The sequence below is a fragment of the Saccopteryx leptura genome, chromosome 5 (assembly GCF_036850995.1).
Source record: "Saccopteryx leptura isolate mSacLep1 chromosome 5, mSacLep1_pri_phased_curated, whole genome shotgun sequence".
Lineage (NCBI taxonomy): Eukaryota > Metazoa > Chordata > Mammalia > Chiroptera > Emballonuridae > Saccopteryx > Saccopteryx leptura.
The window spans coordinates 198,588,006-198,659,460 of NC_089507.1; the positions used below are offsets into that span (position 1 = coordinate 198,588,006).

A 71,455-nucleotide genomic window follows, 5' to 3' on the forward strand; every position below is an offset into this window, starting at 1 on the left:
ACAGTCTGAAGGTAGCAGGGACAGTCCTTGGATCTCGGGGGGTTGCTAGAAGATTCTACACTTGCATTACCAGTATTGCAGTGGAGTGTTTGGGTGCCTAGATGTGAAGCCCCATTGCTAGAGTGTGAATCTGGACTCCTCTGCTTAAGGACTGTGGAACTTCGAGTAGGGCCCTTCATTTCTCTGGCCCTCATTTCCTCATCTGTGTAATGGAAATGGTGGTAATAATAGTACCGTACAGGGTGGTGAGGACCGTGTGAGCTGTATGGCTGTTGGCTGGCTATTGTCAGCCTCTGATTTGCTGCCATTGGATGCGGGCGAACTGTTAAGAATTGCTCTTTCGGCTTTGTCTTTGCTTGGAAGCGCTGAAGTTAACCTCTGTTACACTGCTCAAAGTCCATGCCCAATGAGAGAGACATTTTTTTTTTTAGGATTTAATCTTCTGAAAGATCATGTTTTTTTTTTCTCCTGAGATGCTGCTATCATCCACTCTTTTTTTTTTTTTTTAATTTTTTTTACAGAGACAGAGAGAGAGTCAGAGAGAGAGGGATAGATAGGGACAGACGGACAGGAACGGAGAGAGAGGAGAAGCATCAATCATCAGTTTTTTGTTGCGACACCTTAGTTGTTCATTGATTGTTTTCTCATATGTGCCTTGACCGTGGGCCTTCAGCAGACCAAGTAATCCCTTGCTCAAGCCAGCGACCTTGGGTCCAAGCTGGTGAGCTTTGCTCAAACCAGATGAGCCCGAGCTCAAGCTGGTGACCTCGAGTTCTCGAACCTGGGTCCTCTGCATTGCAGTCCAACGTTCTATCCACTGCGCCACTGCCTGGTCAGGCCATCCACTCTCTTTAATGGGATATTACTCATCATTTTTCTTTCTTTGCTTTAGCTCAGTGGTTTTCATCTGCCAGTCCATGAAAGAGTTAACCATCTTCATATAACATCAGGGTGGTTAATTCGATTGCGGACCTGCACGAAATTTCTGGCGGTCCGGCATGAGTCCACAGACTGGTGGTTGAAAAACATTGCCTTAGCTAACCAGAAGCTCAGAGCATGCTAATCTAGTGGTGGATTCTACAGCCAATTAATTTACTTTTTCCTTTTGTCCTCATCTCTATAGTCTTTTTCTTTCCCCCATTTTGTTAATGTTATATTCATGTTTTGTTTATATACACATATACATTTTTATTTGAGAAGCTATCTGAAATTCTTGGTATGCAAATCAGTAAATGCAAAATCCATTTTCCAAGGACAGTCTGTGCATCATGAACAGCCCGTTTACTCGGTAAGCTGTGTGACCTGGAGCACCTGGTTTTACCTTTCTGAGTCTTTCTCCACCTCTGTACACTGAAGGGTGATAACAGAGTCTACTTCAAAGGGTTATTATAAGAAAGAAAGAAATTGGCTCTGACCGGTTGGCTCAGCGGTAGAGCGTCAGCCCGGTGTGTGAAGTTCCAGGTTCGATTCCTGACCAGGGCACACAGGAGAAGCGTCCATCTGCTTCTCCACCCTTCTCCCTCTCCTTTCTCTCAATTTCTCTCTTCCTCTCCTGCAGCCAAGGCTCCACTGGAGCAAAGTTGGCCTGGGCGCTGAGGACAGCTCCACGGCTTCCACCTCAGGCGCTAGAATGGCTCTGGTTGCAAAGCCCCAGAAGGGCCAAGTATCACCCTCTAGTGGACATGCCGGGTGGATCCTGGTCAGGTGCATGTGGGAATCTGTCTGTCTGCCTCTCCCCCACTTCTCATCTCAGAAAAAATACCAAAAAAAAAAAAAAGAGGCCCTGGCCGGTTGGCTCAGCGGTAGAGCGTCGGCCTGGTGCGCGGGGGACCCGGGTTCGATTCCCGGCCAGGGCACATAGGAGAAGCACCCATTTGCTTCTCCACCCCACCCTCCTTCCTCTCTGTCTCTCTCTTCCCCTCCCGCAGCCAAGGCTCCACTGGAACAAAGATAGCCCGGGCGCTGGGGATGGCTCCTTGGCCTCTGCCCCAGGCGCTAGAGTGGCTCTGGTCGTGGCAGAGCGACGCCCCGGAGGGGCAGAGCATCGCTCCCTGGTGGGCAGAGCGTCGCCCCTGGTGGGCGTGCTGGGTGGATCCCGGTCGGGCGCATGCGGGAGTCTGTCTGACTGTCTCTCCCTGTTTCCAGCTTCAGAAAAATACAAAAAAAAAAAAAAAAAGAAAGAAAGGAAGAAATTAACACACAAAAAGCATTCAGGATAGTGCCAGCACACAATGAGGACTCCACACTAGTTCTCCATGTTGTAATCCTTAGAATTATTCCTATCAGAATGGAGGCTTTTGCAGAGAACTAGTTACTGGAAAATACATAGACACACGCAAACTCTAATTATTCTTCTCCAAATTTTATACAACAAATCTTAAAGCCAACTTTTAAATTCTTCCCAGTTCATAAGTATGGTGTGTGTGTGTGTGTGTGTGTAATCTTTAATGAAAAATTGTGTTGGGGTGTTGCTGTTTTTCTGCCTTTAAAAATAAAGAGATACAATGCCATTTTATGTGAAATGACACAAAAATGTTAAAAGTGATGCAACAAAATATCGGTACAGACTTACAATGTGCACCTTTTTCTTGGTTTATATTTCTGCCATAACTAACATAATTTTATAAAAGTGCGTTATTGTGAATGACATCATACACAGAAAGGGCCCATACTGAATGAAACACAATTCAATGCAAACAGCTCTGCACCCATACCCAGCACCTGTCTCTGCCTCCTCAGTCACATCCTCTCCCCTGCCAGACTTAATGACTATTCTGATTTTTTTCCTATCATTTATTCCTCAGGAAAGAGTATGTTTGGGGTGGACAGCTAATTTTGTGATTTACAGTGTACTGTGGGTATGAGCACTACATTCCCCCTTTCTCTTCTCATAGACTCTCCCCTTGCTGGGCTCCACTGTCTCTGGTCCCTCATACTTCTCATCACCTCCTTCCCATCTGCTCCTACATGGACTCACATATCCCATGATTGTAAACACAAAAACAACAGAAAAGGCCCTTCTGTCTACTGCAACGGCCTTAAGCGCTAATCTATCTATTCACTACTCCCCACCCCTTAACTTTCTTGTAAAATACTTTTCACTTCTGCTCCAAATCTCACATCACCCACTGCCTAATCTCTATTTATTTACTTATTTAAAACCTATTTTATTCATTGACTTTAGATAGGGAAAGAGAAAGAAAGAGAGAGGGGTGGGAGGGAGAAGGAGAGAGAGGGAGAGAGAGGGAGTGGGAGGGAGAGAAAGGGAGGGAGGGAGGGAGTGGGAGGGAGAGAGGGAGAGAGAGAGAGAGAGAGGAGAGAGAGGAGCATACGTTCCTGTATGTGCCCTGACCGGGGATCAAACCAGCAACCTCTATGCTTCTGGACGATGCTCTAACCAACCAAGCTATCTATCAGGCCAGGGCAAATCTTTTATAATCGGTTTACTGTGAGCAAGCAGGGCACTTCCAGCCTCCCTTCCCCCTACACTCAGAAGCGGATTAAGGTCCATTGAGGCCCCAGGTGCAGAAGAAAATATTGGGCCCTTTAAAATAAATGAGAGACAAGGAAAGTAAAAATACATGTTAATCATATTTTTAAATAAATAAAAAATATTATGTACTATTAATGTTAACACTGCACATATGGAACCAAACTTGGTGTCATTAGAAAAAAGTGTCAAGTTGAGGTTTTGCGGGGCCCTTCAGAAGTTGGGGCCCAGGGCACGCGCCCGCTGCACCCGCAGTTAAATCTGCCTCTGCTTACACTGGATGGCTTGGCCTTCCTCCACGTTCCCATCTGGTTACTCTTCTCATCACTATACGGATCTGTGTGCCAAGGATTCTCAGATGCTGTTTGGTCTCCTCCCCCTGACCCCTAAACAGATTGACTTTTTGAGCCAGGTGAGTTCTTCATCTGAATCAGAATCACCTGAGGACTCGTTAAAACACCAGCTTCTGCTGTACTGAGTGAAAGGAGCCAAAGAGAGATAAGTACCATATGATTTCACTCACATATGGAATCTAATGAACAAAATGAACTAACAAGCAGAATAGAAAGCGTCAGATGCAGAGAACAGACTGACAGCTGTCAGAGGGGCAGGGTGGGGGCTGGGTGAAAAGGAAAGGGATGAAGCAAAGAAAAAGAAACTCAGAAACTCATAGACAGACAACCACGGAGCCAGCCAGAGGGAAAGGGGGTGGCGGAGATAGAAAAGGGTAAGAGGGAGAAATGGTGATGGAAGGGGAAATTGACTTGAGACTTGACTTGGGGTGGTGAATGCATGATGTATTACATAGCTTAATACTAGAAACCTGTGTAATTTAATTAACCAAAGTCACCCCAATAAATTCAATAAAAATTAAGAACAACAACAAAATAAAAAACCACCAGTTCCTATGAAATACTTGTTGAAGGCACTGTCCGCTACATCCTCAACATAAGCCCAACAGGGGAAATTGTTTTCCAGGGTTCTGTTCCGTGGCAAACTGCATTTCTAGCTTGTCCAGGATTCTGCCCCACCTCACCCCGAAAGGTCCCTGTATCCTCTGCTGGGTTTTTTCCTCCCACCGGCTTTCTTTCCTAAGCCAACTTCTCTTTCATGACAGGCTACCTTACTGTCCAATGCACAGCCCAAGGACAAGAAGTAACAGCAACAATCTGAAAGAGTTAGAAATGCCGACTCTCAGGCCCCAGCCCAAGACCACTGAACCACAGAACCTGTCCTTTTTTTTTTTTTTTTTTGCACTTTTCCGAAGCTGGAAACGGGGAGGCAGTCAAACAGACTCCCGCATGCGCCCGACCGGGATCCACCCGGCATGCCCACCAGGGGGCGATGCTCTGCCCCTCTGGGGCATCGCTCTGTTGCAACCAGAGCCATCCTAGCGCCTGAGGCAGAGGCCACAGAGCCATCCCTCAGCGCCCAGGCAAACTTTGCTCCAATGGAGCCTTGGCTGCAGGAGGGGAAGAGAGAGACAGAGAGGAAGGAGAAGGGGAGGGGTAGAGAAGCAGATGGGCGCTTCTCCTGTGTGCCCTGGCCGGGAATCGAACCCGGGACTCCTGCACGCCAGGCCGACGCTCTACCACTGAGCCAACTGCCCAGGGATAGAACCTGCCTTTTAACCAAACCCCCAAGTGGTATGTATCTTAATTAAGAAGCATGTCTCTAGGAAGAAAATGGTCCTGAAATATACATCTCCACCTCTGCATAGAATGGAGACAGCCAGTCGCAGGCTCACATGGAACCCGGGAAGTGGAGTCCCACCAGTACAGAGTCCCACCTCTGCAGACCTGTTCCTTCTCAGCCCCCACGGGACAGGGGAGGCGCAGCGCTCCCGGGGCCTGGCTTCAGCGAGCCACCTTCCCTGTGAGCCAGGATGGGTCTCTCTGCGCGTAGTGGGTTCCTGAGCTCACTCTGCCTTGACCTCGCCTATCTTCCTAGTCTCAGCCTTGGACTTTTGCTGAAGACACCTAGGCCAGCTCTCCTGGGAGGCGACTGCACCGTGTTTTCCAGCCCCTCTTCTCCAGAAAGAAAGCAGACACCTTCCAACCCACCTTCCCAAAGGCCATTCGCACATCTCTCCATGGTGGATGTCCTCAGGACTCCAGCTTCAAAGCCAGACTCGTGCTTGGCTCCATCCCGGATGCATCTGAGTTCCCTGCCTTTGTTCACAATGCCAGCAGGCTTCCGGAAGTCAAGGCCAATGAGGATGGGTGTCAGGCAGGTAATGCAAATGAGGGGGCAGGAGTGAAGCGGAGAGAGCCTGCTTTGTCTAATGGGTGAGCACCTAAATGTTATCATTTGTAAATATGGTTGCACTGTTGCCAAAATATGAAATTTTATGTGAGATTGCCTGATTTTGTGGCAAAATTTTTGGAAAAAAACCACGTGTTTTGTTTTTTTTTTGTTTTTTGTTTTTTACTATGACAGCCAAAGAAAATGTGTTTTGCAAGGCCGTATGTGGCCAGTGCTGGCAACCGAGTTACCTTTGGCTTTCTCCTACTCCTTCCACACTCCTTCCTTTGAGACTTGGACGTTTCACCTTCTAAGTCCTAGTTCCTTTTCTTCTCTGCGCCAGCCGATGCCACGAACCAGGGAACCTATAGTAACATCTGGCATCCCTACCTCCGGCTCTTTGTAGTAGAACCCTCCTACCAACTGCCAAATTATTTGAAAATACTGCTCCAATCATGTATATCAATCACCTTTCTTTTCAAAGCCCATCAGAGACTCCCCTGGCCTCCGGCTGTCAAAACTCTATCCCAAATGCCATTTCCTCCCCCTCCATCCCCGATTCGTCTTGCTCTTGCTCTTGACTAGCGCTCAGGAGGCTTAGACAAGAGCACAGTGGTGGTCATGACACTGGAGAGAGGTCAGCGGCACAGCTCAGTCACAGTACAGCACTGGCCCCAAGGTCAGAGCAAATTATCGCCTATCTCCTCCCCACTTAAAGCCTCAGTAAGATGTAGCAACTTGTGCACCTGAGTTTGCAAACAGGCAGCCTCGTGGTCAAATGTGTTCTACAAATACCTTGTGTTGAGCTTGCATTGTTTGAAAAACATAGTTGCACTCTGTAAAAATAGTGATTGTCCATAAAAATCAGGATTTGTCAAAAAAAAAATTAGTGACAAGTACTGGTTGGAGTTGAGTATTAGTTACCTCATCAGACAGTTTACCTGTCCTCACCTTCCCTATAGAGTTAGCACTAACAAAAATAAGCAAAGGCTTAGGAACACTTTAGAAATTTAAAATGGGAATCAAATATTTCTGATGTCCTAAAACTTCACAAATTAAGAAAAACAAGGTGTAAAGTTAGCAACAATGTGTAATATATCTCCCCCTACCTTTATTCTCTTGTATTAGGTTTACTTGCTAATAAACTGAGATAATTTTAAATCTCAGCCAATTACATGATTGTTTCTAACATGAAAGTCAGATTAGCCTTCATTGTTAAAATGTCTAAAGCGCTCAGCTAGATCTCCCATTGGCCCCTGCAGATCTACCTGTTCACCGCCCCTCTGGGGCCCAAAGAAAGATGGACTCCTATGGACTAACATCTGGATTCCAGCTGGATTCGGCCAATGGTGGACACCAGCTGGATTTCAGAGGGAGGTCAGGGGGTCATTTTTAGGCTCTACCACTGTAGAGATGCTGCAAGCTGCCTGTGTCCCTCCCCAAAGCAGGCAGGCCTTCCCTGGGTTCCAGAGTAAAGATGTTCTCTCCCAGGCACTCTGTGGACATAAAACCCTCTACCTTTGTAATCTTGGCTAAAGTTTTCTGAAATTTCTTTTTTATTATTGAGGAGGGGAGGCAGAGAAAGACTCCTGCTAGTGCCTCAACTGTGATCCACCCAGCAACCCCCCCCATGGGGCAATGTTCTGCCCATCTGGGGTGTTGCTCCCTTGCTCAGCAACTGAGATATTCTAAGCACCTGGGGCCAACTCACTCTAATCGAGCCATGGCTGCAGGAGAGGAAGAGAGAGAGAGAGAAAGGGTGCAGAAGCAGATGGTTGCTTCTCCTGCGTGCCTTGACCAAGAATCAAACTCGCAACATCCACACGCCAGGCCAACGCTCTACCACTGAGCAAACCGGCCTGGGCCTAAAGTTTTCTGAAATTATTTTGTGTTACCTATTTCCTGCTACAACCTGACTGATACATCTCCCCAGTCTCACTCCTCTAAGTGAACACTAACCAGATGCATGCAAGAAAAAATATCCTTTCAAGAGTCATTGTCTAGAATTTGAATATCAGTATTTGAGAACATTTTGCAGCAATTTAAAAGTTGTCCTTTATGTCCTGAAGAATTTTAAGAATTATCTATTCTACCTTTAAGCCTGAACTGTTTCTAAACATTGAATAAAAAAATACAATATGCAATGCTTAGCCTTGAAGGTTAAAAAAATGACACTGCCTCTTAAAATTATATATAGTTAATGCTAGAAATATCCTCATTTTTGAAGTACGATCCTTCCATTGGCATTTTGGCATATCAGTGCCATCTGCTGGGAAGTTAATATACCATTAGGTCTTCCAAATCCCTAAACAGATGTCTTTCGGGGGGTTATGGGGGATAAATGTATTGTATTTTTTTTAAAGCCTAACTTTTAAATACATAGCTGCTTAACTTCTACATCATTATCAATATAAACCCCAATTAATTACAAAGCACTAAAATACAGTCTGAGGCACAATTAAAAATGAAGTATTTCTAGTGATACATCTCTTGGTTTCTAAGAATATTCTTCTGTTGTTCTGCTCTGCGTTTGAATGGAGATCAGCAAGTCTCAGCATTAGCTGGTTCTTTTCCAGAGATCTATCATACTGACGTATGTGTAAGTGATAAGTGAAATGTGTATGTTTAGATATAATATATATTGCACGTACTTAAATAAAATATATACTTTTTTCCTAGTATATGACAAAGTTTTAGGTGTGAAATGAATAGACAAGATGTAGAATTAGATCTTTCTGGAATCCTTTCACCATCTCTAAATAGCAACTGAAATAGACGCATATAAACAACATAATACAATGTTAAGTTTTCTGATTAAAACCACAACAGATAGTCTAAATGATGATATAGAAACACAAAAGGTTGCTTAACTGTGTTTAATAACATGACATATAACCCCTACACTTGATATAATCGTTATGCAAAATACATAGATGAATACTGTCTTCTTTTAAAAATATAAAATAAATAAGCAAGACATGTGAAAATAGGCAAGTTTCCGTTAAATAAATGAAAAAAATTTTTTTAAAAAAAGAAAGTTTTGCTTTCCATATCATTTGAAGAAGGGAAATTATCATTTAAACAATATTCAAGTTTATTAAACAAATTGAAAAACTATTTTAATAAAATGTTTAGCTTTCATCAGCTTCAAGGTTTATGTTGCTCCCAAATTTTGCATATAACTGAACTTTCAAATCTGCTAACACCTGCTGGGTTGACTCCACTCTGGATTCTAAGGCGTCAATTTCTTCTTGCAAATTTCTCTGGAAGAAAATTGTTTTAAGTTAATTCTATGCAATTGGATGATTTCTGAGCACCTGTGGCTGAAAAAATATTTGGGAAAGCTTTTAGGTCAAGAACTTTCTAACCTTTGATGGCAGCTATACAATACTGATAATGAGATCTCAAACAAAAGTCTGAACATGGGCAAATCCATGGGTCTGTATTTGCTTATTGTAAGATAAATCAAGCTTGTTTTCTCAGTTTGGGCTGATTTAAAAAACACAATAGGTAAAAGAAAATTAATTTCTAAACGCTCACATCCTAATAAACACAGAACCACATGTAAACACTGCTGGCACTTCTGCTAAACAGTTAATCACTGGTGTGGCTTCTTCCAACGTCCCATTAAAATAACTGAAGCTAGAGGAAATGATCAAAATTCATACTGGCATGAATAAACAAGAATAACAACTTAGAGTCAAAATCTGGCAGAAATCTTCACTAACTACAGGCCCTTCCTCCTGGATTATGCACTCCATGCAGGCGGGGACCAAACAATGTGTGTTGTCACTGTCCCCAGTACATGGCAGAACCCGACAGAGGATGCACTCAGTAAATACTTTTGGAATGAATAAATGAATGACTGGACGAATGAACTGAAAAACAGTGTGGCAGAGGGGAGAGGGTATTCACAATTGTGACAAAAAGCTTGTATTGAAATATTTCCAAGAAGAGTATTACAGGACGGTTAAAAAGAAAACCACAATGACAAAACCGTACTATGACAGAAAAGATGTAAGCATAAGAGCAGACACACAATGTTCCCACATGGGAAGATCCAAGAGTGGAAAAGTGCTGGTTCTTCCCAATATTTATTAAATGTGGGTTAATTCATAAAAAGTTTTGTTCCGTGACATTTAAAGAAGAGAAACATTTTAATTAATATTCAAGCTAATAAAGCAACTTGCAAAAGAATTAGAAAACAGTTCACTGCCATCAGCTTCCCATACACAAACAACGTGACTGCCCCTCTCCTATGTGGCTGGAGGATCCATGAATTAGAATCCAATTTCATACGATGCCTCAAGTGCCTCAAACAACGTCAAGGAACCTAGTCTGACCCAGTCATCACACTTCACTGATTATTTCCTTTAAAAATTTTCCTAAACGTGAGCAAAGTGAAATTTAAGTATGAAAACGCTCACTAGAGAATTACTTCAGGAAAATACTGGAAACAAATGAATAACATTAGGGGGCAGTCAGCTGAATCAAGGCCTACCAACATGACATTTAACAGTCATCAAAAATGATGTTTGTGAGGTGTGTGTGCCTGGCCTCGAGCAGCCTCCCGGGGAGTGTCGCTGGACAAACATTAAATGGAAGGAAAAATTATTCCTAGGATGTTAACTGACCAAAATGTGAAGCAGAAGTACAAAGGAGAAGAGGACGTAGGAGAAACCCATGAGATGTTCTTTTTGGAGGATAATCTCTGGGGAGTGGGATTATGGGTGGTTTTTCTTTCCTGCTTTCCAATATTCTGTACTTTCTATCTACTTCCCATTTAGAGCACAGGTGCTGGAGTCACAGACCATTCCCTCTGTCGTTCTGAACAAACCCTATAGCCTCTCTAAGCCTCTACTCTCAGCTCTGACTGGGATTAGCAGGACCTGGCTCAGAGACTCGTCGCTGGGGTTAGGGAAAAGCGCTCCTGCCAAGCATTCAGAGCACATGGGGGACACAGGGAGGGCCGTGAAATACCAGCTAGCACTATTTTCCATACACTTACAAGTGCTTTATGATGACATAAATCTCAATTTAAGAGTTCGACTTCATCCCCCAGGGAAAGACTTCACATATACCTTTGCTTCTTCTAACATTTCTTGTGTTTCTTCTTGAGAATGGCTAATGAAAACATCACCAATTTGATAAGGTATCATTAAGCAGTCGTCATCTGCAAGCATGATGTCCTCGCAAGCATCTTCTAAATTTTGGAGTTGTTTCTACAAACGCAAAAGTGAATGGTGATGAAAAGCATGTTCAAAATGCCCCAGTAGAGGCTCAAAGCCAATTTTAATTTGGGGACTCAACTCTCAGAGGATCCCTTTCACAAAGGTATTTTCAAACTAAAATGAGACTTGAAGCTTTTCAGATGATTTCATAAGGAAGCACTTAAGAGTTAGCTAACACATTGCTCTCCAGATATTTGCAGATTGCTGCAAGCATCCTGTGGTGGACAGTGGGTGTCCATGGCAACGCAAAATGTCTCCTACTTTAACGCTTTCTCACTTGGTGAGTTCTGCCTTTCTATGGGAGAATTAAAGCAAAAACAAAAACAAATCTACATTTCTCAGCCGGGCTTGATGGTAAGATGAAAGCAAATAACTTAAATTCCATCAATCACATGCACTTGAACTGGACTTCAGCTTGGGAGAGCTACACAAGCAGAGGCTGGGCACAGGGCCTCCCATGTACAGGGACAGCCGGGTGGCCGCCCAGTGTCCTAGGTCTGAGGGGCAGCTTCCCCGCTATGGAGGGTCCTGGCCATGGAAACGACAGTTCCATCCCCAGCCAAGTTCTCGGAGACAAACCCTCCTCAAGAATCTGTAAATTATCTCATATCCCTTAAACAAGGTCTTTCTTCTTAAACTACAGTGGATTATGTCATTGTAACAGAGTCCAGAGAGATATAAGCACAAGTGACTGAATTCAGTTTTTAGGAGCTACTGCATAGAGAACTTTCATTTTTCTTAAATGAGATATGTATCTTCAATACCTTTTTTATGTCGATTTCTTCCTTCAGCTCTGTGATTCTACTTGTGTTCCGTGCAAATTTGTTTATCTTTTGTTGATCTTCAAAAGTAACATTGACATCTTCTGCAGCCTGAAATAAGTCAGACACCAGACTCTCCTTAGTCTCCCTCCACCTGGTCATGTTTAAAGCACAAAAGATGTATCTAGTTTTAACAAGAGCTGCCCACACCTACCCCTTTACCAGGGCTCCTGACCAACAACAAAACATATGTACGCTTGATTTGCCCAATGCTGAAAAGCCACCTGTGGCCTCAAACAATATGGAGCTCAGGGGTCAGATCATAAAGGCAGGCACCTAGAATTAAGCCCTCCCCTTTCCCAGGCTCTTATCCCATGGAGAGTTTCACATGCATCAGGCCCATCATCAAAGACCCAGAGGGCATCTTAAAAACAATCCCTTCTATCATGATATATATAGTTTTGAACATTCAACCTCATGCATAATTTTTATGAATATGGAAGTTGGTAAACATGGCCTACACCAGAGAAACCAAAGCCCTTACGCAGATATCCTGGCGTTCAAGTCATTTTGCCACACAAGAACCCAGTTCCCTAAGCGCACAGGGAACAGAGACTTCTAGAGTTCCTCCTTGCCGGCAGAATTCAAATACAGTACCGAAGCTGAATTGTTTACAGATGCACCTGTCACGGTGAGGCTTTAACGGGGTAATCCACGTGAAAGCACGTGACACAGGGCTTCCCAGACACACAAGTGGGCCTCAACGCATGGCTTTGGAACTTGAATCTGAACCACGCTCAATCACACTCACAAGCACAGTTTCTGAAAAGTTGTGCGAATGTGGGCCCTGCTTCCCACCTTTCCGAAAAAGGCATTTCCTGTTACAGTCCTCCTCAACACCAGCCCCTGCACACATGGGCCCCGGAGTTCATTTCCCTAACGGTGGTTTTCTCATTGGGGTTAAGGGCCAAAGCCTAGCGGGAGGCAGACCCGCTAGGTCAACCGCATGCCACCCAGCGGAGTGCTGTGTGCAGTGCAAGGGAGAAGTCGCATCCTCCGTGACTGACAGCAGTGACTTCCGCTTTCATCTCTCTGATCTAGAACACTCCTACATGGCTTACAGCTTCATTCTGGCAGGGAGGGCTTAATGTTGAGGGTCCATGGACTCTGAGAGGTCTGTGTACCTGACACTCTATGTCTTGTATGTGCAATCTTCTGGAAGGGTCTTCATAGCTTTCAACAAGATTCTTAAAGGGATCCACACCCTCAAAGCCAGATGTAGTCACTACCACTCACAAAGCTGGAAGAACTCAAGGAGGAAGGAGTTAGTTTCTAGCATCTGAGGCAGCACAGAGTGGGGGAATAAGAGTGGACTCCAATCCAAGTGAGCAAGTCATGCAGTTCTCTGCAGCACCTAGGGCTGTTGTCTGTGAAATGCTCACGGGGTGATGAGCACCTAGCATAGAGCCTGCGGATGGAGTCACCTTTCAATAAAGGGCAGCTAAGTGCTTTATTTCCTGAAAAAGGTTTACCAAAAATCATTACAAAGAAAGAATAGACTCAGATCCACAAGAAAAATCTACTAGGCCTAAGAGAAACATAACTGCTAAAGATTCAAGTTGAAAATTAAAATTCCCTGAACCCCAAATGTCCCTTTTTCTTGAGAATCAGTATCTCATGAGATTAGGGAAGGAGACAACCTAGTCAGACACACCCACACTGAGTTTGGCTGTAATTACCAGCAGAATCTCAACTGACAAGTGGCTCTCTCATTGTTCTAAAAACCTGGGAGAAGGAAATTCTGGTCAATTTCAGTCTGCATTTATTTTTGCTTTTTTTAAGGTATCTACCAAGTCCATGACATAAAATTCCACTTCGTGTTCTTATTCACTTTCCATGCATACATTCATTTACCAGGCACGTAGTGTCTCCTATGTGCCAGGAGTGAAAAGAGGGCCACAGGCCACCCTCAGGAATACTGGCAAGCTTACACTCCGGTGGAGGAGGAGGCAACCAACAAGGTCTTCCGCTAGGTGGTGTTCTGTGTGAAGGCGAAAGTGATATAGTTTAGGGGCTGAAAGTGTTGGGGGGCTGGGGAGTGAAGGGAGCTTCTTTAAATGGGAAGGTTAAAGTCGGCTTCTATGAGGGGGCATGAACAGGTATCAGACTGCAGTCCCCCACATGGCCGGTACCAGGTCCTGGAAAGCAGAACTTCGGAGATGGGGGGACTGACTCAACTCATCTAAACCTCATCAGAAAAGTCAGGACCTGCTGGGCGGTGACATGTTACAAACGTGACATCCTCCAGATTGCTAACCATTTTTGTGAAACTCAAAGGGCTACCCCTGTGATATTTCACTCTCGTTACTGGCATGCCTCTCCTAGAGGGGCAGAGGGAACAGTGTGCACACAGTTAACTGATCAGAAATTGCTCACAACAATGGAAACACCTAGGAGAGGCTGTTACACCCATCAAGCCGGTCTTACTGACAAAGAATACCCTTCGTGCTTTGGCCACACCCTAACCCTCTACGTCTTTCCACCATCACGGTTCAAGCTCTCCTCCCCGATTCTCTGCCATTCTGACTTTCCTTTTATTCAAGGCGCTCGGGGTCTCTGAGGAGAAACTCCCTCTCTAGAATGCCTTGCTCCCTTTCCAACTTTCTCTTCCCCTCCTTCCGTAATCTAATAGGTCACAGCTTCTCCCATCACAAAACAGCCCTCATTTCACAAGCACCTTCCTTTCATAGTTCTTATCAGAGCTGGAACTTTGAGTTTTCCATGTGACCATTTGATTAATGCCCATCTCTGCCCCAGAGCCCAAGTTGTACAACACCATGAAGACAAAGGCATAAGAACTTCATTACTGCTGACCATTGCCACCTCCATCCCATCAAACTGAGACTGTGCCATATGACATGCTAAAACAGCTAGCTGGGGGAAAAAAAAAAAAAAAGCTAGCTGAATGATTGCAGGGAAAATATACTGATGATCAAAAATTTTGCAAAGCACAGGGTCCAAATCATTCTTCTACCATTTCTGCAATGTTTTACTTCATCTCTCACTTCAGTTTCTACACCTCTCAAATGGGGGTGAACCATAAGTAGTTATCTTCCATGGAATTAAAGCCCTATATCTAACAAGAGAACCCCATTTAAATACAACAGAGAGGTAAAGAGAATCACACCAAGTGTCATGCTTGTCTGACAATGACTCTCAACCTGACACTGGCCCTGAACCTGACTCAATAATAATTTGTGGGCACACTCATCCTGGTTGGGCGGGGCGGGGGGGGGGCAGTTTTAGCACACACCCCCCATCTCGAGCTCACAGCCATGGCTGGTCACCCTACACCAGATGCAGAGTAGGGGAGTGAGGGTGGCTGGTTCTCCTGCGGTCCTTGAAATGGAATGAGAGCAAGCATGCCCCAAACTTTGGAAAGCAAACCCCGTCAGCCAAGGGGCTGCATCAGATACGGTGGAAGTTCATCAAAGCCCAGAGTCTGCAGCGATACCACCTGTGTTGAGTTACATCCTACCTCTGCCTCTGAGCTGCACCTTCCTCATCTGTAAAATAAGGATAAAAACAGTACCTCCCTGAAAGGAGTGAAATAAAAAAAATGGGTGCAACACGCTTAGAACTGTGCCTGGCACGCAGGAAAGCGTCAATAACTATCAGCTGTTACGATTTCCTCGCCCCCCCCCCCCTACACCTCCCCATTTCATTTTTTTTCCATCTTTACGCATCTGGGCAGGCTTACTGGGCTAGAGGCTCTGGATGGGAGTAGTTTGCTTGGCAGGACAAAAGGTGTGCTTGGGGGCGAAATAGAACAGTAACACCTGAGTTTGAATTGCAACTCTGCTTCTTACTAGCTGAGTCACTCTGATGCCACTAACCCCTTGGTGTCTGAGTGTCCCCTCCTGTTAAGTGGGGGGACACCTGTCCCTGCTAACTGCGGGATCAGAGACGACAACGGCAGGGCCTTCGCGGTGGATGCAGGCGGGCGGGTGGGGGTTGCAGCACCTCGGGCAGGTGACTCCCCTTCCTGGGCCTCAGCTTCCTTACCTGCAAAGGGCGGTACCGGTCCTACCTACGGGAGGGAACCCGGGCGGGTTAACTGTGATCACCCACGTAAAGCGCCCGGCGTTGTGGCCAATGGACCCTCGGCTGCCCACGCCCGGTGACACGCCTCGGCCACGGGATCCCCAGACGCTCCAGGGCACCGGGTGCGGGCAGGCCACCCCACGGGGCCGCCCTCAGGGTCGGGGGCCTCGGCCCCGGCCCCACGCGGGTCCCGGGGAGGAGCACCCCAGCAGGGCTCGCCCGGGCCCTTGGCGGCCCACCGCGCCGGCCCCCCAGCATCAGTTCCGCAAGCACCCACTCACCGCCTTCTTCATGGTGGCCGCCATCTTAGGACTGAACCACGGCGCGAGGCGGGGAGGGCCGCGCCCGCGCTCTTCCCCCTGGCCCTCTCTCACTCCCTGTCGGCCCACAACTCCCGCAAAATAGGACGCGATCCCCACATTTCCTCCTATTGGACCTTCGAGCAAGGATTTTAAACGTCTAGGACTTAGGAAGGAAATGCAATCTGAAAGGACTTGGTACCTGCCAATTAAAGGGACGGGCACCTCCCCGTGAGCCGACATAAACTGGGGGGTGTGGCGAACCGTCACAGGCTCCGGCGGCGAGCAGCAGGGGGCGCGCGAGGGGCGGGGCCGGGGGCGGGGGCGGGGCCGGGGCGGACCTCGAGGGAATGAAAAGGAAGTTGTTTTTCATTAATCCCACAAATTTATATGGAGAAATTGACCTACCTAAAAAAAAGGGCTAAGAACGAATGATCTTGGCTATAGGATGTGATATTAATGTGCCCTGATAATTCATATATAAAGGAGGAAATACTCCAGTTACTTATTCAACAATATTATTGAGCGATTTCTGTATACTGACACTTGTGCTTTCCAATGTATTATTATTATTATTATCATCTCATAATCGCTGTTTGGACCAGCAAAATAAAGAAGCCTGGGGTACAAATGAAAACAACTGGAGCTGCTGGGCAGGAAGGAAACTCACCAACAACCATTTGAAAATATCCCTGGTGAGGGGGTGCAGAGGGATTAAAACACACGGGAAGGGGAAGTTAACACATTCCCTTACACTAGGTTGAACGCTGGGCTCCCACTGCCTAGATCCAAGGTATAGGTGTTTGTTTCTTTGACCCGTATAGTATTTTTTAAATGAACCAACATATAAAAATTAGATTTCACTCGACTCGACACTATCAAAACAATGTTTTTGTTTTGTTTAGGCTTGTAAAATCAGAGTCCTGGTGAGCCCGAGGCTTCTGTTCTAACGCATCTAAATGAGGGGGTTGTGTGTGCGTGTGATTGGAGCCTGTACCATGCTAGATGCTATTGCAGAGAGAAAGATGAATTAGCCGAGGAGCTCGGCACCAGGGACCTTACTGTTGGTACATGTGCACCGCCACAAGCCAACCCTGAAGCTCCACCGCTGGGACAAGTGCTGGGGCGTCCCGGGAGGCTCAGCTCCTGGTGGACTGGAGGAGAGGGCAGTGGGACTACAGCACCGGGTGAAAAAATAGACAAAATTCCTTGTCCTCATGCAGCTGACATTCTAGAGATGGGAGACAGGTCACAGTGAAAACAGCGAAGTGAGTTATACAGTATGTCAGAAGGTGAGTGTTGTCAATATGTTATTAGCAGCTATAACGAGAACACACGTAATAGTAATAAAAGACTGTGTAAACTACCAGCATGAAAACTGTGAGGAAGATGCAAAGGATTAAATGGTAAATATGTTGATTGGGAAATTGAGGGGAACAAAAACCTTATCTGAATTGACATGTATGCTACAAAATTGTCCAGACATGTCCCAGCTTAATTTAGATTCTGTCACAAAGCGATAATGAGTGAGTTCGCTGCGTGAGTTCCCTCCAAAACCTGCAACATCTGGTTCTAAACTGCATGGGGTGCCTGCAGGGGGCGCCCAAGGACCGTGGTGGCGTTCCCCATACTCCAGCCTGAGGCTACCTAGATAATATTCTACGAAAATATGATATATACCAACACAATGATTATTTTCTTAATTACATATAATTATAATTTTCTTAATTATATATGTATATAATCTGTTTTGAAAACATAGAATAAATATATTTTAAAAGGACATTTAAAATCTCTTACTTAAAGGGCAAAAACCAGTTTCACTTGCGACAGAAACAGATCTTATGGGATTTAAATAAATCTCCAATCCCTCCGAGATGAATCGTGTTTCAGTTGAGATTTGATTGAAGGGTAGGAGGTAAATGCAATGGAAGGGGGCGGGGAGCAGGGCCCGGTGCTGCCCTGAGAGTGAGCACGTCCTGTTTCCCTGACACCTATCATTTATTTGACCCCAGTCCCCACTCCAGAGGGAAGGAAGGAAGTGGAGGGCACCTTGAATGTCAAATAAAGATAGGTGATCATAGTGGATTTCAACAAATGGAAGGAAAAAGGCAGAAAAGAGAAGGAAGAGAAGGGCAAGAGACGAAGCTGGAGAAGATAATCCTCACCCCGGGCCTCCCTCTGTGCACGTGGAGGTAGAGGGAGGAGGAGGAGGTGGAGACTAGATTCCCAGGCTTGCAGGGGCCAGGCGGGATTATAAATGGGAGCTGAATGTCGGGGAAGGACCGTGTCCCATCCAGCTGGCCGTGTCCAGCTTGCACACCTCCTCACCCCCAACCAGTTGTTCCCACCAGGAAATGGGGACCCAATACCACTAGAAATTCCAGTTTTTCCTAGAAGCCACTCATCTGGATTTTTATTGTTGTTGATGTCTTGTGATTTTTGAAATCATTCAATTTCATTTTCAAATAAATTCTAAACCTACTAAGTATACCAACTAGATGGAGAGTGCAGGCCCCCCACCAATCTGTGGCCTCTAATAAACCTCCCCGAGTGCACCTCTTCTTCAATGTTCTCAGGGCCAAATCTCTCATTCCTAAATATGATGGGAAGAAAAAATCCCCTAGGTTTTCTGAAGTAAACCTATGCAAATCAGGGACTCTCTAACTGATGCAAATCAGGGACTTTGTTACTGAAAGATTTCCTCCCTAGACTGACTGTCTGATGACTAACCTGTTTTGTTCCATGAACACCAAATTTCCTTTGTATTCCTTCAGATTTACCCCATCTTTTAACCTTGCCTGGTTATTGTGAACCTGTTCCGTCTTTAAATTCTGCCTTTGTTCCACGGTTGGCACTTTTCTAAACTGCCACTGTCTATGCCTTACCTCCTCTCTTATAATTCTTTTGAGTCGTATTGTTATGGGAAATAGAAAACAGTTAATTTGGTAAATGGCTTTATCATGGCCGCGTTTGAAATTCTTCACTGTCTTCCCATTGCACGTGGGTATAGTTTAGATTCCTTACCAAGGTCTAGCCTCCCTCTCTGACCTTATTTCATACCATCTTTCCCCTTGCTCACTGTTCTCCATCCTCTCACCTGGCCCCTGAATGCTGCCTCAGGGCCTTTGCACTTGCTCATTCTGCTGCCCTTGATGTTCTTTCTCCTGTTATTCACTTGGATAAATTCTCTTCATCCTGAACACTTAGCCTCTGTGTCTCCCCATCCAGAAAGCTATCCTTAAACACACCCACCACCTGGAAACAGCTGTATTCTCCCTTTTGACACCCTTAAAGCCCTCTCTAACACATTTACTTTTTTTTTTAACATTTTATTTATTGATTTTTTAGAGAGAGAGGAGTGAGAGAGAGAGAGAGACAGAGAGAGAGAGAAGGGGGAGGAGCAGGAAGCATCAACTCCCATATGTGCCTTGACCAGGCAAGCCCAAGGTTTCGAACCGGCGACCTCAGTGTTCCAGGTCGACGCTTTATCCCACTGCGCCACCACAGGTCAGGCCACATTTACTTTTGAACTCTGTCTCCCCTGTTATAATGGGAGCACCAACAGAAATGTGCCTGTTTCATCATCTCCGCAATCGCAGCACCAATAGGAAGGTAGATGCTTGACAAATATTAGCTAAGAAGTAAATAAATACATGAATGAATGAATGACTGTGTATTTAGGGATTAACACAGTAATATATAATGCAGTATAGCTGTTGATGGATTCATTCAGTAACAATGTACTGGAGTCCATAGGGTATTTCCATTCACTATTTTTTTTCCCCTAGATCTGTTGCTACAGCTACATGCCTCAGGCAAGTTGTGACCATGTGGCCTCGTTGCCTGAGCAATTCTTCCTTCTTTCACCAGGTGGCGCTGAGATTCCAGACTCTGACATTTTATTTTTCTCTTTGCAACCTCTCAGGAGCTGTCCACTTTCTTCTCTATACTCTGCAAAGCAAGATTGCACGAAATTGAGGAAACCTTTCTGTCTTTGGACCAAAATATCATCCCATTTTTCTAGTTTGAATTATTATCTTAATGTTTATCTGGCAAAGGACAAAGCATCTTCCAGAGCCCTCAATGTATGCATTGGTTTTAGGCCTTTGTAAAATAGGTCATTAACCAACCTATTTATTTCAAGGAACATGCTTAGAACAATTTTGATACTGAGAATGAGTCAGAACTTGTTATAACCAGCAGTCGAAGCTCCTTATAGATATACATTTCCTAGGGTGATTGATTCAACAAGGATATACTCAGAACCCCATATGCTCATAGCATCGAGCCTGGCAGCCTCTTCACACGGATGCTGCTGATAAGAGAACCAGTGATGTGGGCATCTTGTGTATTTCTCATCACCTATATCTCCCGAATACTTTTCTCTCTATTTGGGGGAATTTCCAGGTTGTAAATATTACCTTTTCATTCCTGAAGTCAGAACTCAGTTTTCTGGCATCCTCTAAGTTAGGGTGCAAGCCTGTGGTTTTAGGCCCAGCCAATCAGATTCGCCAGAGGGAAACTTTGACCTAAGGGAACAAAAAGCAGAGATGCCAGGTGCCAGGTACCAGGGGGAATCCATTCCTATGACGAGGGCAGCCTGGCAGAGGGCACTTGCATTCCCTGAAGCAGCAGGATGGGAGGCCCTCGTGGGAGGCTCTGGCCTCTGTGGTGCAGGCCCAGAAGCGCTGAGATCCTAGTAGCGAGCAGGCCTGCAAGTTCATTTCAGTGTCGTCCCTGGATGTTCGCCCCTCCTGCAGATAACCCAACCCTCAGGGTCGGGGCACATTCCAACCCCCATTTCCAAATTCTTCTGCTGCCAAACCTGGCTACAGGCAGTTTGACACAAAGAGCCCTAAAAAGATATTCTATTTAGAGAAAAGCTACTCCTTTGTCACTGTAAGTTACTCCTTTGTCACTCTCATTCAGCCAAGATGACCAGGAAAGAATGGAAAAACCGAATGAGGCTGAATTTAACTGCAGAAGTGAAATTCTGTCTGAACGACAACAACAAGAGCATCCTTAGGATGTTCCATGGCATGCACCAACTACAACTATGGACACCAAGTGTATTTCCGATGCTTATTTTCTAAATCACATGTGCAGGTAACCTGCAGGTTGTATCTCTGTTAAATTGACATTGACCTCAATTAAGACACATAAGCTGACGGCATCTCCAAACCACAATGAAGCCAACAACACCCCCAAAACTAGCACAACGACCACCCCCAGATAAGAACCAGCTACCCGGGATTCACAGTGAGTGGGAAGAACAGTCCTGAAGAGAGAGACATGGTGTTGGTGTCCCCGTCACTGCCTGATGCTTGTAACATATCAAAAAGCATCCCCGCTGATCTCTTTGGAGACATGGGGTTCATTTTTGGCGACAAGCAAAGGATGCAATCAAAGGCATCAAGGGAACTGTCGTTGGCGATCATTAATTCATTAATGCTCCTCTAGGCTTTCTCTGAGCAGCACCCGTTCAGGCACTGAGGCTGATTGGGGGGATAAAAGAGCAGCCCCTGTCCACACTCTGGCACAAGAAAGACAGATGAATGTTTAGAAAGGTGTCGAAAACTGCTTCATAAATTAAAATATTTTTATTGTTGTAAGACTAATTCTCTTTCTGGCCAACTATTCTGCAAAAATAGGTCTAACACCAGAAAGGGTCTGTTTATATTATGCGGAATCATGTTGATTTCCTTAATCTGTAAATATGCTTGTTATAAGAAATGATTGCACCCACAGAACCTGTAATGAAATATATGTACTTGTTTATAATTAACAGAATACCACAGAGAGGGATGTCAAGCTATGGATACAGATCTAGAAAGATAGATATTCTCTTGTTTGTAAGAAAGCTTCTCACTCTCTGAGTCTTTCTTTTTCCAGTGCCCTGCTCAGAATAGGTGATTCTAGCAAATTCAAATCCCAGCACAGAACGAAGCTTTATTCTTCCACAATAACAAAGTTAAGCAGGAGCTGCTTTGGTGGGTATGCATGTAAATTAAAGCAGATCATTCAAGTGTTTTTCTTATTTATTTTTCTAAGTTATATGGGAAGTTCAGAGTACAGTTATTTGGAATAGACTCTACCTAGAGTGAATTATGTTGGCAAAGACTAGAAGAAAAGTTGAGACTGTAATATTAGCACCAGGTAAGGAACACAGGCTAAGGAAATGGTGGAATCATGCCAGTGAAGTCAGATTGGGTAGGACTTGAAAGCCACTGGAACCAACTTGTACTTTGTTATTCAGACAAAATGCTATGTGGAAGATCTGGAGGAAGAAAGTGACCTTAGCAAACTAAACCCTGGGGCACTGGGAAAGATCAAGCACCAGCCCCAACTAATTCTCCTGAGTTGAAGCAGGAAGGACAGGTGCCTCCATGGGAGGTGTGAGGGGGACTCATGGGAAGTCAGGGTGGACCATACATGACTCAGGTGTTCTTAGCTGAGAACTTCCTGTTCTTGCCCTGCTGCGGATAACACAGCAGATACTACAGGAATTTATATTTACTATCTCTGCGCGATATGAATTACTCTTATCATATGCTTATCGGTAAGTACTTTCACTTCAGCTTATGCTGCCATGGGTTCAAGTTAATGATTAAGATCATAGGAATCTTTCTCTGAAGCTTTTAATGGAAGGAATCTTCTGCTGAAAATGCTACAACACGGTTCTATTTAAAATGTAAGACCAGCCTGACCATGTGGTGGCGCAGTGGATAGAGCATTGGATTGGGATGCTGAGGACCCAGGTTCGAGACCCTGAGGTCACCAGCTTGAGCACAGGCTTATCTGGTTTGAGCAAAAGCTCACCAGCTTGGACCCAAGGTCGCTGGCTCGAGCAAGGAGTTACTCAGTCTGCTGAAGGCCCACAGTCAAGGCACATATGAGAAAGCAATCAATGAACGACTAGGGTGTTGCAACTAATGATTGATGCTTCTCATCTCTTCGTTCCTGTCTGTCTGTCCCTGTCTATCTTTCTCTGACTCTGTAAAAAATAAATAAATAAATAAATAATAAAATGTAAGACCAAAAAAAAAAAAAAAAAAGACTCTTAAAGTACATTTTCTTTTAAAAATCTCTAATTTATACCTAAAAGAATAATCCAGGACTAAGTAATAGATTTATTTTTGAATTTTCTTTTCTTTCTTTCTTTCTTTCTTTCTTTCTTTCTTTCTTTCTTTCTTTCTTTCTTTCTTTCTTTCTTTCTTTCTTTCTTTTTGTATTTTTCTGAAGCTGGAAACGGGGAGGCAGTCAGACAGACTCCCGCATGCGCCTGACCGGGATCCACCTGGCATGCCCATCAGGGAGCGATGCTCTGCCCATCCGGGGCGTTGCTCTGTCACGACCAGAGCCACTCTAGCACCTGGGGCAGAGGCCAAGGAGCCATCCCCAGCGCCCGGGCCATCTTTTGCTCCAATGGAGCCTCTGCTGCGGGAGGGGAAGAGAGAGACAGAGAGGAAGGAGAGGGGGAGGGGTGGAGAAGCAGATGGGCGCTTCTCCTATGTGCCCTGGCCAGGAATCAAACCCGGGACTTCTGCACGCCAGGCCGACGCTCTACCACTGAGCCTACCGGCCAGGGCCTATTTTTGAATTTTAAAAGTGATTCCTTTTTTTGTATATGTATATAATACTTCAATCCAATTTTTCTTTTTAAAGCAATTCTATTCCAGGTGGTATGATTGCAGATGATTTCTGTTGGCTTATTTTAAATTTTGCTGCATTTCCTAGCCACCAGGGATGAGCTGTTCAAACTTTAATTCTTCCTCTGAATCCCATGTAAACCATTCTCCAAAATCAGTGACTAATGAGTGCCCGATAGTACCCGTAATCCACCTGGTGCTTTAGGCCAAGTGCTCTTCAGACCAGAAGGGAGATTCCTGCCTCACCCCACACACGGAAATAACATTGTTCTCTTTGGAGAAATAAATCAGGCAGTTTCCAAAACTTCCACATTACCTGAGGCAAAGCAAGGATATTTCGCTGAGATCACGCTACAGAAAAATGCTTACTCATTACAACCCCGCTTTTGTTTAGTTGTTTCCTCTGACTTGGCTCCCAGAGACGTTTGGAGTAGACTTATGGGAGGTGAAATCAGTGGGCTCATTGGTACCCACCTATACTCATCATTTATTCTGAGTAAGAACCAGGATGACTTTTGTAAACAGTTTTGGGTCTTGAATTCAGATGCCCAAAAGACACAAAGCGGTTCTATTCATCCAGCTGTTGGAGAACTAAAAATGGCTAAGCAATCTGAGTCTTAAGAATTCAGGAGTAAGCATGCGGTTCCAATATCCTGCCAGTGTATGACCTCTCTCTGCCTCCTGATAACTCGGGTGACGGTGCCCTGCAGCCCTGGAGCTCATGATGCTTCCATGGTAGGTTTCTGTTTGGGAAGCCTTCCACATCCCAAGCTGGGTCCCAGCCACACTTTTAACAAGCCTCTGTCAAATGCCCAGTAAATTTCCTTATTGATTAGGATAGAGAACCAGGGCCAGTTTCTGTTGCTTACAATCAAATGATTCTAACTTGTCACCAAATCCAAAAATTCTATCTCTACCAGGCCTGGAGAGGTACATGCAAATGGGAACTGTGAGGCCATCGGGACACTCACTTAATTTCTCCCCCTAATTTCTGATCAGGAGACCAGTTTATCCTGATGAGTAGCTTCTTTCCCTAATCCAGTCTTCGAAGTGAGACTCACTGGGTCAGTTTCGACCCTCCTGACTCATCTCTGGCCAGAATCCATTGTCATGTTGTGTCTTTGTGACCACCAAGGGCCCAGGCCTGTGGGATGAGGAAGCATAGCTATTTCCAGACCATGGGCAAAGATGAACCCCTTTGCAAGCTGGGCAGACACCACCAAAGAAGTCCGCTTCATCCAAGATGCCATTGTTACTATTAAGAATTTTTTTCTGTAACCTTCCTGCTCTCCAAAATCTAACCCCAGAAAACTTTCCTGCCTCTCCACCTCTACCTCAGTTTTTTCCCCCATTTTTCTTCTAAGCTTTTAACATCATAATCAATGCATATTTAATCCCTTTCAGTGTTTCTAGAGCAGGAGTAAGGAACCTTTTTGGCTGAGACAGCCATGAACGCTACATACAGTGTGTCCGTAGAGTCATGGTGCACTTTTGACCAGTCACAGGAAAGCAACAAAAATGATAGAAATGTGAAATCTGCACCAAATAAAAGGAAAACCCTCCCAGTTTCTGTAGGATGATGTGGCAGCATGTGTGCATGCGCAAATGATGACGTAACACCTTGTATACAGCAGAGCAGCCCACGGCCATGCCAGTCGAGATGTGGACAGTACAGAGGAAAGTTCAGTGTGTTCTGTGGCTCGCTAAATTCAAATCTGTGACCAAAGTGCAACGTGAATATCGGTGCGTTTATAACGAAGCACCACTACATAAGAATAACATTACTCGGTGGGATAAGCAGTTGAAGGAATCTGGCAGTTTGGTGGAGAAATCCCATTCTGGTAGGCCATCAGTCAGTGATGAGTCTGTAGAGGCTATATGGGATAGCTACCTAAGGAGCCCTAAAAAATCTGTGCATGAGCCCACATCGAACTGCACTGAATAGGTATGAAACTGGGAGAGTTTTCCTTTTATTTGGTGCAGATTTCACATTTCTATCATCTTTTGTTGCTTTCCTGTGACTGGTCAAAAGTGCACCATGACTTTACGGACACACTGTATTTTAAAATGTAATTCCGTGAGAGCCATACAATATGTTTAACACAAAATACAAGTAAATGTGTGCATTTTATGTAAGACCAACACTTTTAAAGTACAATAAGTCTCTGAATTCTTTTTAATAACGTTGTTATGCTATTACTAACCAATGATGAATAAAGTACTTCTTACCATTAATGCGACTTCTGGTGCTGCATGGTTTTGCTGATGGCTTTGTAGTCTGGTTGATACATGGTGAGGTTAAGCTTCATGCAGGTGTTGAGACTTCCATCTGTTAAACGTGATCGTAGGTTGGTCTTAATGTTCTTTAGATGTGAGAAAGACTGTTCACATGCATACATAGAGCCAAACATTGTCAGTATAGCAATACTCACACGCTGCAGTGTGTGGTATGTGACGGGAAACGCATTCCAAGTTTTGACAATCAGTTGGTCCACGGGTTGAAGTTTTTTCATTTCTCATCACTTGTGTTTGCTCACCAACTCTGCTTGCTGTCATGCAAGTCTTTCCAAATCTTCATTCAGTGACTTGAACTTATTCACCCACATGTCTGAGGCCTTCAGGTCAGCAACTTGTAGCTCAAAATCTCTGATGGAGACACCAGGGATGTAACTCAGGTCGGCGCTGTCCACTGCACACTGGTGTGGATGGGTGATGAACTTAAAAAGACAAGTGTGCTCACAAAATTCTCCAAAGCACACTTTGAATGACTGCAGGAGATTAGAAGTAAAGCCCACTAGCTGCTGGAGATCAAGATGTTGAGCAGGATCACTTGCTATGCATGCATCTTTAAACTCTCCCAGTTTTTCAAAGTGTAGTAAACGACCTGTTTCAATGTCGGTGATGAGGAGTTCCAACTTGTTTTCAAATGCAAACACTGCTTGTTGAAGGGATAAGACTGTATTTCCAATGCCTTGCATTTTCACATTGAGCTGGTTCAGATGTTCAGTCATGTCTATGAGATAGTAGGACTTCAGGAGCCACTCAGTGTTAGCTAACTCAGGATGCTCGACGTTTTTCATTTCAAGAAAAGTCCGGATTTCGCTCAGACAAGCTGCAAAATAGCTAAACACCTTCCCTCTTGACAAGCAACGCGCATTGCTGTGCAGAAGCAGACCAGGATAATTATTCCCAACTTCATCCAGCAGTGCTTTAAACTGGCGATCATTTAAAGCTCGGGCAACAATAAAGTTGACCACCCAAATGACCAGCGACATCACCTCACCAAGCTGCTCGCCACACATCTGAGCACAAAGCGCCTCCTGATGTAGGATGCAGTGAAAACTTAGGATGGGTCTCTTTTCATGTTCATGAAGAAGCGCTATAAATCCTCTGTTTTTCCCCACCATGCACGGAGCACCATCAGTACACACCGAAATAAGTTTATCCACCGGTAGATTTTTTTTCTTTAGCAAACTCAGTGAAAGGCTTGAATAAATCCTCCCCTCTTGTTGTCTCTTTCATAGGCAAAACAGCAAGACTTTCCTCATGTAGTGTGTCACCGACAGCATATCTTGCAATCACGCTGAACTGGGATAAATGGCTTACGTCTGTTGACTCATCCAAAGCAAGAGAAAAGAATGGTGCTGCATTTATGTCCTTCACTTGTGTTGCCTCAATTTGATTTGCCATCATGATGGTATGATCGTGAACAGTTTTTGCCGACAGAGGCATGTCTTTTATTCATTTAATTATCTTGTCTTTATCCAAAAAGTAGTCAAAATTTCACTGGCAATCTCAAGCATGAATGTTTTGGCATACTCTCCATCTGTGAATGGCTTTCTGTTTCTCACAATTGCTAAAGCACCAGCAAAGCTAGCCGAATTCCAGTCACCTTGTTGGGTCCAAACACGGAGTTGCTGCTGACTAGCTTGCACTCTGCACAGTAGCTCTTGACATGCTTTCTTCCTGCTGTCCCCCGCTGGATATTTTGATGCAAATGTAGTATGGCGTGTGTCGAAGTGCCACTTTATATTTGACCATTTCATCAATGCAATTTTATCATTGCATATTAGACACACTGCAGAACCTGCTCTCTCCACAAAGGTGAATTCCTCTGTCCATTCCTGCTGAAAAGTATGAAACTCCTCATCTTTTTTTCTTTTAGCCATCTTCTTCGTCAAAAGGGTTTCTGCAATTAGCTAGCTGACTACTTGATTAAAAGAAAGGAAGTTTACTTCCTGACCTCACAACAACCCATGTACTTTACGCATTATCCAATAAAAATTTGATGTTGTCTGGAGAACAGCTGTGATTGGCTCCAGCCACCCTCAACCATGAACATGAGCAGTAGGAAATGAATGGGTTATAATACATGAGAATGTTTTATATTTTTAACGTTATTATTTTTTTTTTATTAAAGATTTATCTGCAAGCCAGACGCAGCCATCAAAAGAGCCACATCTGGCTCGTGAGCCATAGGTTCCAGACCCCTACTAGAGCTTCTCTAAGTGACATGGTCCCCTTGAAGCATTTCTGCTGCCTTTAACATCCGGTTTTTAACACTCACTCTTTCGTCTTTCAACATGGGCTTTTTGAGCCCTGATTCTGGCAACCTCTACAAGCTCTGCATTGGCACCTGTGATCACTGCCTGGCATCCAGCATGCCTCTCTCTGTGTGTTTCACAAGATGGTTTGTCAGCTGAGACCATATTGTACATTGGTAAATAAAATTGTAGGGGGCAGTCACGTTAGAAACTGGGCTTGGTCCTCTGTGCTTCATTTGGCTGCCCTAATTAAAATGTCCTGGTTCATGTTACGTAATCTGGAAAAAAGAATTGGTCTATTTATACCTTCCTGGGCCATATATATTAAGATAGCAGAAGGACATAAAAGAATGTTATAGCTGGGGATAAAAGGGAGAATTGCATGATGCTAACACAAGTACTCAAACATTTAAATTTTACATCCCAGTAAATATTTAATAATATAGTATCACCAGAGAGTTACCAACTTATTTTGCTATGAAAAGATATGAAACCAAAGACTAACTCTAAAATCAACAACATAAAAGCAAAGACTTTACCATTAAAAAAAAAAAAAAAGGCAGCAGCAGAATAATAAAAAAAAATCCTTCCCAACAAAGTAGTGCTGATAAACTTGTTATAATCCAGGCCACTGAAGCAGTAGACAGCTCATCAACCCTTTCTGGCAAACCTGCATTTGGAATCCACTCCAGGACACAGTTTACCTTTCCAGAGTATAAAGTTTAAATGGGAGCCAAAGATAACACCACTTTGTAAGAGTTCTTTTTTCTTGAAACCTAGGTTTTCTACAGAAGTGAGGGTCTCTTCTCCCATCTGAGTCTGGGGTCCTCTTGCCCATGACGTCTAGCCAGAAACAAAACGAAGCTGCCCTATGCCACCACTCTGTTAATGGCTCACACAACTGCTCCTGAGCTGGGTAATATTCTCCTTTTCACCCCTGTGGGGTGAAAGACTGAGAGAGGTAATATTACTCACCCACAGTCACAGAGGCTGACAAATTCTGGAGCCGGGATTTGAACCCAAGGACATCGGAGGCCCAAGTTCACTTTCCAAACCATCTTCATTCAGATTCAAACAAGAATTTTGACAACCAAGAGACACACATTTGCATGTTAAAGAAAAGTTACTTTATGAAACAACTTGTTTTATTTTCGACTTCTGACTTGAGACTTCAGCAAATGTTAATGGCCCTGTTGCCTGAGTCAGGGTAGTCATCTGGTTGAAGAGCAATACATTTGAGTCACTTGGACTTTATGTACCAAAAACAAAACAAAACAAAAAACCACAAGGAGCTCTATTTGTGATTGAATGGTTCTGAAATAGGTCACAAGCTTGGGCATGTTGTGATTGAATGGTTTTGAAATCAGGTCACAGGCTCAGACATGAGGATAACGCCTTTGTTTATGTTGGCAAGACGAACCAATTGTGTTATGTAAGTAAAAGTGAATGAGTTGACACCCTGAGGACATTGTTGATGATGAAAACATTATAGACTCCTTGATCATAATTCTTCAGAACAGAGGAGGGGAGCCTGCTTGTTGTATTCCACAGAATGGCTATTAATCTCAAGGATTAAAAAACAATAATTTCCCTCCATCCCCACCTCTTCAGACAGATACCTCTCAACATCTGAATGTAATTCCCCTACATTCCCATGCAGCCTTCGCTTTGTGTAGGTTGAGTTCTTATTGAGTTCAATAGTAGAGACTTTTCTACCCCTGAAAATACCTCTGACCTTCTATGAATGCCTCAAGTTCCCTTACCAAAAACCAAAGGAGTCTTCTAGAGTTTTCTTCTTTTATATTTGTTCACTTGACTCATTTCATGAAAATTGAAAAACTACTGGATATCCATTTCTGTTCTTCCTGGAGTTTGTTCACCCAGACTACGGGGGTCTTTCCACCAGTTCCCCATAGGTGTCCATCCCCTATTGAAGTGCGTGCTTGGAGGTTCATTTAAATTCTGGCAAAACACAATCAGAGCTCAACAATACGTCCCCCAAGTCAACAATCACAATAAGATATGTCAAAGCAGGTTTTTAGCCTACAGAACAAAACAGAATGTACTTTGGATCCACTATAATTAACAATAATAATTCTGTCATGGAACTTTCCTGAATTTCACCCTGATGAATTAGCCAAGTTATATCATTCAAGAAAGCATAGAATATGAATCCATGAGATTATGTGATTTTAAAAGTTAATTATGTAACATATGGTACCAAAGGAATTTTTCCAAAACAAAAGATTGTTTTTGACTAGACCTCTCAACTTGACTTTTTAGCTCCCAAAATTATTATTAACAACAAAAGGTAATGCTGACTGCACCTTTACCAGGTAGCAAATGCTGTTAAAAATGTTTACTCATTTAATTCATTCTCTCCCTTATCAAGTGCGGACACACTCTGTTACTTTAAAGAGGACACATCTTCCCCTTATAGATCTCTATTTCACAGGTATGAAAAAAGATAAAATAAAATGTTCCTTTATATATAAGGTTTGGAATGAAACACATCTTTTTCTAGGAATCATGTCTTTCAAGAACCATAGTATCAATCAAATTGAACTAACACATCTAGAACCGGTAAGGCATTTAATCTCTGTCATTTTGCCACACGTTGTTTGACAAATATTTATTGAGCGCCTCACCTGACCCAAGCATAGTTAGAGGTACTAAGAGTAATAACAGAGAACAAGACAGACATTCTTCCTGCCCTCAGGTGGCTGACATCCTGAAGCAAGGAGGAATTAAAGTTCCTAGATTTTAACTGTAAAAAATTATTATAACTATGACATTATAATAGATAAGAATGACTATGACTATTCTCATTTCATAGATTAGGACAAGGTGAACTGACTTGGTCAGAGTGGAGATAGGTAGCAAGGCAGATGCTAACTCAAGTCTGGCTAAAAAAAATTGTAAAAATGAAACAGGTTTTTCCCATATAAAATGAAAACTACTTACCTTATAGTATAATTGAGTGGGAAGAGATTGGAAAATATGGGGTACGTACACAGCCGTTCCTTGATAAATTATAATTTATAATCATAGGAAAACGGCTCACAAACGAATGCACACTGTGTTTTTCATTGCCTTTGAAATGGAGCATCTCTTTTAATGAGGAACCTTGTTAAAAGGTCTCCACATGTCACTGCATTTCGGAGGATGTGAGATATATTTTTCTATAATGTAACTTTAACTTAACCAACAAGACTGAATTCTACTCAGAAATCACCAAGCAAGTACAAGAGCCAAACAGGTGCTTGTGAAGACAATGATTAATTGTGTTTCTCTTGGAATTGATCTTAACTTTTCTGACACGGGTGTAGTAATCCTCAATTTTATGAATAGGGAAACTGGGCTCAGAGAGGTTGAATAACTTGCCCACAGCCACACAGCTTGTGACTGATGGAGCCGTGGCTTTAACTCAAGCTGCTGAAACCAAACCTGTTACATGTGTTGTATAGAATTGCTTCCTATGTGACAGACAAATAAAGCCCTCCAGGATCTGTGACAACTTGGTCCTCAGAAAACAAAGAATGTATTGATATTGATCTTTCTCCTGTCAGGTGGGAATGAGGAAATAATCAACAATCAATTGGCTCTTACTTGTTTATTGAATGCTGGCCAAGGTAAACAGCACTATGTCACATGCTCTAGGGAGAGACAAAAACAGGAGACAATTTCTGGTATTTCATGGAGGGTTTTGTCTAATTAGTCAGAGAACCCAAGACCTATGCAGTAGAGATGATGGCTTTAATTTTTTAAGAGCCCAATTCCTGTAGTTCTGAATAACATCGAAGATAAAATTTTAAGGCTTTTACTAGATGCCAGGGACTTTCGAGGCTTTGTCATCTTAGAAAAACCCTACTGAGTGGGTACCGTCATCTTAGCCATTTGGAGATGAGGGACCTGAAGCTTGCAGGGATTAGTTACCCCTGGTTTGTCTCACTACTAGGCGGACTCACCAGCATTTCTTTGCTATTCTTCCTTTGACTTTATCCAATTATACAGTTTCCAGCGTCAAAGTTCCAATATTAAGTTGAAAGGAAGATATAATAATTGAGACATCTAAGTTGTCTCTCTTGCATGTCATTTGCAAAAACCAAAGCGTGTGATACATTGAAGCTCTATTCACTGAGTACTTTAGGCGTAGCATTCCTTGAGCAATCTCATGAAATAGGCTGCTGTTATTACTCCTATTTCCAGGAATCTTGAGCTTGACTGTCAGGTTGGTTCCAAAGCGGTGCATTCGACAGACGGGGAAAGTAGTTTCTAAGTTTCCATATGCAGAAAGCAGGTATAGGACTCATACCCAAGTTTAGCCGAAGCTTTGAAGCACAAAACTATATTACTCTTTGAGATATTTGAAAGGCTTTTGTGTTTCTCAGCACGGAGAAACCAGCCATTGTCCTTCTAAGGACTCTTCCATCCCGCCCTCAACACACACGTAAATACGCACACACTTTGTCACCTGCGGTCATTTGGTGTGAAGGTTGGAGTATAATTATCCATTCCAGACTTGGTAAGATTTCCCAGAACCAAACAGGGCCTGGGCCTGTCTCAGTAATGATGGTGGGCATTTCTGAGACACTTTAAGATCTCTCATTAGTCATTCCCAGCAGGATCCCCGTCAGGGTGACTCAGAGACTAAGTGATGAGTGAGGGAGGCAGCCAAGTGAGGAAGAGTGAGTTCTGGGTCTGGGCTCCAAGTCATCATTTTGAATTTAGGGGCCCCTCATCAAGGATGGGTGTGTGTTGATGTCAAAGAATTTACAAAGAACAAGGCTTGCTTGCCTCTAACAATCCAGTGTAAAAAGTAATAGCGACTTTCTCCACTGGACATGAGAAACCAATTTCCCTGAAATAGACATTTTCTTGCTAGCTATTATGAGACTAATGATTGCCTGCCCTTCCAAGTGTCTACTTGGGGTTTATACAGGAACATAGTGCTCAACTCATATGAAAACCCAGCCAGTCTGAAAATATCTTCTTTCTGCCTGAGCAGAACTGCAGAGAGAAAAAGAAAAGAACAAGGGGGTGGGGGTTATAATGCAATAGCTAGCATAACAATAGAAGTTATGATTTATTGAGCATTTATTATGTGCCAACTGCTGTACCAGAAGCAAGGCCCCTACTGGTGAGCTAAATGAATCTTCTGTTTGGGGTTATTTATTTATTACCATCATTATCACATAAGACAACATTTTCATCACAGAGCCCCATACATACTGATCTGCCCCCCCCCCCTGTTGGGAGATATTCCCATTTAAGAAATATTTCCAATATTCTGAGGTATTCCTGGTTTAAAAAAGATGATATAGTATAGCCTGATGTATATTAATGTGTATATTAAGGGTCTAGGTTAGAATTAGGTAATGTGGGTCTGAATCCTTCGTAAGCAAATAGTAAGATCTGTGACATTGGGCAAATTATTTAACTCTCTAAGCTTCAGTTCTACATACACACTCACACACACACACACACACACACACACACATATTGTCGTTGGGCTGAACTAAATGGGAAAACTTATGTAAAATGTCTTCCTTAGTGGCTGATTTATCATAAGCCCTAGAAAGCTTTCATTTACATACCATGTAACATATGTTATACAAGATATAGTGCATAGTGTACAAAGAGGGGGTGGGCAAAAACTCAGTTTACAGTTGTTCATATGGAAAATAAAACAATAAATAATAATACAAGAATAATCTCTGTTTCACGTATGCACAGCTGTAAACCTACCTTTGCCTGCCTGTGCAGTATATAATCTTTAGTGTATTCTACAGAATATGTATGACATAGTGTGAATATATATAAATAAGTACCTACATAAGTAGATAGAGTACATTATATGTAAATTGCATGAATACGTAATATATAGATACTATTTTTATTAACAGTCATTAACCTCCCAAAACAAATCTGAAATAACAGTGTTCAAGTTCAAGTGTGATTGCAAAAGGTTTTCAGGTAACAAACTGAAAGCTGACAATGAACTCACCAGGGAAGGATTGGCTTATGCGAGGGTCAAGGGTCAAGAGTCAAAAGAGACTGAAAAGCAGGACGAGGCAACAGTGACCCTTGGCTCCTCCCTGACTGGCAGTAAGTAGTTCTTGTGTTGGACCAGAATGAAAGCATAGAAGCTGCTGTAAAGTAATCAACAAAAATCTCCATTCTCTTCCTGAATTAGTAAAGAAAGTTCTACTCTTGCCAGCCACAATGATTCTAGAAACTGTGTGTGTGCGTGTGTGTGTGTGTGTGTGTGTGTGTGTGTGTACACGCGCGCGTACGCCCCCACGCATACCCAGGATGGGTTTTGCAGGGGGGTAGGTGGGGACAGCGCAGGCTGCAGGTGCCTGTCCTTTGCACAAGGTGTCCAAAAAAGGGGAGGGGATGGACAGGAAAGAGGGCGGCCAGCAAAACTGCAAGCCCCGTTTCACAGCGCGTGTCCTACTCGCCTACAGAAGTAACAGCTATGTGGAGCGCTGGTTTGTAGGCGCTTTACTTGTTCTTATTCATGAAATATTCATAACAACCAAAATGGAACAGCCAGGGGAAACCTTCAGCAAACTCAACTAGCCCTCCGTGCCCAAGACGCAAAGGTGAAATCCCCTGTTGAGATGCTGAATCGCAGCCCCTCCCGACCTTGGATGGGAGGCGCAAAAAGCTAACCTCCCTCCAGAAAGAGTTCTGTCCAGGCTGGCATGGACTGGCTCCCGGGGCGAGCGGGCTCTTGGGGGGCTCCGGCAGACTCCGGCAGCCTTCCCCGGCCCCCACGCGGAGACCTCGCTCGCCAGTCGCCCGCCCAGGGGCGGGGCTGCAGCCGTGGCCGCCACCGCCCGCTCTGCCCGCGCGGGGAGGGCGGGAGGCCGCTCCGAGCACACCCGGTGAACTCCCGGCACAGTGCGCCTCCCAGCAGGGGGCGGAAGGGGAGATCTCCGGGGTGGAGTCCGCCGCGCTCCCGCACGAGAGAGCAGCGCGCCGGTCACCCGAGGATCTGGCGCCCTCGCTCACCTCGCTGACTCCAGCCTATTTCCAGCTCCACCAGCTCCCGCCCCCACCGGGTCCCGCGCCCCTCCGGGCCAGACGAGTCAGGTCCCACTCCGCCCCACTCAGAGTGCTCATTGGCCACCCAGGGCCTGCCCTGTCTCCATAAATGCTTGGTCCCCGGGCATGGACCATGGAGAGGGCCGGGAAGAAACCGCAGCGCCCGTGGCATCTCTTCTACCCTCCTTGACATCTCCACTTCGCGGCTCCGGTCCTGGAAGTCAGACTTGCAGACCCACAGACAGTCCCCCGTATCTCTCCCCTTCGTCTTCCAAGAGGCACCTGACCCTTGGCTGTCCTCCTCCAGCCCCTGCGGCCAGCACTCGGCGGGCACCAGCGCCCTGAGGCTGCCACACAGGGCAGCGTAGAGCATCCTCGCCGGGGTCCTTTCTGTCCCTCTTCCGCCCCCTCCATCACACCTGCTGGTCCTTTTTGCCTTTCTTTCCCAGCATCGTCACGCCCCCAAACCCAGCCGGCGCCACTTAGTAACCTCTCCTTTCTCGGTCCCCACGCGTTCTGGGGCGCCTGGTCTCCCTCGCGGCTATGAGCTCCTCCAGCAGCAAAAGCCGCTCCCTTGTCGCCTTCCTACAACAGCTGCGCAATCTCGGGCAGCTCCCCAGACCCGTGACATCGACGGCGTGCGCATCCCCTCGACCGCGGGAGGTGCCACTCTGCCCGTTGATGGAACCTGGCGAGGCGCAGAACGCGGCCGCCCTGCCGGGCCCCACCAACTGGCCACTGCTGGGCAGCCTGCTGGAGATTCTCTGGAAAGGGGGGCTCAAGAAACAGCATGACACGCTGGTAAATAGCTGGTTGCGCCCCAAATTCCCTCTCCCTTCCCTGCCCTGCGCTCCAAACCCTTCCCCAGGCGCGCGGCCCGAGCACACAGTGCGCTCGGGTGTCTCTGCCGCCGTGGTTCCCGGGAAGAAGGGGGCGGGAGCAGGGAAAAGCGCGTTTGGGACTGCGAGGGATGCGCTCTGACTTCGCGCTGTGCCCCGCCGGCTGCAGGCGGAGTACCACAAGAAGTATGGCAAGATTTTCCGAATGAAGCTGGGTTCCTTCGACTCGGTGCACCTGGGTTCGCCGTGCCTGCTGGAAGCGCTGTACCGCACCGAGAGCGCGTACCCCCAGCGGCTGGAGATCAAACCCTGGAAGGCCTATCGCGACTATCGCCAAGAGGGCTACGGGCTGCTCATTCTGTGAGTCGGGAGGCAGGATGCGGGCCAGCGACTGCGCCTAATACGCTTGGAAACTGGGAAGAGGTTTCTTTTTATGCAAAGGACACCGAAAGCCCCTACCCGATGCAGTCACGTACTCCTGCATAGACCTGAATAGGTTGAGGGACAGCTGTACTGCGCACCCGCTTAAGATTTGAGAGCTTTCTGGCAACTGGGCAGGGCCACAACTTTGCATCAAAGAAATGCCAAAAGGCCTTATACAGATGGTGGTGGGGTGAGGTTCTGAAGTCAGCGTGACGGGAAAACATGTTATACAAACAAAATTACCCCTTAAAATTCTCTGTAACCCCTTCTTAGAAGCTCAAACGCCAGAAGTGAACTTCCTCTGTTTTTGACAGTAACCTTTCTTTCTGGAGGGGAGTGGAGGGTTATGACGTAGCTGTACTTAAAGGTGCGATGAGGCAGGGTGTCAAAGTTACATTTTAGATAGATAAATACTATAATGTGATGTGATTCCTTTGCTTTTTAATTATTACCATTTAACCAGTTAGCACTTTTTTTTACCCCCCCCCCATTTTAATGCCTAATAGTTATATTGTAAGGATATAATTAAAGGAATTCAAAACTGTAGCCATGCACAGCACACCACAGGCTGTGTGGTCCCTCAGCTATGGGGCAAGTGCAGAAGCGTGCCTGATGGAAAAACAGCCTTTTCCTAACTCCTGTAAACCTCTGACTGTGTGTTATTATTTGGAGTCAATGGCAAAATTCTAAATCTGAGGTGCTTTGTAAATGGGACTTTCAGCCCGAGACAATGGGTTGAAAGAAGACAGCATTTTTCCTTAAACAGCTCTGGGTTTCTGGTGAGGAGGTCTTTGTGCGCCTGCTATCACTGCTGGGAACTGAGGCATCTGGCCTCCCAGCTTAGACTCAGCAAGAACAGCTCAACAGCCCTGAACCCGGATGATCTGGACGTCACCTAGTCGGTGCTTTCTTTGGCTGGGAGGGAAGGTGCTTTCTCATCCTACCATCGGACTGGCCCCAAATATTCCCGTGCTAATCATCTCCGGCTACGCTTGGCCTGATTCTCAGCAATCGTTGGATGATATAGTTCACCCAGCTGCAGAGCTAGAGGGACCTCCGCCTCTTCCTCCTGTTCATTTCAGCTTTCTCTAAATAGATTTCTGCTTCTCTCCCAGGGAAGGAAAGGACTGGCAGAGAGTCCGGAGTGCCTTTCAAAAGAAACTAATGAAACCAATGGAGGTTATGAAGCTGGACAACAAGATCAATGAGGTTCGCAGGCTGGGGCCAGCTCTCCTGGGTCTCTTGGGGAGGGAGCGATGCTCACTGCACTTCAAGTCACCGCTCCAAAGTGCAGAGGGCAAAACAGGCCCTTTGGATGATTCGGGGGTCTCCACTTGCTCCTCATTTCTCTCTACATCCTCCTCCCCCAACGTCTTATTCCTCCCTCCTTCACCCTCCCTGAAGAATCTCACATTGAGGGAGCAGTTACAAGCACAGTATTTGGTATTCCACAGTGTTGGCTTTGAACATCATCCTATGTAACCTGACTGCAACATTTAACTTTCCTAAGCCTCAGTTTTCCAGTCTAGAAAATGGGAGTAATAATTCTCACTCCATGGGTTTGCTGTGATTTTAAATGAGATAATACTTATGAAGTTTCTGGGTAGTGACCTTTAAGCTGGGTTTTGCAGGGTGAGTAGGAGCCTACAAGCCAGAGAAGGTGGAGAAAGGCATCCAGGCCAAGAGAATGGCCTAGTAGAAATAGAGATGTAGGCCATGACATGATGTGTTTAGAGAATAGTACATTCAGAATGTGCGTTTTCCGAAATGATGCTGGGCAGACAGCAGGTATTGACCATGTCTTTGTGCCGTACTAAGGTATTTAGACATATCCTTTAACCAGCAGGAGGCTAGAAGGGAAGGGGTTTAAGCATACAGTAGTCTCTTTTTACTCCTATTCATTCTGGGTGTTTATTTGGAACTGAACTTGGACCCATGTAGGTGAAAGATTGCAAACCCGGAGGCTTCCAGGGGCCAGGTAATTAATCTAAACATGTAAGGCCAACAGAATGGTGCATGCCCTTTCTAGAGGTGACAGCTGCCCCAGTTCCAGCAAATGACTACCCCATGGGAATGCAGACATGGTGTCACCATTTCCTATAATTACTTATTATTATTATTGTTATTATTATTATTATTGACAAGTAGTAGAAAATCCATATGTTCATGTGACAGCTCTGAATTTTCTTATGGTAACTAATTCAAAGCACTTTTTAATGCACTATGGGGGCAAACTAAACATCATTGGTTACATGGGTGGGCTTTATAGTCATACAGGCTTTGTTCCAATCCCCAGCATGGCCACTTCTCAACTCTCTGTCCCAGGAGGAGTGCCTTAGCCTCTCTCTAAGCCTCAGTTTTCTTAATTCGTACCGAGAAAATGGGAGAAATAACAGTACTTTCTCCCTCACAAGGTTGTCGTGAGGATCAGCAAAGAAAATACGCTGTTTACAGTGCTTGCTACTATAGAAGCCCCCTTAAATGAGAGGCACTAGTCATCTAAAACCCTGACTTTGAAAACTGGCATCTAACGGCCTTATGTAACTCATCCAAGGTCACAGAGCTATTTGGTGAAGGAGCTGCATCCAGAATTTGCAGATTTCCTGGCTCCAAGTTCAACATGCTTAACACATTACCAATCAGTAAAGAGATGTTTGCCTGCTCAGATGTGGAAGCAGCAAACCTCAGGGTAGTTATAGCATTGTAGTCCTTGAAATGTCATGCCAGCAGGGACACTTGACTGATTTCTCCTTTGTGGTTTATTCCCCATTCCAATTAGAAGAAATGTTTTCCTTTCTTTAAATTTAGATCAAAGGCTGAAACTTAAGCTTCAGGGCTGCTGCCGGCAAAGCTGGGGAAATAACCCAGGACAAGGAGATTAGGGCATCAGGTGGGCTCCCAAGGGAAATCTCATAGATAATCAGTGTTGCTTCAAGAGCAGTAACCTGATGGCCCCTGAACGCGCAAGGTAGCAGAACCTGAAGTTACTTACTGAGCTCTAAACTTTTGTTTTCCTTCTATGACTAAAATGTGCTTTTGTGGTTTCTTTCTTTCAAGGTCTTGGCCGACTTTATGGGTAGAATAGACGAGCTCTGTGACGAGAGGGGCCGCGTTGAAGATTTATACAGCGAGCTGAACAAATGGTCCTTTGAAAGTAAGTTGTCCTCACTGTCTTGTTCATTTGATTTTGCAAGTGATTTTGAGGGTCAAGTGTGGCTCTGCAGACTACCTGACAACTAGGAAATGTCATAGTGGTATTTTTAATGCTTTTAGGCACTGAAATTATGTTTTGCCTGAGTTGTTTGTGTAGTCATTCAGCAAACACTCACGGAACACCTGCTATGCACTAGGCACTGTGCTAGGGACACAGAAGTGAACAAAGCGGCAACATTCTTGCTCACATGGAGCTTGGCTTCTAGTAGGGGTGGCAATAGACAAGTAAACCAATTTGAATATATACTCTGTCAAAGAGGTAAGGGGTCCAAGAAAGAACACAGGTGCCTAGATAGGGCAATTCTGCTTTGGTTAGGAGACATCTGAGGTGAAGCCTAAGGAAAAGGGAGGTGCAAGCCATAACAGTATCTTTAGGAAGATTGTACCAGACAGCAGGGAAACAGAAAGTGCAAATGCCCTGGGGTAGAAACATGAACATAGCTTTGAGGAGCTCCGAGGATGCTGGTGTGATGGGATGGGAGGGAGAGAGGAGCGGAAAAAGGTCAAGCCAGGGCCTGTAGGTCTCGACCAGACTTTTTAGTTTGAATCAGACGGACAGCCATGGAGACTTTCCCACAGAAGGGGGCATGATCACGTCCTCAAGGATCTCTCTGGGAGTAAGCAGAGCCTGGACTTAATGAGCTCACTGCCCAGGGTGGGTACAGGCCAGGGAGCAAGGCAATTTCAATAGAAATTCAATGGGTTCAAGGCGGTGGGCGAATCTGAGAGGGAGGCGTCAGGCGAGCTTGGTCTGGGGCTATGTGGCGCTACGTGGAGGTGGTGTCCTCTCAGCTCAGGCCAAGTGGGTGAGCAGGAGTTCTCCAGGTAAAAGGGAGGGCAGGAGGGATGTTTCAGGCAGAGGAAGAGATTATGCTGAAGGAACAGAAAGGCATTTGGAATGACTGCAGCATGTCCTGCGAAGGAAAGGCAGGTTGAGGGCAGAGGCGGGGAGTAAGGCAGCAGCCAGCCCTGTCGATCCACATGAGGCAGGGATAAGAGTTTGACTTTGAACCTGGGAGTATCTGGGAGTGACAGGAAGTGCTTTCAGCTAGAGGGTGGCATGGTTCAACTTGCTGCCGGGGTCGCTCTGGCTGCTGAAATGAGGGCTTAAACTGGCACCCCAAGACGGCAGCTTTTGTCCTGATCTGTCTCCTCCATCAGATCAGCCTCACTTTAGAGTTAGGGACCCGTCATCCTGAGCTCATGAGAAAGCCCCATGCAAACAAGAAATCTACAGAAGGTGTTAAGGGAAAGAGGGGTAAAGAAAGGGGATGATTACAGAGGAGCAAAGAAGTAAGTATGTTTTTGGAACTTGTCCACTGTAAATACTCAAATTAAGGAGTATCAAATGCATTTCTTTGCAAGTCAAAGAAAAGTGAACCGCGGTGGTTTAAAAAGCTATTGGCTAGTGTTATGAGAAGTCTGAGGAAGGCAGCCCGCCGTTGGCACTCGGTGATGTCGCCGGGGAGCCAAGCTCGGGCCACCTTCTCGCTCATCCAGCCTGAGCTTGTTGCAGAATGGCTACTGCAGCTCCTGGCCTCACCTCTGCCTTGTAGGCAAAAACAAAAAGAAAAGAAGGTACAGGTCCCATTTTATCTAGGAAGCAAAAAAAGTGTATTTCCTTTTGGTCTCACCGGCCAGACCTGGGTCATGTGGCCGCTCGGGCGGCTCCAGGAAGCCTGAGACGTCGGGGACCAGGATTGTCACCGGAGTCTTAGATCAGTCCTGATGAACTGCCTGAGGGCTGATACACTGACACCCTGTATAAAATCGAGATTCTCTTAGGGAAGAAATGAGCGAGAATTAGTATTGGGTAGGCGTTCATACGGTCTTCTACGCACGATATCAATGATAAACTCGGACAAAAGCAAGACATTGCAGGCGAGATTCAGGCATTTATGAAAAGGGCTTTATTTGCCCAGTGGCGTTTCTGACCAGGAGGCTCTGCAGGGGATGAGCCCACTGGAACTGGAGATCATTTCTAGAGTGATCAAACTCTCAGATTCTTTGCTTCTCCTATGTTCTTAGAAAAGATGTGATGTCTATGAGAAGTGGAATCAAGCCTACCTAATCATAGAGTCCAGATTGTGTAACAGCGCTGAATGTTTTAATTAACAGGCATCTGCCTTGTGCTCTATGAGAAGAGATTTGGGCTCCTTCAGAAGAATGCAGGGGAAGAAGCTTTGAACTTCATTATGGCCATCAAAACGGTAAGCATCCCCTGGGGGAGAGAGCGGTTTTTCTGAATGATCAACATCACAGTATTTCCCTAAGAGTGGCATGCACACAAATTTTATTATAATGGTTAAGTGTTCATTTTAATGTGTCATGTATTTTCATGCACAGATGCACATATAATAAAGAAAGCACGTTAAATCATTGTGTAGACAAAGTTAAAGTAGGTAGTTAAAAGTCAGTTGATTAAATTTCTATTTCAAAAGCCTGAAAATTTTCAGGTTTGAAATTTTTGAGTCACTTAGGTCACACAGAACTATAATAGACCTGGGAAACTGGTGAAGGACGGGCTGAAATTTAGAAATTCCAGTGACTATAAAAGTTATAGTTTTCGCCTGACCAGGTGGTGGCGCAGTGGATAGAGCGTCGGACTGGGATGCAGAAAGACCCAGGTTCGAGACCCCGAGGTCGCCAGCTTGAGCGCGGGCTCATCTGGCTTGAGCAAAGAGCTCACCAGCTTGGACCCAAGGTCGCTGGCTCCAGCAGGGGGTTACTCGGTCTGCTGAAGGCCCATGGTCAAGGCACATGTGAGAAAGCAATCAATGAACAACTAAGAAGTCGCAACGCGCAACGAGAAACTGATGATTGATGCTTCTCATCTCTCTTCGTTCCTGTCTGTCTGTCCCTGTCTATCTCTGCCTCTGTTAAAAAAAAAAAAAAAAAAAGTTATAGTTTTCATTTTTTCTTCTCTTTTCACTTTTATAAGAGCAATTTTTATTAAAACCCATTGAAAAATCATTGCAAAGATGATATTGGATATGTTGCTGGGGCTGGGGAGAGGGATATGGCTTCCAGGACCAGTGCAGAGAAGCCCGGGGAGGGGTCCTTTGAATTCGGCCTTTGGGGGAGCCACAGGGTGCCATGGTCAGAATGCTCCTGGTCCAGAGGCGAAGCTGTCTGAGAGAAACAGGGATGAAGAGGCATTTGTGTTCCTCCCAGATGATGAGCACATTTGGGAGGATGATGGTCACCCCAGTCGAGCTGCACAAGAGCCTCAACACCAAGGTCTGGCAGGCCCACACGCTGGCCTGGGACACCATCTTCAAGTCAGGTAACATGGCCACAAGCCCAGCTTTGCAAACATGAGTTCGGGGGTTGCCTTGGAGTACAGAAATTCTAAGGAAAAGGCAGGAGTTGGCATTTTATTGTCTTGGGGGACTGGAAATGGTTAAAGACAAGAGCTTTGGAGTCAGAGATGCCTGGGCGCAAGTCCCCGGTCTGTCACTGGTGTGGTGGGTTGGCCAAATGTGCCATCTCCTTTCCATCATCACTTGTCTTATTTCTGAAATGGGCTAAGAACAACAGGAGCAATAATAAGAATAGCACGTACCTCAGTGCCACTGTTTCTAGGTCTAATATAGATAATGTGAGAGCCTGGTATATGACAGTTTCTCAATGGGTCAGAACTATTTCTGCTACCTTATAGAGGGAATATTTGATGCTAGATATCATTCTATGATAAAATAATACATTATATATATTTAACTACCTTATTTAACTTCCACCAAAAATCCTATGTTAGATCCTCCTATTAGGCCCCAGTAACAGAACTGAGGGATAAAGAAGTAACTTTCTCAACATTACACATTAGGTGATGGCAAAGCCTGTGGTTTGAAGCCAAACAGAAAGTCTCCTGAAGTTCTAACTTCACCCGCGAGACCAATTTATTGTCATCATTTCCACTGTCACCATCACCACTGTTATGATTCTGGTGGTGGTTCGCGTCATGGATTGTAGTGAGGGAGACCCATGCCTAGAATGCACTTTACAAACATTGGAAAATTGTACTATTATTGTAAATGTTCATGGGCACTGCATTAGTGTGTGTGTGTGTGTGTGTGTGCGTGTGTGTATTAACATTGGGGGAGGGCGTTCTTCCCTCCTCTACTGCCAAGATTTGGGAGCCACACTCAGTATTAGAGTGTCTGCCTGTATTAGTGACCATATCAGCTAGACACGTGGATCTGCGTTCAACTTCTGATTCTGAGAGTGGACCCAAACCCACCTCCGTCTCCTGATGATCCCCTCCAAGCTTTATGCTCTTACTAGTCAAGGTGTGACCTGCCGACCAGCAGCACCAACACAACCTGAGAGCTTGTTAGAAATGCAAACTTCCGGGGCCCTTCCCGGATCCCAGTTTCCAGATCTACCCTGTAAGGAGATGCCCAGCCATTGCCGTGCACTTTGAAGTTTGAGAAGCCCTGTTCATGTGGGCACCAATCCATCCTTGATGACGCAGCAGGGCAGCATGAGCACATCTAACCATGTTAGTCCCTGACAAGACCTTCCCAATATTGTAAGGATTTCATCTGAGGTTTCCTTTCATTCTTTTCCTCATCCAAATGTTCAGCTGACTTCCTCTCCCTTTTCTCTTCCCCAATAGTCAAATCTTGTATCAATCACCGGTTAGAGAGGCACTCGGAGCAGCCCAGCGCCGATTTTCTCTGTGACATTTATCACCGCAATCAGCTCTCAAAGAAGGAATTGTATGCGGCTGTCACAGAGCTCCAGCTGGCTGCGGTGGAAACGGTAAGTGTGCGCCTGATCTCCGGTCGGGTAAATCAACGGTCCGTGACATCTCTCTTCGTGATGCATTTTAAATAGTCATTCAACTCACTCGCTCCACAAGAATTAACTAAGCGCTAGCTTAGCAAAAATAAAAATCTCATAACCAGGTGCTATGGGAGACCCAATGCACAGCCTTTTTGCTCAAACTGATAGGAGAATTCTCCTCGTGATTCTATCCTAGTGATGAAACTTCAGAGCAGGCGTTAAGTGCCGTGATAGCGTGAAAACCGCTACGAGAATTCAGAATCAGTAAGCTTCCACGCCGCAGCAAGATCGCTGACCCAGGTGTTAAGTTGGATACGCTTGAGGTGGTTGTGCAGGTGACCTAACTGGGGTGGTTATTTATTATAAAAATATTGAAAAACTCTCTGCCAGACCGGTAATATTTTTATGCTTAGAACTGTAAACATGGTGAGTCTGGGAAACATTGATTTTCATTTAAATGAAACAATTAATTTAAACTACTAAAATTCTGTCACTGATGTAGGCAGTGGACACTCCTGGTAGGTACTCAATACAGTCAGACTCCAAACACAGATACTGACAAGCGTTCAGGTGGGTTTAATTGGCCTTGATTTATTTTTGTGGTATCACTGGAGTGATGCATATTAATATTGCTCATAGGAGTAACTTTTCCTGCACAAATAGTCTCTTAGAAGAATGTGTCCAAGTTCATTTCTTTTTCATGCCCTTTCCATATTGTTTCTTGTCTGCAGAAAAAACAGCATTTTCTACATTGGGGAACTGCAAGATTTTGGTTTCAGCTCACAATCCTGCAGGCTGTCAAAGTGGCAATTTATTTCAGCTCACTCTCCTGGGGACTCCCAGCTCCTTAGAGCAATAAAAGTAAAACTTCACCCAGTGTTTTGCAGCTGGAATGTGAGCTCTGTGAGGGTGATGCCTTAGTTTGGTCCCCTGCTGTATTCCGAGGATGTAGACTAGCACTTGCCAGGTAGTAGATGCTCGATAGATGCAACCTAATAAATGAAAGCATTCAGGAACTACTGAATGCCTACTATGTGCCAGGCACCTTTCCAGATACAGGGACACACCACTGTGAACCAGTTCTCCTCCTGAAACTTAAATAGTAGTGAGGAACAGATAATGGATGTGTAAACAAACAAATAAATAGGATTATTTCAGATAGTGGTACATGGAGGAATGGAGGAAGTCATCAGGGTGATGTAACAAAGATATAGGGGGAAGGGTCCCTCTCTGGAGCTGACATTGAAATATTGAAGAGGAAACCATGGGAAGATCTGGTAGAAGAGCACTCCAAGTAGTAGAAATAGCATATGCCAAGGCCCTGGGGCAGAAAGGAAATGGAGCTACAGATCTAGCAAATGTGGTCAGGGTTGAGATTGGAGGCGTTGATGGGCCATATTAAACAGGAGCCGTAGCAAGGCATTTGGATTTTATGACACCTGTGACAGAAAGCCCTTGGAGTATTTTAAGCAAGGGAGTAACCTGATCAAATTTATGCTTTGTAAAGTGGGCGCCTGCTGGTGGTGGAGAGTGGGCCTAGCAAAGAGTGCAAGCAGGAAGGCCAGCTATGAGATGGGACTCCTCGATGGAGGTCAAGCTGGGACAGTTGATGCCCGTGAGGTTTCACAGGCCACTTCCCCTCCACTCAGCCCCCACAGCTATCCTGACAGGCACGGGCTGTCTTACAGGGCTTTGGTGAAAGCTACAGTTATCTGCCTTTTGGAAACTCTATTTGGTACTTGTGGTGAAGGACTTACTGATATGGTTAAATCTGTTTCTTTTTTTAGTCTTGGCTATTCTGAAAGACTCATTTGGAGAATCAGAGAAATTTGAAAGTCTCTCTAATTTGGCGGCTACGCCCTCTTCCTGTTTTGTAAATTAGACTCTTGTACTAATGCCGTCCACAGTTTATTTGCAGCTGAGGTTGCCAGTCCTCTGACATAAAGAAGCCTGTCTTGGGGACATCTTCTTCCAAAAATAATAAACACCATTGGCTCTGAATTGTCTTGCACTTTGCTCATTTATGTGACTGGCACATGGTACTTAGCAAAAGCAACTTCCTGTCTGCAGGGAGGGGACACAATGACCATTTTTATGGGACTATTTGGTTTAAATCAGCTAAAAAAGACCTAAGAAGCAAATACTTATGACTACCAGTGGTGAATATTATAATGCTAAAACCTACGCTTGGCTGCTTCTGACAATAGTTTTCTCTTCTCATTGACTTTGGAAAGGAAATAAAGAATGCCACTTAAAAGGCCGTGTGCCTTTGTCAGAGACTGTGGCGAGCACCTTGAACGACTCAGCTCGATGCTAGAATTTCTTATTTTGGTGTTGGCGCCCTCCTACAAGGGTTCTTTGCGTGTGGCTGAAACACTGAGTATAGATAACACCTTTATATTTTTGTGGTAACTTGTTAGGGTGTGGCAAAGAAACCTTTGTTTTCAATTCCAGAAATGCAGTCTCTTGTGTGTTTGCCCTGTAAAATTAAAATGAAAATCTCTTACAGCAAGACTCCTAGGATCTCCGTTCCACTCTCCCCGCTAAATTTTTATATCAATTTTTATATTAAATAATTCTCTAATTAAACTCTTTTCTTTTGAGATAATCATAGATTCACATACAGTACAAAAAAAAAGAAAGGAAGAAAGAAAGAGAGAGAAAGAAAGAAAGAAAGAAAGAAAGAAGGAAGGAAGGAAGGAAGGAAGGAAGGAAGGAAGGAAGGAAGGAAGGAAGGAAGGAAGGAAGGAAGGGAAGGAAGGAAGGAAGGAAGGAAGGAAGGAAGGAAGGAAGGAAGGAAGGAAGGAAGGAAGGAAGGAAGGGAAGAAAAGAAAGAAGGAAAGAAAGAAAGAAAGAAAGAAAGAAAGAAAGAAAGAAAGAAAGAAAGAAAGAAAGAAAGAAGAGAGGGAGGGAGGGAGGGAGGGAGGGAGGGAGGGAGGGAAGGAAGGAAGGAAGGAAGGAAGGAAGGAAGGAAGGAAGGAAGGAAGGAAGGAAGGAAGGAAGAAAAGAAAGAAAGAAAGAAAGAAAGAAAGAAAGAAAGAAAGAAAGAAAGAAAGAAAGAAAGAAAGAAAGAAAGAAAGAAAGAAAGAAAGAAGAGGGCCCCTCCTATGCTTCACTCAGTTTCCCTCAGTGGTAGCATCTTGCATAATAATAAACGTTATCACAACCCGGAAACTGACTCTGATCTAATCCACCTCTCCCCTTCCATTCCACCAATTTTACCTGCACTCCCTTTATGTTCAAACCATTTTTTTGTACCAAACTATATTTTAAGTGTCCTAATGTGGCAAATTATTTACAGAATTTGGCTTTGATTACCTCAGTAAATAAGCTATTCTTATTTTCTAAAATAAATTGAGGTTTTCATAGGTTGTATTCAGTTAAGGCACAGCCAATAAGGACATGTGAAAAACACCTTTTTTCTTTTTCTTTCTTCTTCTTTTTTTTTTTTCTTTGCAGAGCAAGATGGTAGGCAGCACCTTTGGTTCAACCCAAACTGCTTTTAAGGCAGTTTCTTTGCAAGGAACTCAAGTTTGTGTCTATTGGTTTTTCAGACAGCAAACAGCTTAATGTGGATTCTCTACAATTTATCCCGTAATCCCCACGTGCAGCAAAAGCTTCTGAAGGAAATTCAGAATGCACTGCCTGAGAATCGGATGCCACGGGCAGAGGATTTGAGGAATATACCATATTTGAAGGCCTGTTTGAAAGAATCCATGAGGTAAGAACACACACCCGAGCCAGTATGAACCTGTCAGAAAGTTGTTCTCTTAAACACACAAGAAGGGGTCCCCTGCTTAGACAGGCCCCACAGTTGATCCTTAACCATTTATGAAACTGGGAGGAAAAAAAAAGAACCTTAGGACCATATTCTATTTCTTTTACTCATTTCCTAAATAATTTGGGTGAATTCTATTACATCTTGAAAAGTCAGTGTCTTCCCCTTAAAATGGTGATAATGTAATACTCGAATGAATGCTGTACGCACTAATTAGGATTCCGGGCAGGACTGAAGGATCTGAGATGACAGTCCAGCCAGGAAACCCTATTATTATATGATAAGACATCAAGACATCTTTGTGCCTCAGGTCTAAAATGTTCTTCGAGAATTCTTTTCATACCCTTTCTGGGAAACAAAACTTGCACCATTTTAGGATTAAAATGAAATATCGTTATCTTCATAAAACACAGATAGGAGAAACCTAGAACAAACATCAAGATTCAGGGTGACATGTGAAAAACATGCACATTTGAATTCTAGAATGAAACAGGGAAACCACTATGGGCAGCTACTAAGCAGGTCTGTACAGTGGGGTCCTGACAACCCTATAATAGAATGAAAACAAGAGGCATAACTATCGGGAAGAAAGAGACAGAACACCTTTATGAAGACTTGTGATCGGGTTTCCCTTTGGCATTAGGAAACGATGCAACAATTATTCACTGAACCAGTATCTGTGTCCCCATCAAATACTTGAAGCTAGAACAGGGGTCGGGAACCTTTTTGGCTGAGAGAGCCATGAATGCCACATATTTTAAAATGTAATTCCGTGAGAGCCATACAACAACCCGTGTATGTTATGCATTATCCAATAAAAATTTGGTGTTGTCCTGAAGGACAGCTGTGATGGCCCCAGCCACTCGCAACCATGAACATGAACGGTAGGAAATAAATGGATTGTAATACATGAGAATGTTTTACATTTTTAACGTTATTATTATTTTTTTATTAAAGATTTGTCTGCGAGCCAGATGCAGCCATCAAAAGAGCCACATCTGGCTCGCGAGTGATAGATTCCCGACCCCTGAGCTAGAACTTGGTCTATACCTACCTTGACCTCCCTGATTTGGATTTTTCAGGCTTACCCCGACTGTGCCCTTTACCACTAGGACTCTTGACAAGGCAACGGTTCTGGGGGAATATGCTTTACCCAAAGGAGTAAGTAGAATTCGTACGCTTTGTACCTTATAGGGCTTTGAAAATCACACTTTCCAAAATAAGCGTCTGATCCCCCTAAAAATGCTTAAAGGGAAAACATTCATTTTGCAAATATGTAGATTGCAGTGCCTGGTTGACATGTTGCATCATGTAGTGTTAGGAATAAAGGCTATGGAGATGGCCTGGGTTCAAGTATAGATTTAGGTGAGCCTCACACCTTTCTCATCTGTAAAATGGAGATAGTAAGAAAATCTACCACAGGCAGTTGTTGTGAGAATGTGATACAAAGTCTACAAGTACCTTCAAGTCTTGAAATGTACCTGACACATTTCCAGCCCTCCATACAGGTTGGCAATCATCATTACTATGTATTTGTGGGTAGCTTTTACATTTGTAAGGTAATGGCTTTTATTAGTTTCGCTCTTCAAACGTCTTCTGCTTATTTTAAATGCCACTTGTTTCTGTGTGTTTTTAGACAGTGTTGATGCTCAATACCCAGGTGTTGGGATCCAATGAAAAAGATTTTGAAGAGTCAAGTCAGTTCAGACCCGAACGGTGGCTTCAAGAGGAAAAGAAGATTAATCCTTTTGCACACCTTCCGTTTGGCGTTGGGAAAAGAATGTGCATCGGTCGGCGGTTAGCTGAGCTCCAGCTCCACCTGGCTCTTTGCTGGGTAAGACCCTAATGGCTTTCCACTGTTGTGTTCTGTGCTAGTCCACAAGGCAGGAGGACAGGGTTCATTCTGCTTTTTTGCGCATGTGTGTTCCAGATCGTCCGCAAATATGACATCGTGGCCACAGACCACGAGCCGGTGGAGATGCTGCACTTAGGCATCCTGGTGCCCAGCCGGGAGCTCCCCATCGCTTTCCGCCAGCGGTAAGAGGCCTCAGGTGAGCATCTGGGACTCTGTGCATGACAAGGGGTGAGCGGAGCCCGGAAGTCAGCCAGACCTGGGCTTGAATCCCTGCTCACCACTGATTCTCTGGATGACCTTAAGTAATTACTTAACCATTCTGCCTCCATTTTATTTTTCATTTGTAAAATGGGGACCAAAGTAGTATCTATCCAGAAAGTTGATATGAATACAAAATACTTAAGCCCAGGGCCTGGCGTCAACTAAGTCCTCAATAAAGTTGCTATTATGGTTTTTTTGTTTTGTTTTGTTTTTACCAAGACCTGGAGTGGCGATTTTCTCTTCTTCTGCAAGAATGGTGCTTGTGGCTTCTGCATGTCTCAGAAGCAAGCTTCAAAAGCTGGAGCATGAAATAGCACACAAAGGACATTTAAGCATCGTGTTTATCTTCTTTCTTGTGTACGACTGTTCCAGCAGCTGCACTGTCTATTGATAATGGTATTGAAGATCATATCTGACTCAGGGAAGCGGACTGAGTGTTGTAATACAGGTCAAGTGCGGGTTTACATTTGACCCATGTCGGCACCACCCTGGCTTACATAGAATTGCCCACAATCTCGTTTCCTCCTGAATTTTCCATGACATGATAGAAAGGCGGGGCCCTTGCCACTTAGTCGGGTACAAGTCACTAAATGTTTCTGTCCCTGCCCAATCAGATTGTCTGCTTGAATCTTTACTACTCCAAAGTAAGTTTACAGAATCGCGATGGAAGACCTTGTGTAGCTAAATCATCTGGAGCTCAGGGAAATATGGGCAATCCATTTATTGTAACTCTGCTTAGTGTAATATTTGGAAACACATCTGCTTGATAACATAAGCAAAGCCAAATGTTGGTTAAAGTTATCAGGTCCCTATGCCACTGCACTTTGAAATAGAAACATCATTGGGAAATTACCTCTATTTTAAGCAGTATTTTAATGAAGTCAAACCCTCTTATCTCAGAATACCTTCATGATTTACTGGGGCGTCATTTAGTTAAAGGATCCTGAAATTATTTAGTAAATGTTTTTCCTCTATGGCATTAAGGAGTTGGATCAACAGTTCTAAATTGTATGTGTTATGTGTGCATCCTAGTGGTAACTAGCTTAAGTCATTTTTTTGAAATATATGTGATTTCATTTATGGTTTGGGGCAATGTGGTAATGTTCAGCCAAAGCTTAAAAATATTTAGTGATTTCCCGTGCTTTAATTTCCCCATTTGTAGGATGGGACAGTAGCAAAGTGTACTTACATTATAGATTAACGATATGGGGGGGATAATTGGTAATACAAGAATAAACCCTGTGTTTTGCATACTCACAACTGGAAACCTATTTTTGCCCACCCCTGTATAACCCATCTTAGGTGACTTGAACTTCTTGGGAAAATACAATTTCACAAATGAAAAAGTGCATAGGGATTTATGCAATACTTATAAAACTTTCTTTAAAAACAGTGTTTACATATGTTGTATTTACACATATTTTTACTACCACTTTTCCTAAAAGTGTACTATATATTTCTGTATATTTGATAAAGATTTCCCTTTTTAGGTTGTATTTTTAGAACATTTTATAAGTATATACATGTATACCTTTGTATTTGTATAAGTATGTACATATTGCCAAAATTACGCTTTCTCTCCGCTATGAAATTTTTAAAAATTATAAATCCATGTGTGGTCAGATGTTATCTGTGTATCTTTTTTTGAATTCCCTGAAAGTAAGAATAAAGGTTTTAAAATTTGAGAGATGTTTCCTCTTCATCGCACTTGTTACAAAGAAATTTTAGAATTCAAATTTTGTCTTACGAGAAAAAATTCTCCTGTGGCCATTTCACGAGCTCTGAATCACAAAGTCTGCCTTAATGAACATCTGGACGTCAATAGCGGTTTTACAGGAAAATGATCATTTGAATGGCAAAATAATTCTCCTTTTTGTTTTCCTGCTTAAATAGCTGGCAAGCCCATTACTTCTGTCTCCAACTGAACCCCAGCTGATCCCCGTCTTGTTTCCCTTCAGTCTGCTCCTGTACACTTGCCATGTTAGTCTTTTCAAAACCCAAGTCTGACCGTGTCTCATTCCTGCTTCTGTGGCTTCCTATTGATCTTACAAACGCCAGTTCCTGCAGCTGGATGTGGGTGTCCTGTAAAGGACGGTCCACACTGACCCACAGGCCCCAGCCCGCGACACCCTCACCCTGAATGTCTCCAGACTCCAGCCACAACCGCTCCTGCCAGCTCCTTCTGTTTCTTAAAGACCATCTGCCCACAAGTCTTGGCACCTGCCATGCTTTCTCCTGGCACCTTCCTGTGTCTCTCTCCCTTCTCTCTCTCTCTCCCCGCACCATTTAGAGCCCCATCCGGCTTCCTGCAGGAAGTCTTTCTTAATGACTGAGATCCCCAGAGGCTGACGTTGGGACCAGGGTTCACTAGGGAAGTGATTCCCCGGGACACCTGTGAGGGAGGACACCTGTGAGGGAGCGAGGGCAGCGGCGCAGGAACAGGACGGGAGCCAGAGGAGGATGCTCTTTGGGGGACGCTGCAGCCTCAGCCTACTTCTGGGCGCTCTGGAGTGTGGCTCAGCGCAGCTCGATTTGCTCTCCTGGTGGCAAGGCACCTCGGGCTGCACCGTGGGGATGTAAACACCCAGGTTCCTCAAGTTCTCAGCCTGTCCACGCAAAATAGCCACCACGGCCCCTGGGGCAAGAGGGATCAGTCAGTAGGAGTGAAGCGTCAGAACCTAGAGGGAGGGCATCCTAATGGGTGACAGGTGTGAGGGCATGGGGGGGGTGCCACAGCAGTTTCAGCTACCCCTCGCTTCCTGAGCACATGCCTAGAGTAGATGTTGACCAACAGAGTCGTAATCATGATAATAATAACTAATATTTATTGGCCACTCTGCACCAGACGTCATTGGGAGCACATGAGATGCACAAACGCCCGAGTCCTCATCGCCTCCCTCCATGTGGCAGGGATTATAATTCTCCCCATTTCACACTTGAAGAAATGGACTGGATCGTCGGTCCAGGTCTGTGTCCTGCCTCCCAAAGCGCGTCCCGCCCCTTCCTAATTCCCCACAATGGCACGTTGACATGGTTTGTGGGATTATGTGACTGATGCTCACCACCTACACATACAACACACACACGCACACACACACACACGAATGTGGGTTCGATGAGGACAGGGGCATGTTTGCCGCCATACCCATGAAATCTAGCGTAGAGCTTATAATAATCTCTCATGAAACATTTTTCTTCACCTAATCACCCTGCTTCGTAGTGTTTGCAACAGTCCTTGGCACTGGCTCTTACCTCTCACTGCCTGCCATCCTTCCAGGGGTTAAATCCTCCTCTGCCTCAACCATCACTAGGGAAACCAGGACATCCTGCCTTGTAAGGCTGACGATAACATGTAGATGTCTTCCAAGCCCTGAAGGACGCATATGAAATACAGCGTATATACAACATTAATATACAGGGCTGGGCAAAAGTAGACGCGCAGTTGTTCATATGGAAAATGCAATAATTAATAAATAATAATACAAGAACAAACTGTGTTTTGAGGACTCACAACTGTACACCTACTTTTGCCCATCTCTGTATTATAAAACTATAAAGGTTAATATAGATATATAACATGTAAGTAAATGTAAAATATAATAATATAATGCATAATAAAATGTAGCTGATATAGGTAACTTTTTCTCCCGAGTTCTCCCATGAGTCAGACCTGCCTTCGAACAGCTTAGCTCACTTGCCCCTGCAACAGTGTTGTTGGTTCACCTTCTGTGTCAACTCGGCTAAACTCTGGTGCCGTTTGACCTCTTCCGGTACCTTGACTCAACCATTCCTCACACAGCCCTGCCGGGAACCTGGGGGAGCCTTCCCATTTTTTTTTATGCTCGAAGAAGTCACTCAGGAAATGCAGTGAGCAGACACCTTAGACTCAGAGCCCGATCTCCCTGAATGCACAGCCCCTGCCCCCTTCCCTACACTCTGTGGCCAGCCTCTGAATCTATCAGCAAGTATTGAGCATAACCCTGTGCAACAACCCTGGCTGAAAGCCAAGTCTTTATTTATGATTGAACCTAATTTGTTGAGTTTCCTCTAATCTCCTGGGTTGGACATTGATCCAAATGACTTAATCACTTATTGCTACCCAGGACTGTTCTGTCCTGCAAAACCTCCCTTTATCAGCAAAAAAAAAAAAAAAAGTGCAGAACTCTTTTTTTTTTTTTTTGTATTTTTCTGAAGTTGGAAACGGGGAGGCAGTCAGACAGACTCCCGCATGCATCCAACTGGGATCCACCCGGCATGCCCACTAGGGGGTAATGCTCCGCCCATCTGGGGCATTGCTCTGTTGCAACCAGAGCCATTCTAGCACCTGAGGCAGAGGCCACAGAACCATCCTCAGCGCCTGGGCCAACTTTGCTCCAATGGAGCCTTGGCTGCAGGAGGAGAAGAGAGAGACAGAGAGGAAGGAGAGGGGGAGGGGTGGAGAAGCAGATGGGCGCTTCTCCTGTGTGCCCTGGCCGGGAATTGAACCTGGGACTCCTGCACGCCAGGCCAACGCTCTATCACTGAGCCAATCGGCCAGGGCCAAAATTGCAGAACTCTTAATCATTAGGATGCTTTGCACCTGGGTCTTCCAAGCAGCATCAGCTCCCAAGCACCCAAGCTTTAGAATTAAAGGATTTGCACAGTGGAATCTTTTCTCTCCCAAATTTGTTTTTGCTTCAGTGAAAGTGAGTGTAGGAAAGTTTCTACACATGCTGAGCAGTAAAGTGAGATAAGGGTAGGAAAACGGTCTGGAAGTCAAAATGTATATCAAGTCAAGAGTTGAGGGCATGTACTTGAATGGCAAATGCTTTGTAATTGTTTTTCATTTCCTTTGTTTTCTTTTTGATAAGGTGATTTCCTCCTTCAGTTCATTTAATGTTGGTTCTTCTTCATTTATAATTTGCTCTAATCTCTGTATATCAGGTGACATCTATCAAAAGCCAATAGGGATCCTCTGGTGGATGCCAACACCAGTTGATTGGTGATGGCTACCTGAAACTCAGTATTGAGGAGGAGTCTAAGGTTGAGTCCAGACACAGCAGGAAGAGAATCATAACTTTCAGGCAGTGTCTGCCAATAGTCTGTGTGATATATTCACCCATCCTATACACAATATCTTCTGAATGCCAAATTTACAGATATGTAATGATAATAGCTCACAATTATTAAGCACTAACTGTGCTTGGCACTGTGTGAAGTGTATTAAATTGATTTTTTCAGTGTTTTTATTTTTATTTATTTATTTTTAGTGAGAGAAGGAGAATCAGAGACAGACTCTCACATTCCCCCTGACCAGGATCCACCTGGCAAGCCCACTAGGGGGCGATGCTCTACCCATCTGGGGCCCTTTTTCCATTGTGACCCGAGCCATTTTTTAGCACCTGAGGAGGAGGCCATGGAGCCATCCTCAGTACCCGAGGCCCACTCACTCTAATCAAGCCATGGATGCAGAAGGAGAGGAGAAGAGAGAGAGAGAGAGAGAAACAAGAGGGGGAGGAGTGGAGAAGCAGATGAGCACTTCTCCTGTGTACCCTGACTGGAAATCGAACCTGGGACATCCACAGGCCAGGCCAATGCTCTACCACTGAGCCAACTGGCCAGAGCTTCAGTGCTTTTATTAAGGGTGCATAAATACCCCTCACAATATATGAGCAAGGAGAACTTTGCAAACAAGTAATTTTCATTACTGATAATGTGTGTGTCTACATTATCTTCTGGTGATGCTAGTTCTTTTTTTCGATTTCTAGTGGTATTATTAAATTCTCTTTTTAAATAAGTTGACTTATGTTTTAAAGGGAAGGTTATATAGTAAGTGAATGATATTTCATGAGAAACACAAATTAGGCAACAGTCATGAACATGGCACAAGAATGGTTGGAAATTAGGAACTGTGGGAATTGAATTAACCCTATGATGAAAGTATGAGTACACGTTTTATTTCACAGTTAAGGAAACTGAGGCTTGGAGACCAATAAGATGCTTAAGGTTTGTGGATCTAGTACATGATATATCCAGGATTTAAATCTAGAAAGTCCGACTGTGGAGATCAAACACTCAGTTGGCCCCCCATGTTCCCCACTGCCTAATAGCCACATCTGGGTATAACTTCCACCCCTTGAGTATGGCCAAGAACTGTCACTTGCTTCTACCTAACAGAAAATGTCAACAATGATGGGATGTTACTCCCCTGATTCTGTTATAGAAGATTGCAACATTTGTCCTCCCAGGAGACTCCGTCCTTGCTTGTTCTGATTAAGCAGCTAAGTTGGGGAGATCCACATGCAGCCTCCTAATTAAAGAGAAAAGTCCAAAAAGGAACCTACAAATTAACCATCATGCACCAATTTATCCGGTACCTATTAAACCCTTACCTATTAAAGTACATACTTTTTAGAATAAAGGAATTTTGTTCTCATACTGTAACAGTTGTTTCTTATCCCCCACCTTGAAATTCTCTATTCTCCACACTGTAATTTATTAGGGGGACAAGTTCATTCCACCTTTCAAGCTTGGATTTATTAGTTCTTTTTTTTAACACATACATTGTAGGAAATTATCTGAGATTGTTGTTCTCAAAACACTTTTACAGTTTTTAATTCTGGGTACATTTTAACTGTAGGAAAACCCCACAAATGAGTTATTCTTACTCCTCAGTTGAAAATAAATAAGTGAAAGCCAGGAAGAATACATAAAAGTGAGTAAGAAGAGAGAGGCACTGATGTTTTTGAGACATCAGTGAAGTGAATTTTAGTTTTCATTAAACAATAGAAGCAGATTATTAATTAAAGTGAGCAATTAAAATCATAAGGCCACAAAGATGAGCTCATGATGACCTTCTAGAGGGACAGCGTTGGCCGCATCATAACTTCAGACACAGCAGAATAAAACAAATATGTAGCCAACCTGTTCTTAATGAGATTCCTGAGATACATCCCATCTTTTTGGTGTTTTCTTACAGTTTCCGGAGAAAAATGCTGAGACTGATTTTGGACAGGCAGTAAGTTAACCTGCCAGATCTTTCTGAAGTTCACTAGCAAGTGACCTGGAAAAAAAATTCCTATTAGGGCTTTAAAAGTCGACAAGTGCCGGAAGAACTTAAAATAGTTAACTCATCAACCAGCCCAGAATGAACTTAAGATAAGCTTGTGTAGCATGTTCCTTGTTGGGACCAGAGGGGGGGAAAATAAAAGGAAGAAAGGCAGAAAACAATTTCATTTGAGGAAAGGACAATACAATTGTGTAGGTCAACATCAAACTTAGGTAATGAATGACTCTGGTAGCTACTCATGTTCTGGTAGATCTGATGAAATCACATTTTATCCCCAGATTTCTAAATAAACTTGATCAAGCAATCTTGAAACCTTGCAAAGTTACAAAAGTCATCTCAAATGAACTGGATAACTTGCCTTCTTCACCTATTTTCAGAAAAAGCTTTAGGTTGTTGGTACCTTAAAAGGGAGTCGTAAACCAAATGCACAAAATTCTACAGGTGTGGGTAGGACTGGCTCCATAACTTACAGGGTCCAGTATCAAATGAAACGAGATCCTTGTTTAAAAAAGATAAGAATTTCAAGGTAGTGGCACAAAGAATTTCAAGGTCCTTCTAAGTGTGGGGCCCATGCGACAGCCCCAGTCAGATCCCAAACCCAGGGAGCCAGCCAATTCCTTTCATGGTTACTGGTTTGTCCAGAATTCTTTTTCTTTTTTCTTCTTGGGTCATTTTAATTAATTTATATTAGGTTTCTTTTTTTTTTTTCTAGAAAACTGTCTATCTCATTTATATTTAGAAACTTCTTAGCCCACAGTTGGCTCAGAATAGTCTCTGATGATTTTTAAAATATCTACTAGAATTGTGGGGCTTTAAAATTCTTATCATTATTTATTTATATGCTCTCTAGAGCTCAACAAAAACATAGGTCTTTAGTCTTTCAAAGGACAGGGCTTTGGTTTTACTTTTCCATTTCATTAATTGATGTTTTCATTTCTATTATTTCTTTACTTCAACTTTTTCATTATTTCCCCCATACCACCCCCCATCTTCTATAGCCTTAGAAATTAAAAATAAGGTTGCAAATTTTTAGGTAAAAATCATGTAAATTAGGTGGGCGCAAGAGCTGGTGAATGAGAGAAGATACGTTAGAAACCAAGATGTCAGCCCTGGCCGGTTGGCTCAGTGGTAGAGTGTCGGCCTGGCGTGCAAGGGGTCCCGGGTTCGATTCCTGGCCAGGGCACACAGGAGAAGCGCCCATCTGCTTCTCCACCCCTCCCCCTCTCCTTCCTCTCTGTCTCTCTCTTCCCCTCCCACAGCGAGGCTCCATTGGAGCAAAGATGGCCCGGGCGCTGGGGATGGCTCCTTGGCCTCTGCCCCAGACACTAGAGTGGCTCTGGTCGCAACAGAGCGACGCCCCGGAGGGGCAGAGCATCGCCCCCTGGTGGGCGTGCCGGGTGGATCCCGGTCGGGCGCATGCAGGAGTCTGTCTGACTGTCTCTCCCCGTTTCCAGCTTCGGAAAAATACAAAAATAAAAAATAAAAAAAATAAAAAAAAAAGAAACCAAGATGTCAGTTCCAGCCTCCACGGCTCCCATCTGTGTCCTCACAGAACAGGACCCATGTTGTGACCTGGTGCTGACACCTTTCAGGGGATAAATGTCACTCACTTCACAATTGCTCTCCAAAGTGATATTAACACTAGTTAATATCACTTTGGAGAATAAAAAACAAAATAAAAATTTAAAATTAATCCTTTAAATATGCTTGATGAGAATTATTGAACTCACAGCCGTGGGTGAGGAAGTTTCAAAAAAAAAAACCAAACTTTATATACAAAAACAGATGTCCAGTCTGTGGACTGTAAGTTGTCAGTTTGATTTTTTTTTTTAATGTCACATGAACAAGAACAGGAGTCTCACTCGCCTTACCCTCATCCTGGCTCTAGCAAGTGACAAAAGCAGTGTAGAAAGTACTGGGGGGAGGTAAGCTGGGACATCACTAAATGTTAGATATCACTTAGATATCACTTACTGAGTGATCTCACCTTGTAAATTAGTGTTTCTAATTCCATAGATTGTGGGCTTTAGGATTCACTTCCAAACCTTTGAATGGCAAATGTGTGAATAGAAAAGTGGAATAATTTAATCTGAAAAGACACTTCTCCTATAGAACATTATTTATTCAATAAACGTTTAAAGAGCACTTATCCCTAGCTAGTCATTGCACTAAGCATTTTACAAATTTTTCTCTTATAATTCCCAGAGCAACTTTATCCAAGATTTTAAAATTTGGTGCTTAGAAATGTTACTTTGCTAGAAAGTGGCAGTGCCAGGCTTCAAATCCAAGTCTACCTTGGTCTGAAGTTTCCAACTACTACCCAATCCAATGGCTTGTCCCGGTACTGACTCGTCAGGACGTCTCATTCACCAAGTCTTGACTTCCTCACACAATGAAACAGAAATATCCTTCACCATTCCTCTTTTCCTCCTTAGAATACAGGAAGGTGACATGAAACCAGTGGGTACAGAAATACTGTAAGGCATTTATTTAAGTTACTTATTGCTGCATAAGAGATTGCTGAAAACAGAACGGCTTTTTAAAACTATGGATGTCATACCATTTTCATGGGGCAGGACTCTATGTGCAGCTCTGGCTTGGGCTCTCCCATGAGGGTGAGTGAGATCCAGATGTCGGCTGCAGTTCCAGTCCTCTGAAAGCCCAACTGAGTCTGGAGAACCTTGTCCCAGGATGGCTCCCTTGTGGGGCAGGCACATTGGGGCTACTAGTAGGGAACCCTTGCCCCTTCCCGCGTGGACATCTCCATAGGTTGCTTGAGTGTACTCACAACACAGCTGACCTCCCCTGGTGAGAGCGATCCAGGGAAGAGCAAGGTAGAAGCCACATTTCCTTTTAGGACATAAGCCTGCAAGTAACACATGCTGTTTCTGCAACATCTTATACAGCCCTGCCCAGCTCAGCAGGGGAGGGTACTACACAAGGGCTTGAACACCGGGAGATGAGAATCACTGGGGGATATCTTGGAGACTGCTATCACCATACTCTACATAGAGAAGCTAATAATAACAATAACGATCATTTACTACAGGGCTTACTATGTGCCTGGGATGTGCTCAGCCCTCTGCACATATTATTTCGCTTTAAAGGTACAGCTGCAACCACTTATTACTAGCGTCAAACCTGGCATACAAATGAATGAACAGATTTGGACAAATGAAGAACCTTGTGTGAAGTCATCTGCTTGGTAAGGGAGAGCCTAGACACAGCACTAGGATTTGATTGTAAAGCCAAAGTCTTAAAGACTACATATTATCACTTCATTGTATATGAAATTTTTTTAACAGATTTATTCAGACCAACCCTAGTGGATTAGGCTGTCTCAGCCTCAGCTTTAGTGACAGGAAAAAATAATTCTTTGTTGTAGAGGCACTATCCTGTGCATTGTGGAATAGTCAGTAGAATCCCTGCTTTCTACCTACTGGATGCCAACAGTACCCTCTCTGGTGTGACAGCCAGAGAGGTCACCAGACATTGCCCCCATCTCCTGGGGGATGAAATCACCCCATTTGAGAACTACTGCTCTCAACACCTCACTAGAATTTTTCTCTGTTGAGATACCATTTAAGTATAGTGTGAAATTTCAAGCATTAGAGGCAAACTGCATTCATTAAAATGAGACTTGTAAAAGGAACATGCAGTCATTCCACATCCATTGTCTCCCTAGATTCCTGTACATACAACTTGAAAAATGCCTACACTGGTGGTCATGACCTTTCCAAGATAGGTAGGAATGAGATATCGTTAGAGATTAAAATCTGCACTATGGATTAGCAAACGAACAAAGGATTGGCTTGTCAGACCTGGTTAGGCTGACCAATTTATGAACCCTAGGAGCGACTGAGTTAATCGGAATGAATGGTACAGTTTCCAGAATGTATTCATTCCATTTACCCAGTTCCGAAGAAATTTCATCTGTCTTTGAAGCAAAGTTTGGGGAATGCATACATTTCCATGCCAGTGTTGAAATTGCTTTGGAAATCTATGCATTACGAATTTATTTACCTTGAAATGCAAACAGTTCCCATGGATCTTGTACCAGCAACTTGGAACCTCAGTTGAGAAAAATGACTGTGATCAAGATATTGTTGCTCAAATCATGTTATTGGTAATTCGGTTCTAGACAGTGGCTTTGGGAAACACATTTGTCTTAACAACTTATTGCATTTTTATCTATTATTGAATAATTAGGCAGCTGATTTACTGGGTAGAAATGTTATAGAAGAAAAATATCAGGATCCCACCACCCCACTTACCATTAATATTAATCATTTGAATATATAGTTGGAAATCTCTAACATTTCTAGCAATTTCTGGCAACTTATTGTAGAAAGTTAAGCCATCAAACAGAATAGTAAGGCTACATATCAGTCTGTCTGTTAACTTAACTTCGGAACTCTGTGAAAATTGGGGTTTGGGCAATCTTGTTCTCAGTTACTTTGCCAGAACCTAGCCCAGTATCTGGTACATAGAAAATGCTAAAAAAAAAAACAAAAAAAAAAACAAAACCTTAGTTTTTATATAAAATAAATAAATGATGATCTTAAAAATCTGTTACCTTCATCTCCTAGAAAACTCACAAGAAATGTAATTCTGGAATGAATTGGAAACCTTGGTTTTTATCCCCCGCCATGTTCCAAGTGATCTTTTAACACCTTCTGATATATCTGCGCGAATCATCAGCGCATTCTTGGACTCTGAGAATTGATTAGATTTTGTACTGGGGTTGAACTTAGATGCTCCTGTCAAGCTGGCCCAGTGCTTGACTCCCAGTTTTATCACCTGAGAATGAATGGTGAGCCTGCCAAGTTTTATCACACAGAGGGGAATTTTTTATTATAGGCCTGAGCTTCTGACATCCTGAATATGCATCACCAAGGGCTTGTAAAGATCACCGGGTTCGCTGTCCCTCCAATTGAACCTGATTGCACACTTGACTTCCCAAAAGGCATTCTCATACTACCAAGTTTTATTAAGCACTTCAAGCAGGTGCCACCTTCTGCAGTACTATAAAAACGGACCAAGAGCAAGAGCAGCAGCTGATGACATATACTAAGGATTTGTCTGCCAATCATTAGGCTAAATATGTTATAAACATAATCTTGCTTTGATCTTTACATCAGTCATGGACTGTGATGTGGAATTATCTCCATTTACCAGATGAAAGAATAGAAGTTTAGAGAGGTTAAGAAATGTGCCACAGGTCAGAAAACTAGTAAGTGACAAACATGGTTTTTGAACTTAATATTCTTTTTGACTTCAGAGGATGGGCTCACAACCACGATGATTTATGTCTTCAAATGAACATTTGAAAGAAAAGAACACATACGTAAATCTAAAAGAGACTTCATATCTAAAAGAGATGGAGAGACCTTGTGTGGTCCCTTCTTCTTCCACAATGAGCAGTGATAACCTGCGTGATCAATAGATATTATGAAACAATGGTATGTGGTCACTTTATGATCTATCATGACATTCACCTTGTGCTATCTGGGATCACTTTCTTGGGGAACACTAGCCACCATGTCATGAGGATGCTCAAGAGGTCCTATGGAGAGGTCCAAGTGACAAGGTACTAGTCTTCCTGCCAACAACCAGGGCCACCTATCCACGCATGTGAGCGAGTCAGCTTGGACGTGTATCCGCAGCCCCAGCCAAGCCTTCAGGTAACTCTATCCCTGGCTAACATCTTGACTGCAATCCCATCAGAAACTCTCAGCCAGACCTGTCCAGTTATACCATCTTTAGATCCCCAATTTGCAAATATTGTGTGAGATTAAAATTCCTCTGTTTTAAGACATTACATTTTTGTGTCATTTGTTACACAGCAATAGGTAACTAACACAAAAGAAAAGGGTGATTCCGAGGGAGCCATCCTCATGATGAACCATGGAACTGAAGATGAATGAGGAGGGAAGAAATGGAGGGCGTGCAACAACAGTTGTAAGGGTATAAGCAAAAAAAATGACAACTCTTCTCTGTGGTCTATATAAACAGGCCTTGAATAAATTCAGACATGATCTCCCATGTCCTCTTGCTCTGTAAGCATAGCCACACACTCCTGTTAGGGCTATTGATAGTGCTGCTTCAATAAACCAAAGCTCAGTCCTGCCTGAGGACTTTTTCAATTGCAGTCGCCTTACCAGGGACACTCTTCCTCCAGGTTGTTACATCGCTGGCTTCTTCTCGTTCACTAGGTCTCAGCATAACAGTCACTTCTTCAGAGAGAACTGTCTCATCTCATGGTGCCAGCCTGCTGCGCTCATCTATTTGATCTTCTTCATGTTCCTTTAGCACTGTCTGAAATAATTTTGTTCCTTTACTTGATCTCCTCAGCAAGACTACGAGAGAACAGGAACCTTAGTTATCTTGCTCAGTGCTGTGTTTGCCCAGTATCTTATCAGTGTGTTGGCCATCGTGGGGTAATCATAAAAACTACTGAATGAATGGATGAATAAATAGGAGAAAAGAGAGGGAAGAGCTGGGATCCTGGCTGAGACCAGCAGTACAAAGTACTGACAAGGAAACGCCAGTTAGACCATAACTGGGCACACTCGGCGAGCAATGACACCTTTAACCTCGGAGCATTCCAAACAGCCATTCATGACTCAAGTCCGGGAAGGAAGCCAAGCACAATGAAACCAGATCCCGGCTTCTGAATGGAAACGGCCCCTTAGCCACACTCGCAAGGGTTCAGATGTGTCAGGGAAATGGTGGGAGGGCTCTCGTACTTGACTGACCTTCCATCCCTACACTGTAGCTAATCCTGTCTTGGGAAGCTGCAGAAGCCCCCCACTTGTAATTAATTCCTCATGACTTCTTCAGCCCTCGGAATATGGCCCATGGTGAAGTCAGCGTTCCCTGGGGAGCCAGTACTCCAGTTTCACAGAACACACTGCAGCTTCAAAGGTGATTCCGCCGAAGCATGAGTGATCTTGTTGTATTTATTCCCGACCACACATTGCTTTACGTTCCACACTAATTGGACGCTCTGAACCTGATGGTAACACATTATTGGCAACTAAAGCCACAGCAGCCTCGTCCCAATTATGAATTTATAGGCTGTTGACATATCACATTTGGGCATTTTTAACCATTAAAGGTAAAACCAGGCATTGTTTGGATTTACCGCCCAACCACGTTGCTCAAGGTCTACAATTGGGCAACTTTTGACTTCAAAGGGTGTGAAACCTAATTCCATGTCCGTTTGAATCACTCTCTCCTCCAAGTGGGTCTCAGCACATTGGTGGACCATTACGTACATGTGTGATGTCTTACCCCAAATAATAAGTTTCTGTTTTGAAGAGGAAACAGCTTTCCCTCTTTCTGATGAAAGGCATACATTTATGTTTTGAAATTATTACCTTAGCAATAATAAATTCATCTTCATACTTGGGAAATGGGGGGATTACTGATCAATACTTCTTAATAAGAGGTGGATTTGTGTGGCACTTTTACTAGCCCATCAGGCACTATGTATAGCAACAGGAAGCCTTGCTTTATCTTGGCTAATCACAGCTTTGGGGAGCGTCCCAAAAGTCATTGGCGTGATATAGAAAATGAAAACCATACACATACCATGAGAGTTAAAGAAAATGAGAAAATACGTCAAGATTATACTTTTGAGAAAAGAGTTTCAATATTTATAGTATTTTTCCTTTCTCCTTCCTTTTTCTTTTATTTTGGTTACTTTTTCTCTCACTAGTAAGCAGTACTCACTTATCTAAAATAACTTTACTAAAAACCTTGGCTCCTGCCTGACCAGGTGGTGGTGCAGTGGATAGAGCATCGGTCTGGGATGCGGAGGACCCAGGTTCGAGACCCTGAGGTTGCCAGCTTGAGCGCGGGCTCATCTGGTTTGAGCAAAAGCTCACCAGCTTGGACCCAGGGTCGCTGGCTCCAGCAAGGGGTTACTCAGTCTGCTGAAGGCCCACGGTCAAGGCACATATGAGAAAGCAATCAATGAACAACTAAGGTGTCGCAATGAAAAACTAATGATTGATGCTTCTCATCTCTCTCCGTTCCTGTCTCTCTGTCCCTGTCTATCCCTCTCTCTGACTCCCTCTCTGTCTCTGTTAAAAATAAAAAAATAAACCCTTGGTTCCTTTTGATAATAAAAACCAGCACTTATATCCAGAAGACACAGTCTTGAGCAATTTTTTCTTGTTTCAAAATTGCAGCTTTCCTGCTGATGCCTCCTGCTTTTCACTGGAAAAAAAATACAAAGTACAGAAAAGATTCTTCATGGTTTTCAGTGGAAGTTTAGGACTTTCATTCGTCAGAGAAAGGTTCAAGGCTAAGAGAACTGCTGAGCAGAGAGGACGAACAGAAGGGAAGATAAAGAATAGAAAAACAGAAGAAAAGGAAATGAAGACTAGGATATAGATGCCAAGTGGGAGAGGACACTCGCCAGACAGAAGCAAAACAAACCCAGAGACGGCCATGTGCTGAAGGGGGTGGACCCATGGCCCGTGAGAAGCCCACGTGGCTATGGCTGCAGCAAAGACTCTTGGGAAAGGGTGCCCCAGATGGATGGCTTCTCTGAGGTCACATCACCCTTATCCACCTCTGCCTCCTCTATTCCCAAGAGGCTGAGCTCCACAGATCTCCCCGTCTTTTGTCAGTGGCGGTATCTGGGCGCAGCTAACGGGAGGCAGCCATCAGCGGGATCTCAGAGAATGGGAGGTGGGAGGGGCCAGAGCCTTTCTCCTATCCCCGGTCCGGCCACATGTCTGCCACTGACCTCACCTCCTTCCTTCACCACCTCAGCTCTCACTGGGCACCTGCAAGAAATATTTCCTCTTTTGCCCCTTCAGGCTACAGCCCTCGTCCTTAGCACAGGTAGTGTTTCAAAATAATCTCTCAGGTGAATGAAAAAAAATGAAAGAAACAAATGTTTGTTTCTGGTAACAAGGGGGAGTACATCCTACCACGTAACCCCAAGATGAACTCATTTCCCCTTGAAAATAATTAAAGAATGAATGCCTTTTCCAGCCAGAGGCAGATAAATGACATCATCATTACACACTAGCACCAAGCTAGCCAACCACTTCCTTTTTCTTTAAGTAAAGGCAAACATTCAACCAAACAAAAGAACTTCAAGTCCTAATACCATCTCTAGAAATGATCTCTAGGCCCTGGCCGGTTGGCTCAGCGGTAGAGTGTCGGCCTGGCGTGCGGAGGACCCAGGTTCGATTCCCAGCCAGGGCACATAGGAGAAGCGTCCATTTGCTTCTCCACCCCCCCCTCCTTCCTCTCTGTTCCTCTATGTCTCTCTCTTCCCCTCCCGCAGCCAAGGCTCCATTGGAGCAAAGATGGCCCGGGCGCTGGGGATGGCTCCTTGGCCTCTGCCCCAGGTGCTAGAGTGGCTCTGGTCGTGGCAGAGTGACGCCCCGGAGGGGCAGAGCATCACCCCCTGGTGGGCAGAGCATCGCCCCTGGTGGGTGTGCTGGGTGGATCCCGGTCAGGCGCATGCAGGAGTCTGTCTGTCTCTCCCCGTTTCCAGCTTCAGAAAAATACAAAAAAAAAAAAAATAGAAATGATCTCTTAGAAGAAAGAAATGATTTCTGACGAGGAGAAAAGCCACTTAGAAATAAAGCAAAGGAATAGATGAGGGCCCCGAGCCTAAAGGCACACGCACTAGAAGCACCACCGTTCCCAAGCTTCCATGGAGCCTGAGGCCCCCTCTCTGAATCACGTACACAGACCAACGTAGGAACTCAGTGTTCAAGCCAAGGAAAGAAGCAACCTAGAAAGAGAACACAGAAGACTGTGAATTCCTCTGCTGAGTATTTTATTGCCAAATCCATACACCAAGGGTCTCCGGGTACATTGGTGAGATATCTCCTCCCCCACATTTTGGGAGGTTACAAAGCCCCTGAGTTCAATTATGGCCCAGGAATCACCATCCCCTACAGGAGCAGTGATACTTACAGGGTGAACTCATCAGGAGCTCTGTGGACAGCAAAAAATTAAAAAATCCCAAATGAGGGAAACAGTGTCTTGCTGTGGACAGAGCTAGAATTCCTCCCCATGAGCCCTTCATCACAGGATACATTACCTGTTCTATCATCGTCTTCAACTAGTACTGGGTTTGAATAACATCACAGATTCAGGAAGAGTTTATTATCTCCTGCTGGTAATTTAGAGGAAGACTAATAACAATCACCAGTTAAAAATGGCCAAGGGGCCAACAGTAAGTGGTAGACAAAATACAGGAGAAATTAGTAAGGAAGTAAGGTAACTATGTTGGAAAACAATTTGGCAAAGACTATATATGCCTCTCTGGGTTAAAGACTTTTATGTGTCAGATGGAATAATGTTCTAAAGGCTTTTAAAAAATCCAATTTGATAGTAATTCTCTCTCTCTCTCTCTCTCTCTCTCTCTCTCCCATATAAAAGGCTAAGGGTGTATCTTTGAGGCCTGCTTCCCAGAGCTAGTGATCATGCGCATGAGCGTGTGGGTAATGTCACGGTGTCTTGTGCTATTTCTTAAACACGAATTGGGATAATTACCGAGTATTATGAGAGCATCCTGAAACATCTCAAGTAAGGGTTGCGCTGTGTGCCAACCCAGGTCGTGGGAAGAAATCCATACAAGTACAATGTGTCCGAAAACATCCAGATTCCTTCCCCCTTTTCTTCTCTTTCTCCTTCGGTACACCTGGGCCGACTCGGGAATATTCATGTGGGGAGAGGAATTCATTTCTGACCTGAAGATGATGAGTTCCCAGGATGAAACACGCTTGGTGAACCCCCCTGAGCTGCTCGTTCTCCTCCGCTACTGGCTTCAGAAACAACCACAGATGACGTCACCCTTTCCAAGATGTGCCGGGAACACTCACCCCCATGACCTTCTGCTAAACCACTGGCTGCCAGGTGCCATTTTGAAGGCCTTTTTCCTTCCCTTTCTCCTCTGTGTGTTCTTCTTTGCCTTTCTGACAGCTATTGGCAATCATTAAAACGCACATCAATGTTTTCTGTGGCACAGAAATTAGAAGACGCTGGTTAAAGATCATATATTTCTTCCTCCTCCCTTCTTCAACATTCGTAGTTTTTCCAAAACCCCATGCAGCTGATGACAAGACCAAGGTACACTTTTTATATTGTTAAAATAAAATGTGTCCCTGTTATTTCAAACTAAAGATGTAAGGCCACAAATTATTAAAGCTTGGCCTGACACATTGACCAGAATTTTTTAAAATAAAAAATCACATACATAGGCCCTGCCTGGTTAGCTCAGTTGGTTAGAGTGTCATCTCAAAACGCCAAAGTTGCGGGTTTGATCCCAGCCTGGGCAGATATAGGAAGCAATCAATGAATACACAACTAAGTGGAACAACAAATGAATGCTTCTCTCTCTTTCTCTATCAATCAATAAAATAAAATATCACACATACACACTCTCCTTTTCCTTAATCCAAACTTCTGGGCTACTTATATATTAAGATGAAAACAACTAAAATTACCAATAATATATTTTCATGCTAAAAATACAAAGAGGATCGTGTATTAAAAATAATTAAAAGCATCAAGTCAACATGAATCTAGAAAGTATTTTGTATTATAAAACTGGCTTGTAAAAAGGAAGCACACCCTTCCCTCCCTGGGCAGCAAGCACTTTCATTATTCCCATTTTACAGATGAGGAAATCAAGGCACCAGCAGAAGTAGCCTACCTGAGACAAGTGACAGAGCTGGGGCTCAAAGGCCAGCAGATTATTACCACAAACCTCAACCACACACTTGATGGCTACATTACAACGTTTCCTTCCCAAAAAAAAGCAGATGAATTAGAGGATTTATTAGAGCTTCCTATGTGCCTGGCCCCACGCTTGATGCAGGGGGTGGAATATGGAAAGCCCAAGCAGACAGTCCCTGCCCCGTGAAGCTCCCAGTCTGGTGGGAGAGAAGGACATTCATCTGAGACCACATGACTCGGACAGCCCTGAGTGCCTTGAACGGTGCCTGTGTTCCAGTGAAAGGTGACAGTCCCTGGTCACTAAAAGCTGCTTCTACAGACACCCTGTGATATGTTGCCCGCCTTTGACGATGGCATTGTTAAGAGCATCTGATTTGTCTAGATTCATATTATTATTTAAAGCACACATGCCTCTCAGTTCAAAATTTCCCTTTCAGGGTCTTTTTTTTTTTTTTTTTTTTTTTTTTTTTTGTATTTTTCTGAAGCTGGAAACGGGGAGAGACAGTCAGACAGATTCCCGCATGCGCCTGACCGGGATCCACCCGGCACGCCCACCAGGGGGCGATGCTCTGCCCACCAGGGGGCGATGCTCTGCCCATCCGGGGCATCGCTCTGCCGCGACCAGAGCCACTCTAGCGCCTGGGGCAGAGGCCAAGGAGCCATCCCCAGCGCCCAGGCCATCTTTGCTCCAATGGAGCCTTGGCTGCAGGAGGGGAAGAGAGAGACAGAGAGGAAGGAGGGGGTGGGGGTGGAGAAGCAAATGGGTGCTTCTCCCGTGTGCCCTGGCCGGGAATTGAACCCGGGTCCCCTGCACGCCAGGCCGACGCTCTACCACTGAGCCAACCGGCCAGGGCCCCTTTGGGTCTTGCACACACGTGAGCTCCTTCGGATTTCTTCCGCAGTGTTTGGAGCAGGGATCTTCCTGCCCCTCTTCCCAAGTCAAAGACAGCTGCGTACCCAGTCAGCCAGCTCCAGGATGGAACCACCGCACTTCATCAGTGTGAAAAATCAAGTTTAGGACCCCATGTTTATAAGCTCCGAAAACCTTGGGAATAATGGTTGAGCCTCAAGGGAACCTTAGGAATGTGCTCACTTATCGAGGAGGTCATAAAACATAGACTCCTTAAAGGTAATTCATCTCAACGACGTTAAGACTATTTGAATTAGGATCAGATCTCTACAGGGTCTGTGAAAATGGTTGAAGCTTGAAAAAAATTGTGTCTAACATATGAAAAAGAAGCATCAAAACTACATGTGACAGATGGTTCATTAAACATCTACAAAACATAAAATGATGTCGATAATCAATTGTTAACTCAAATGAGCGCATAGATACGTATGTGTATGTATAATTGTATACATATATGAGTGTGTGTGCCTATATGTAAAATTGTGACTCAGTGTGGGATGTGGTTGAAGTCAAATCTGTATGGGATGGGGTAGGATGTTCCAGATATAGGAGAAACCTGATTTTGAGGAAAAGGAATCTGAAAAATAGTTGGGGGGGGGGGGGGGGTTGAAGATTTAACAGCATTTTGAATTAGACTTCTGAGGAGCAACCCAAAGCAATTCTTTTCTCTTTGTTATTGGTCCTATTTTAAAAAATACTTTTTTAAATTAATTATCTGAAATGAGTGGTCCCATTTTCATGGCCATGAGTCCCTTGAATCTATGACCTCGCTATTTATTGAGCATTTACACTGTGAGTGAGGGTCACATTCCTCTTCAAGACTTAAGCCTAATGTTCAAAGCCCTCTGGGGCTCTGCTCTGGCACTGAGAGACAGGAGACAAAATCAACACTGTCTTCTTAACTGACTCTTTGGCAAGAGACATGACTTCCCTTCCCAGCGAGGGTGAGAAAGGCTGCCCCGTGACCCTGTTAACCTCCACTCGTTCCCTCCATCTGGTCTGAGTGACTCAGAGGAGACCTGCTCTGTTGGTATTCCTAACTGGGTTTGGTGAGCCCAATAAACAGCCAGTTTGCTTTTGAGGTGTCTAGACATGAAAATGAATCAGAAGGGCCTCCTCCTGCACTTCTAAAAGGAGAGCTGGAAAACTCAGGAGGGAGAAGGCTACCTTCAAAACGTCCCTGCTGCTTAGAGCCGGCTCCAGCGGGGATGAAGCCTCTTCAGTTAGTCACGCCCTCCTTTCCC

General features: G+C 44.3%; 2 protein-coding genes and 1 long non-coding RNA gene across 3 annotated transcripts; 1 reads left to right on the top strand and 2 right to left on the bottom strand.

Moving 5' to 3' along the window:
- Positions 1–8,601: 8,601 nt before the first annotated feature.
- Positions 8,602–16,325, bottom strand: PFDN4 (prefoldin subunit 4). Its single transcript, XM_066385839.1, has 4 exons — positions 16,112–16,325; positions 11,730–11,837; positions 10,816–10,956; positions 8,602–8,997 (listed from the first exon to the last, which is right to left on the bottom strand). Exons 1-4 carry the CDS (start codon positions 16,133–16,135, stop codon positions 8,866–8,868), a joined length of 405 nt encoding a protein of 134 aa, XP_066241936.1. The 5' UTR covers positions 16,136–16,325; the 3' UTR covers positions 8,602–8,865.
- Positions 16,326–19,912: 3,587 nt separating this feature from the next.
- Positions 19,913–29,480, bottom strand: LOC136406052 (uncharacterized). Its single transcript, XR_010751615.1, has 3 exons — positions 29,301–29,480; positions 20,554–20,661; positions 19,913–20,083 (listed from the first exon to the last, which is right to left on the bottom strand). It is a non-coding gene; the product is annotated as an uncharacterized lncRNA (long non-coding RNA).
- Positions 29,481–35,335: 5,855 nt separating this feature from the next.
- CYP24A1 (cytochrome P450 family 24 subfamily A member 1) lies at positions 35,336–52,220 on the top strand. Its single transcript, XM_066387449.1, has 12 exons — positions 35,336–36,179; positions 36,387–36,577; positions 37,756–37,849; positions 39,698–39,794; positions 41,972–42,063; positions 43,028–43,139; positions 44,472–44,617; positions 48,196–48,362; positions 49,502–49,580; positions 50,056–50,253; positions 50,350–50,470; positions 50,755–52,220. Exons 1-11 carry the CDS (start codon positions 35,922–35,924, stop codon positions 50,458–50,460), a joined length of 1,545 nt encoding a protein of 514 aa, XP_066243546.1. The 5' UTR covers positions 35,336–35,921; the 3' UTR covers positions 50,461–50,470; positions 50,755–52,220.
- Positions 52,221–71,455: the final 19,235 nt, after the last annotated feature.

What these genes read in the sequence shown, in the direction of transcription:
- PFDN4 (XM_066385839.1), bottom strand. Translation starts at nt 16,135, where the DNA reads ATGGCGGCCACCATGAAGAAGGCG. An exon ending in CGGCCACCATGAAGAAGGCG is followed by an intron (nt 11,838 to 16,111) that starts GTGAGTGGGTGC and finishes GACTTATTTCAG; the next exon opens with GCTGCAGAAGATGTCAATGT. An exon ending in AAGAAATCGACATAAAAAAG is followed by an intron (nt 10,957 to 11,729) that starts GTATTGAAGATA and finishes TTGCGTTTGTAG; the next exon opens with AAACAACTCCAAAATTTAGA.
- CYP24A1 (XM_066387449.1), top strand. Translation starts at nt 35,922, where the DNA reads ATGAGCTCCTCCAGCAGCAAAAGCCGCTCCCTTGTCGCCTTCCTACAA. An exon ending in GAACAAATGGTCCTTTGAAA is followed by an intron (nt 39,795 to 41,971) that starts GTAAGTTGTCCT and finishes TTTAATTAACAG; the next exon opens with GCATCTGCCTTGTGCTCTAT. An exon ending in TGTTTGAAAGAATCCATGAG is followed by an intron (nt 48,363 to 49,501) that starts GTAAGAACACAC and finishes TGGATTTTTCAG; the next exon opens with GCTTACCCCGACTGTGCCCT.